Below are 72,089 nucleotides of genomic sequence, written 5' to 3' on the forward strand. Positions count from 1 at the left end.
AATTGTAAATACTACAGTACAAACCAGAACTGCATTTAGTCAAGAGTTGTGGCCCAACAAGTAAACCTTATCCAAGATGGAAAATGACCGAGAACGATATTGTCACTAGCTTCGCGTCCAGCTTACATGTAGTTCACAGTGAAGTGAAATGGTGATCGTAAAGTGAGGTCGTAAGTGACATCGAAGGAGCGGGTGGTGCTTGGGCATTGAAAAAAAAAAAAAAAAAACGTCGAGTTCGACCATATCCCGCACGCTACAGGTACTCTGAAAATAATTGTCGAGTCCAGGTTTACTGCAGTTTTAATGAAACTATCGATCGCCCGAGCTTATTTGTCTCGAATTCACGTTACTTCAGCCATGGTTCAACACGCAGTCGATTTTTCGAGACTACACAGCGGCAAATCCGTGACAGCAAAATGGAAAAGAAAGCGGAAGTTTCTCACTGGTGCAGACTCAAGGGGCTTTCATGGTGATGTAAAGGCCGTGTCACACCATTCCGGGCAAGCCTTGCGTGCGACTTGCGAAAAACAATTTTTACTACCCGGAGGTCCCCGCAGATGACCCGCACATGACAGTACCTAGCACGTATCTCACCCGTAGTCGCCCGGAGGTGCGAACGCAAATCTTTTTACCCGCAACCATGTTTAGGCCCTGTCACACCTTTCCGGGCTTGTTGCGTGTGGGGATTTTCCAGCGTACCGAACAATTTCTGAGGGCGGACAAGGATTTAAGCGAGTCAGTGCATGTGTCTTACTTGCTGGACGCGCTCTACTTAAGTTCTACTTGCGAGTATACTGTGTGACCTGTCGCGTTGGGGCTGACAACTCAGTGAAGGAATTCCTCTGAAGGAAGGGCAGAAGTCCCACAGAATGTCATTATCTTGGCCGCATACAGGGACTACGAAGCACCTACGTGGGAGCTGCCTGCGAGGTGCTGCCGCTAAGGGCCTCCTACTGACGTTCTGCCTGGACCTCTGCGGGCAATCCCGCGACTCACCCGGAAAAAAAAAAAAAAAAAAAAATTGGTCATGCTCAAAACTTGGCTGCGGGTAAATCGGACTTGCGTGCGCACCCCTGGCCAACTACGGGCGAGATACGCGCTAGTACTGTCAGGCGCGGACCAATTGCGGAGAGCTCCGGGTAGCAAATTGTTTCCCCGCAAGTCAACCCGTAAAACTTCCCCAGATACGGTATGACAAGGCCTTGAGCATGCTCAAAACTTGTTCTGAGTGAGTCGTGGGGGTTCGCTCGCAGAGGTACATGCAGAACATCAGTAGGAAACCATTACCGGCAGCACCTCGCAAGCAACTCCAACGCAGGTACTTCGCAGTACCCGTAAGTCGCTCGTAACAGAAAACGGATCGGTTTCAAAGCTCTCACGCAGATCACACAGAATACACGCAAGTGCAAGTAGAAGGTAAGTAGCACGCGTCTAGCAGGTAAGACACAAGTGTGAAACTCGCAAACATTCTTGTCCGCCCGCGAACAATTCTCCTGCGTGCTGGAAAATCCTTAATGGCAACAAGCCCGCGTAGCTTGCCCGGAAAGGTGTGACACGGTCTTTAGACGCTCATCGGCTGCTGCGCTAACCATTGGCGCTTCTGATTCCTTCAAACGAGTGAGTTTGCATTTCGCGGGCTGAAGACATCAGCGCCCACTGGATTTCGACACCAATTGGTTCTATATTGGAAGCCACTTGTACAGGTGCGTTCGTTTGTGTACACCGAGCATCAATTCCTTGCTAGCGATCACATGCGTTGTACAGTATGCATAAACATGAAATCGTTATTGTGCCTAGTATTCACAATGAGAATTAGCAAACATTCTGGTATCTTGTGTGGCGATGGAGTATAGAAGGTTCCTGACCAAAGATTGACTGTGCAATACCAACAAACAAACAAAAGTAGGTCACAAACGCTATATCTCTTATGCATCTGTCTCTTCCTGCAATCTGAATATACAAATGTAATATACAAATGACATTTTTGTTCATGAGGACTGCATACTTAAGTAGGGAGGAGGTAGGTAAAATGATAACAGTGGTTGGGATCGAATGATTGTGATCGCACTGTATCGACCTGTGACACTAACATTTGAATTGAAATTAAAAAAAATATAACAAACTAACGCTTTTTAGAAATGTCTTTGCTCTGTTTGCAAAAGTCGATAATATACATTTTCAGCATAATCCATACTGTTCCTTAGTGCATTTTTTTTTGGTAACTTGTAGTCTATACATTCCATTCCCTGTTCGTGTTGAATTGCAGATAGAATATCACATGGTTTATTATGAATTGTGTAAAACTGTCTTATGTACCTTAACAGAAACAGTCCTGCGGACACACATCGAACTATGACAAAACGTATTTACCGCTTAAAGATATAGCTGTTAAATAACTTCCAAGAATTGTCAAATAAAACATTACTTACAAAACTAATCAAAATGAAACAGGTGAAACCAACCAAACCTATCAGGAAACATAAAATCGAGTAAGTAAGGGCATTCTGGGATAGTCCGAGGTCCCGAGTTTAAGTCGAAGGATCGGGTTCCTATCCCACAATACATTATACCGTAATTTCATTCAGATCACTGTTTGTTCCTTCTTAACCTGGGTAAAAGATACATACCATTATCATTATTAGAGAACGTTGCGATGGTTTGGATGACATAGAGTTACATAGCATCTTGTCTTGGTGGAGACATTAGAACAGCCACCTCATCCACACTGCAACGACCATTGATAACCTATCTGCGTTTACACCATGTTCCCGGCGGCCCAGCAACCCCGTTTGCCCGAAAAGTATTGGATAATTATTCTCTCCGTATTTACGTTTTGTTGAGTTTTGCTAAGATTTTGCACACTTTGTCTCGGTACACTCGACGGGTCGTGGGGAAAGCAGCTGCTTAGTCCCTGTGGCTCAAACTAGCGCTACGTCTCAGTCAGCTATATACCATGGATGCTAGTACATTCCCTCCCAGCCCGTCGAGTTTGACTCTATGCTGTAAGAGAGACTAGAATCTATATTTTCGGTATATAAAACAAATAATGACAGCTTGATATTCGGGGCACAGTTAAAATTATGTAGGCCCTCGGTGATGTGAAAACCATAACTATGCCCTCAGCTTCGCTTCGGGCATAGTTATGGTTTTCACATCACCTTGGGCCCATAATTTTAACTGTGCCCCTCATAGCAGTCATTATTTGTATACTGTGTCTCGAGACTTCGACGAAACATAATCGATGTCCAAGATTAAAGGGATGATTTAGCATTAGTAGAGATGAGAATTGGGCTTTTAACTTTTTTCGAGATACCAGGAAACCACTTATGATATGATACAGAGCATACCTTTCTGAGAGGAATTCAACGTTCATTAAAAGAAAATCGGTTTGGAGTATTTGGCTGAGACATCCAAAAGCAAAGTAAAACAAGGCAATCCTAGTAAAAGGTGGGTCCCGAGTTTCATTATAGGCTTGCTCTGTTTTGGATATCTCGGCCATTTCCAAACCAATTTTCACCAAATAAACGTTGAATCCCTGATGGAATTACATGTTTTTTCATATTGCATGAGAGTTTTCTCATCTCACCAAAAAAGTTAGAAACCTGAAGTTTGGTCTTAACCAAAACGATAAGATCTCTTTAAGCTACCCTGACAATTGCACGAATTTGGGCCTTCGCACTGCACCGCATTATGGCGTGCCAGTACGTGGTATTTAGTGGCGCGTAGGCCGAGTTTAGTATTTTCGAATATACGAGTAGTTCAAGAAATGAGTGTTCTCAATGAAACTCAATGATACGTCATGTTCACGACACATTCACGCATTATTTGCGTCAGGGCACTTCATGCAGTAGTTTTGTCCTTTCTTTTTTAGATCATTAAATAACCTGCTTCCTATTCCAAGTAGGCCTACTTGATTGTATCTAATAATAATAAGAAATTCAACAACATGAACGACTTTCAATACTCGGAAAACTGTTTTAGAGCAAATAAAGTGTTTGTAATGTAGTGATCGACTGTATGGCTCATTGTTTTTGGGAAACACCAAATCTTACATGGAGCAGGAAGCGTGAGAAACAAAGGTGGGTAAAGTTGCGATGATGGTACCCGGGATGTTTGTTATTCCGAAGATGAGAAATCTAAAAAATGAAATACATTCGTTATTCCGAAGGCATTTCTAACATGAAATAGCGTTGCATAAAATCGCATCAACTGTTACGTTTTCCGAATATTCCCCATTCCAAAGTCTCGTTAATCCGACAGTGAAACAGGTTCGTTAATCCGAAGGTCATTTAATAATCAGTAACAATCACTGTTTCTGTCGAGTATATATGCGGGTGGGAAGGGGCTGGCCTATCATGACCAGGGGAACACGCAGAATCCTTTCAAACGTAATGATCACCACACACACACACACACACACACACACACACACACATGTATGTATTTCTTTTCTTTCTTTTTTTTTTGGGGGGGGGGGGGGTCTGCCTTTGAGTTTATTGTAGTTTTTACCCTCCCCCCCCCCAAAAAAAAAAAATGCACGACTCAGACTGAAGATACAAGTACATCACCGTAATAGAAGAAGATGAAGAAGCAGAAGAAAAAAAGACATGAAAGTCTGTCTTCAGTATGTTTGTATGTTTGTATGTGTCTATATGGCCCTGTGTGTGTGTGTGTACGTGTTTTCATTCACTTTTCAACGCTTAATATCATACATTATTTAAAAATTTAATGATATCACCGCAGTTTATGTCACTAAAGGAATTTTATTTCATGATTGAAATTCTGAAACGTATGCCATCATCGGATTATTGAACGTTCATATTTTTTATATTAACGAACCTTCTAAGAAAGGAACATTATCCAAGTTAACGAATGCTGCATCATTAAGATAAACTAACATTCGGAATATCTACAAAACTACGGTATAAGAAATTGTAATCCTAGTTGCACCCAAGCTTAGTTTATGCATCCTATGACCAAGTCTTTTATCTCTTTTCTTTTAATGCAATGTACTTTGAAATTCAACAAACAGCATTGTCGTGTATCACGAAATGTTCTTCCTTGACCCACTAACTGTCTTCCTTCCCTTGTCTTTGGCCTTTGAACAACGGATCTTGGACTGCAGAGGTTCTGTCAGAGGAGGAGCTGGTTGGTGCCATGATACGAACAGATTATCATTTGTACGTATTGTGACGACTGCTCTTGATCACTTAAAGGAAACCCAAACCCAAAGAGCAATGTGGACTGAGTGAAAGCAGTAACATTAGTAGAACACATCAGTAAAAGTTTGAGGAAAATCGGACAATCGATGCAAAAGTAATTAATTCTTAAAGTTTTGGTGTTGACACCGCTGGATGAGGAGACTACTAGAGGTTATGACGTGTGAGTGGACAACAATATAAAGAAAATATAAAGAGAATTCCACAAAAATGTACTTTTCTAGCATAATGAAAGAGCACTTGACTAACCGCTTTCAGAAAGTAGGGGGAATAATTGCTACCCTTAACAATATTCAATTTCTTTATTGGTCTATGTCAGACATAGAAGTAGAACATGTCAGTATCAAGTTGATGGATTGTGTAATTTTCACGATTTTCCTCAAGCTTTCACTGATGTGTTCTACTAATATTACTGCTTTCACTCAATCCACATTGCTCTTTGGTTTGGGTTCCCTTTAAGGAGACCCAAACCCCAACATAAATGTGGATTGAGTGGAAGCAGCAACATTAATTGATCTCATCAGTGAAAGTTTGAGGAAAATTGGACATTCCATTCAAAAGTTATGAATTTTAATGTTTCGCTGCCGCCATCGCTGGACAAGGAGACTACCACAGTTCATGACATCATTATGGACAGCGATGTATAAAAGAAAACATTAAGAAAATTTAACATATTTTCACTTTTTAACATTATGAAAGAGCATCTGGCTTCCCTCTTTCAGAAAATAGAGGAAATGATATCACCTTTAACCTATGTCAGTAGCTTGCAGACTGAATGTGTATTTTTCATGGAAAATGACACTTTTTCATGAATTGCATAGTATCCTCATTATCCAGCAATTACTGCACCGAACTTACACACAAAAAAAAATCATGACTTTTGAAATCGAATTTCCCTCAAACTTTGGCTGATAATGATCTACTTATACTGCTACTCTCACTCAATCCAAATTCATATTTGGATTTTGGTTTCCTTTAACCCGCACATCATGCGTAGACTATCCGATTGACATGCGAAAACTATGCGGGAGTATGCGTATTTTATGCGCAAAGGATACGCAAGTTAGTCGTGAACTAGTTGCGAATTAGTCGTGATTTGGTCGTGACCTGCGTGCCACTAGGTTGATGGACACGCATTAGTACGTACTGGTACGGCTACTTTGGGTATAGGTTGTGCTTCGTTCGCGAAGGGTTCGTGAAACTTGACCAAAACTTTCGTCGTGCCAAAATTTTGAACAGTTCGAAAAATTTTCACGCATTGACGGCATTGGCCAGCATCCTTCCGCAGGTTGCCACGAATGTTTCTCGCATTGGCACGAAATGATAGCTGACAATGCTCAAACCATACGCAAAGCCAAATCCGTGCAAGTGTCAGGGTAGCTTAAGCCGATAATGACATACGTTTCACAATTCCAATCATGAAATAAAATTCCTTTAGTGACAAAGTACGGTGACTTCATTAGATCTTTTAAATATGTATGATATTAAGCATTGAAAAGTGAATGAAAACACGTACACACGCACACATATACACACATAGGGACCTATAGATACATACAAACATACAGTAAAGATTAACACATTTATTTGCGAATTGGGATGCTATCGTAATTTATAACTGAATTCTGATGAAAAAAAAAATTCTTCTCCTCTCCTCATCAGGATGAGTCACGGATTTTTTTTTTTAAAGAAACAACAATAAACTTAAAGGCAGACCACCCCCCCCCAAAAAAAAAAAAAAAAAAACAACACCTACATACACGTGTGTCCTGATCGTTACTTGTGATAGGATCCTGCGTGTTCCCCTGGTCATGATAGATCAGCCCCTTTCCACCCGCATATTATAACTACTCAACAGAAGCAGTGATTGTTAACAGATTATTAAATGACCTTCGGATTAACGAACCTGTTTCATTCTCGGATTAACGAGACTTTTGGAATGAGGAATATCCGGATCAACGCAACAATTGATGCGATTTTAAGGAACGCTATTTCATGTTAGGATTACCGAACCTTCGGAATAACGAGCGTATTTCATTTTTTAGACTTACCTGTCTTCGGAATAACAAACATTATCGCAACTTTACCCACCATCGTTTCTCAGGTTTCCTGCTCTCTTTTAAAGGGACTGTATAGTACTGATTGAGGTGGGGATTCATGTTTTGAACATTCCTAAGTGAGATAATGAGAGACCTCTTATGAAATATGAAAGAGCATGTAATTTTAAGAAGGATTCAACGCTTATTTGATGAAAATTGGTTTTCAAATGTCTTTGATATCTCAAAAAGTGATGATAATAAAAGGCGACAGGCCACGTCTTTTATTAGGATCTCTTTGTTTCCCCTTGTTTTTGGATATCTCAGCCATTTCAAAACCGATTTTCATCAAATAAACTTTTAATGATTTCTGAATATCTCGCAAAACATTAAAAGCTAAATCCTCACCTCAATCAGAACTGTACACGCCCTGATTTGGTGTTTCTCAAAAACAATGAGCCCTGCAGTCACTACATTATAAACACTTTCTTGGCTCTGAAACAGCTTTCCGAGTGTTGAACGTCTTTCATGTCGTTGAATATCTTGTAATCATTAGATACAATCAGGTACTTGGAAGTGGAAGCAAGTTTTACGATCTAAAAAAAGAAAGAACAAAAATACTACAAGTATTGTCCTGGCAACGAATACGAATATGATTGTAAATAATGCGTAAATGTGTTCTAAACATGACGTATCATTGAGTTTCAGTATACATTATAAACACTTTCTTTGCTCTGAAACAGCTTTCCAAGTTGAACGTCCTTGAGGTTGTTGAATTTCTTGTAATCATTAGACACAATCAGGTAAAAAAAAGAAAGGACAAAAATACTACAAGTAGTGTCCTGGCAAAGAATACGAATACGTAAATGTGTTGTAAACATGACTTATCATTGAGTTTCATTGAGAACACTCATTTCTTGAACCATTCGTAAATTCGAAATGACTGAACTCGGCCTGCGCGCCATTAAATACCACGTAGGCCCTACTGGCACGCCATAATGCGGTGTAGTCCGCAAGCTCAAACTCGTGCAAGTGTGAGGGTAGCTTTATCCCGAAACGCGCGGACATGTTTAGGAATGATGAAGATAGCGAACGGACTCTTTCAGGAACAGGCGGAGAGGTTGCCGAATGAATGCGGAATTACAAAATTTGCTTTCCGCGTCTTGTCAGCGTCCTAGTGGACGCCAGGTTTTTAATGAGACATCATAGTAAGGTTTCGTGACCCAGGCAAACCAACTTCCATAAATTGTATGTATCATAACCTTACATATACGTGATCATTATTTGAAATTTTGGCCAATCTTTGTATTCTTAATACACAACCTAACAACAACGTAATAATCGCACGTACAACCTCACGTATTTGATTTTCTCCTTTTTTCTTTAAAAACTGCTAAAATCGTACTATTTCATTTTTTTAATATCATTTCTCTGCTTGATCCCTGTACGCCATTTGTTCGATACTATGTTCACTTTGTTCTTTGTAATTGCCTTCCACTTTTGCTCTCTATCGTATTACTGGTTCAGCGCTTCTGTTCAGTGAATATCTTATAATGTTTCACTGCTAACATCATGTAACTATGAATAAAGAAAATGAATAATGCATAATTCATCCAACTGCTAACTGTGCAGTTGTGTATTTGTATTTGGTACTTCACGAATTTTTTTCTTTTATACACGCTGCAGTATGCTTGTCCTTTAACAAGACATTTGGAGGTGTTAAAAGTTCGAAAAGGAAAATCATAGCAAATAGGAATAACAGAAAAGAAGATCTCAAATGTAAGATAAAACATACTATCAGTGTTCTCTGAACTATAAATTTTGTATAAACCTTGAATCTAAATGCAATAAAAACCGACGTTAAATCGATTTTGAAATGTTTCAAGTACGCAAGTAGTCAGAAGTTACAATGAAGCACACGAAGCAACTATATCGTCAGCCTGTCATGAGACAGTCGATAGTCAGATGCAAGCTGTTGTCATGCTATGACAATTTGTCTCCGTGTCTCTGAGTTTGCCCTTTCTTGGCGATGCGGAAATATGCAGCCATCTCTGACCCAAAGCAAGACAATTTTCGCACCACTGACTTCTGAGAAGCGCTGGAGCAATGCTTGAATATCGAAGCATAAGTGTGCGGATGTTCAAGTCTTAAAGATATCTGTCCTTTTCCTTAATAGTATGGAGAATATCGATCGGGTGACACACGCCACTGCCTTTACAACCAACAGGTGGAATCTACAGATGCTGTCAGAATAAATAAGGCAGATGCAAACTTCTCGCGCTTCCAAAGGAGAGGTAAAACAAGCTGTACAAGATGTCAAAACAAATTGGGTAAATAAATGTATGTAATACCCAAGGAGACAATTTCATTATTGTTTTCTCATTTAAATGGGGGTATTTCTTCGACGAATACATGTATTTTTTTACCACTTTGAACTTAGAGCAAATCTTCGCAACATGCCAATTACATCATGGTCCATTTACATCCAGCAAAAATCATGAAGCGACGATAGAACAAAAAAATCATGTCACATATCACAGCATTGAGATCCGGATATTGTTGAACACCGTTCCTGCGATTGTTCTTGAATGGTGACTCTGTTTGCTGGCGACAAGTCAGTAGAACATGTAGAAACGTCCAGGTGAGAATTTGCTGGTCTTACAGCTGAACGCTTATATTTGGAGTTCAGTCTGCTCTCATGACCAATAGTGCTAGTTGCTTGACTAGCCTGTCCTCCTCCGGAATAGGTGTTGGTGCTTATTATAACATCTTTACTAAAGTATATAGCGTAAAGCTTTGACAGGAACATGAAACATAGAGTGATTGTTCCATTGAAAATCATAGCTAGAGAAAGTACCGTTACCTTTAAATGGGACTCAGGGACAACAAAATAGCTGGAGATGAATCCAATCCAGATAACCAGAACGGTGTACACGCAGAGTGAGATGAATCGAGATTCGTTGTAATTGTTTGGGACGTTGCGCGTAACAAAGGCGAAATAGGAGCAAAGTATTAGGAGAATAAGATTATAACACAATGAGGCGATCAGCTCCCCACTTTGAATGTTACACGTCAGTTCTACTTTTCCAGGTGCGATGACGACCTCTATTGCATTGGGAGGGATGAGGATCAGCCATATCGTGTTCATCAGCACCTACAGTCAGGAAAGAGATGACTGATGTAAACAGCGTGCTGTCAATTGTATCAAATAATCTCAATAGTTCTAGCAGGGGAGTATGTTATTCCAAATTCATTTGCCCAATATGAAAGGAGTGTTTATAGTATTTCTTGTAGATTGATGATGGACTTACTGTTAAACGAAAAGGAAGTTTGGAAGTTCAAATGGAGTGCTAATAACTTTACACAAAAGATTATATCAGCTATGGCAATGTATTCATATTGTTCAAATCTAATAGACTCCAATAGAGAAGGGACAAAACATCCCTTGAATTCACTCAAACCTTGACGACAAACTCAGACTGCAATGACTGAGTAACATGTCAGTATTACTCTTTAAAAATGCACTCGTACTCATTAAATACAAAAGTTTAAAAACTGGTTTATGAAAACGTTACCGTATTCCTTTTACGTATATTATACCTATTATTGTGTACATGAATTTATATATACATGTAATCATGTTATACTTTACGCACCTTAATTTCTGTTATCAAAAAAGTGATGGAAAATGAAATAAAAACATTGAATTGAATTGAATCCTCTATGCATATATTCATAACACAATTACATATATACATAATTATATCGGCACAACAGTAGTTCAAAATGAAAACTCCGTGAGAGATGTAGTTTTGACGAATTTTCGCCCATAGGGCTTTGTCATGTCTCTTGTATTTTCCGGTTCTAGGACTGCTCCCCCGGAGGACAACTCCCCCGGGGACTACTCCCACCTGACAACTCCCCCGGAGGACGTCTCCCCCGGAGGACTACTCCCCCGGAGGACTACTCCCCCGGAGGACGTCTCCCCCGGAGGACGTCTCCCCCCGAGGACGTCTCCCCCGGAGGACTACTCCCCCGGAGGACAACTCCCCCGGAGGACCACTCCCCTGGGGGACCACTCCCCCGGTGGACCACTCCCCCGGGGGACCACTCCCCCGGAGGACCACTCCCCCGGAGGACCACTCCCCCGGAGGACCACTCCCCCGGGGGACCACTCTCCCGGTGGACCACTCCCCCGGGGGACCACTCCCCCGGGGGACCACTCCCCCGGAGGACCACTCCCCCGGAGGACCACTCCCCCGGCTGCCCGGGGGCGTTTTTTTTAAAGACGGCACAGATTGGGGCATGGCGCGTATTAAACCTATGGGAAAAACGTTGGGTTAGGGTTTATGGGTATGGTTAGGTTTAGGGTTAGGGTTGGGGTTAGGGTTAGGGTTTGATGGTTAGGGTTAGGATTATGCGAACAAATTATGCGAACAAATTATTATGCGAACAAATTATTATGGATTATGCGAACAAATTATTATGCGAACAAATTATCCTTGAACATAGAAAAAACTCATTATATGGTATTGATTCTTTGAATGTTGTTCCATATGATATCAAAATAAATGATTTATGTTTAAAGCAGGTTAATAACACAAAGTTTTTAGGGCTATGGATTGACCAAGAATTATCCTGGAAAACTCATGTTAATTTTGTAAGTAAAATTTTGTCTAGAAATATTGGCATTTTGAATAAACTCAAACATTTCTTTCCTGTTCATATTTTGCAGAGTATGTATTCTTGTTTGATATCTCCACACTTCAATTATGGAATTTTGGCGTGGGGAAATGCAATTCACTCATTACTAGATTCCCTTCTCCGTATTCAAAAGCGTGCAATAAGAATCATAAACCACGCCGGATATTTTGCCCATACCAATTGTTTTTCCATCAAAACAGAATTCTGAAAATTTCAGACTTATTTTCTTATAATCTCGGATTTTTTATGTATAAACTAACAACTAATGAATTACCATCTGTTTTCATCCACATGTTCAAAAGGAATCGTTCTATCCACTGTTATCCCACTCGCCAGAGTGACGCCTATCACCTTCCCCGTACTCGCACTATTTTTGCAAAGAAGACAAATTATACTTACTGGACCCAGATATTGGAATGATCTCCCTCTAGATATCACTTCTTCCTTATCCTTATTCACCTTCAAACGCAAATTAAAACAATTATTACTTAGTGGATACACACTACCAAGCCTTTAGCAACCTTTTTATGCTCCCAGTCTTTCGTCCTTGTCCTCAGCACCAAGTTATTCAAGTGATTTCATGGTACCGATACATCTTATAATATAGCATTTTTGTTATTCAAACACTGCGAGATTTGTATGCAGTCTGGTTTGTGCGATATCTATGTGGTTCATTAGTTTATTACTCATCGATTTTTTGTACTGGTGTAATTTTAGTTGGTAAGGACAAACAAATCCGTTCTCCGTGTAAAATTATATGCCTATGAACTCGGGAACCTACAGTTTTACAAGCTTTAAAGCTTTTATGTAGGCCCCATCATATTTCTTATACTTACTAGTGACATTTTCATACGATGTGACCATGTACATTTTGTGTCAAGTATATTTTCTTTTTCTTTTTCTTCTACAATCAAAAGACATGATTGTATATATTTTGTACTCTTGTTTTGTCAATAATTTTGTAATGTCATCATTGAGAAAATGGAAATATGAAATAAATTTGAACTTGAACTTAAACTTGAACTTGATTAGGATTAGGGTACGGTTTAGGGATAGGGTCCCCAATCTGCGCCGTCTAAAAAAAAAAAACACGCCCCCCGGGGACAACTCCCCCGGGGACAACTCCCCCGGAGGACTACTCCCCCGGGGACCACTCCCCCGGGTGACCACTCCCCCGGAGGACCACTCCCCCGGAGGACCACTCCCCCGGAGGACAACTCCCCCGGGGAAAATTCCCCGGGGAAAATTCCCCGGGGACAATTCCCCGGGGACAACTCCCCCGGGGACAATTCCCCGGGGACAACTCCCCCGGGGACAACTCCCCCGGAAGACTACTCCCCCGGAGGACTGCTCCCCCGGAGGACCACTTCCCCCCCCCCCCCGGACAACTCCCCCCATACTTATTACCCACCAGGCCTGAAAATCTCCCTCTCACTTGGGATGGGGGAGGGGGTGCACATGCACATGCACTTGCACTTTTTATCTTGCAGCTGAAAGGGCCGATATCCTCTTTTGAGCCTGCAAAAAAAAAAAGGGGGGGGGGGGCTCATGCACTTTGTAATAAGTGAGAGTGAAGTTGATTCTGTTGATAAATTCCAAGTGCTTTTTGAGACATCAAGTGTGAAATGCGGGAATGTTATCCCGTAACAGAGCAGGAATTTTAAGTAGCCCAGAACATTCCCTTCTCAAAACAACAAACAAACAAACAAACAAGCAAACAAACAAACAAACAAACAAACAGTGCAGCAGCAAGGGATTCATGGTGTGGCCTCTCCGAATCTGGTCCGCAGTCTCTTTCCACCTCCCTGCTCAGAGCTTGCTCAGTAACGTAACAGCCGGGGGCAGACTGCCCTCCGGAAGTCCTCCCTAACTCTAACCCTAACCGGGAAAATGAAGGGAAAGGGAGAAGGGAGAGAGGGAGAAAGAAAGGAAAAGGAAAGAAAAAAGGGGAAAGAAAGAGAGAGGACAAGAAAGAAAGGAAAACGGAAGAAAAAAAAAGGGAAGAGGAAAGGAAGAAAGAAAGGGAAAAAGAAGGGAGGAAGGGAAAGGAAGAATAGGAAAAGGGAGAAAGAAAGGAAGGGGAAGGAAGAAAGGGAAAGGAAAAAGAGGGAAAGGAAAAAAGAGGAAAGAAAGAAAATGAAGATAAGAAATTGGAGAAGTGAAGAATCAGACGGAAATTGAAAGAAAAGAGGAGTTGAAGAGAAGGATTATGGGAAAAAATATGAGAGAAATGAGGAGGAAACAATGAGCAAAAAGAAACGGGAAATCGGGAAGAACAAAACGGAGCGAAAAAGACGGAAAACGTGAAAGGGGAAAGGAGGATGGAAAAAATTAAGAAAGGGAATAGAGACTGAAAGTGGGAAGAAAGGGAAAAGGAAAGGGCACGGCCAAGCGGCATATTGCATAAGCCTAGATTGGGAGACGCGAGGGGATCCAGTTATTTAAAGGGACTGTACAGTACTGGTTAAGGTGGTGATTCATGTTTTGAACATTCCAAAGTGAGATAATCGCACCATTTAGGAAAATTGTTCCCCTCCATGCAGGAAAAACTGTGCGTATGACCTTTTGTAAAGTACCATGGGCATGTCACTGTTAATTAAAAATCTTTAAGCCTTACAGTGCTTCAATATCGAAAGCTTCGGGGAGGGGGGGGGGGGGGCTTCAATCCCGGACCCCCGGGGTGGGATCTAAGTTTTACGGTGAAGCGATGTGTTTTGTAAAGCCAGCCATGCTATTTTTTTTTTTAATAGCTGCCAACTTCAAGGTTTAAATGTCTAAATCTGTAGAGCTCCCCCAGACCCCCGGCAGGGGCTCTGCCCTGCACGGTGCACCCCACCAGGGATCCTAAGGTGGGTCCCTGGATCCTACCCGCATAGAACTGGTGCAATTTCTTTCGTAAAGCATATATAGGCATTTCACAGTTTTATTCAAAATTGCAGCCTTCTTCATGGTTTAAAATAATGTATATATCTCGAGAATTTGAAGGGGCTCCGCTCCCTCCCCCCTTGCCTTTTGTCAAGGCCCTCTCGCTATAATGGGCGAGCGAAGCAAGCCCAGCCCACTCAGCTGGGCTCTCTTCACCATACAGAGAGAGGGCCTTGACAAAAGGCTACTCCCCCCCCCCACCCCCACCCCCCGCAGGCTGGGGCTCTGGGTCCCTACACCCCACTTACATTAAATTTTACGCTGAAGCAATGTGTTCTGTAATATCAAGCCACCCGTGCTTAATTTCGATTGAAACAGCGCCCAATTCCAAGGCTTACAATGTCTAAAATCTCGGGAGCTTCCGGGGGCTCGGTCCCCGAACCACGACAGGGGCAAGGGGCTCTGAAGCCCGCACCCTATGCACATACATCTTGATTGTATTGTGTAAATAAAAACATTTACATATATAAATATATATATTTATATATCATATTTATATATTATATAAACATGTACAAATATACACTTATAATATGTGTGTGTGTGTGTGTGTGTGTGTGTGTGTGAGTGAGTGAGTGGTGTAACGTGACGGTAATATTCCGCATTTCTGCTTACGATTAACTAACACATCAATTCGGCCTTTTGGCTGTTAAACTTGCATTTCAGATTCATTTCTTCTGTTGACACTAGAAAATATAAGTGAACTGAACTGAACATTGCACATAATTATTGGGGTGATGGAATCATGTTGTATAATATACAGTGAAATCGTATTTGATTCACTGCAATTAGCAACAAGTGGTTTGTTTGTTGTTGTTCTTCCTAATAGCTGTGCTGTATCATCTTTGAATACGTACTTAAACCCCACTGCTTCTTTTCCAAATGTAAGAGGTAACTGAACACTTTAATCACATTTGAATCTTTAGAATAGGTGGGGAATTTGATACTGGTATGATATGCAAACATACCCCCCCCCCCAAAAAAAAAAAAAGAACAAACGACCAAATTACAGTATAAGAATGAGATAGTAGAATTAACGAAACAGGATATACACTATTTCTTCTCCTTCCCTTAGTGGTGAAATATATTCAAAATATTACGACTTTCCTCTTGATGAATATTCAACAAATCGGACTTTTTTTCCCCCCTCTCTCTCTTTTTTTTTTTTTTGGGGGGGGGGGAGGGAGGGAGGGGTCAAGGGTCAATGGTTCCTTGACTGAAAGCTTCTAAGGACGGAACCGTCGAACAAAAAAAAAAAACAATCATGGTTGTTGTATTTTCTTTTGCCAATTTTTTTTTTTGTTTACAAATTTTAACAGATTTTTTATGACCACAAAAGGGGGAAGGGTGGGCTGCAGCCCAAATCCTCCCCCCCCCCCGTTCATTGACCCATGCGATCCCAATACCAGAATGCATATTTATTTGGTTGACTGATGGCACCAACCTGTAGAAGTATGACCATAAAGGCGATGGTGACTTGTGAGTGGGGACTGATGAAACGCGGCCTTCGCACTGATCTCCTAGCTCTGTCAAAGATGCGATAGATCCTATTAATCCTCGTTAAGAGAGGAGCGTAAATTACCGTGAATGACAGAATGAGCATCATCCGACAAATGGCACAGGATACTTTACTTGGCTTTGCAATAAATGCAAAGACTAGAATGTAAGACATATAGATCCCGACTAACATGATATAGCATAACTCTCGGCTGGAGGCTTTGATCAACATGTTTTGTCGGTTTTGTACATAAAAGTACGTCACCAAGGAACAGAAGATCAGTCCAAGTAGAGCGCTGACAATCAACATGATGGCCCAGGGGCTTGCCCACATCATATAAAGTGCACTAATTGGGAGGCATGTCACTTGGTTTTCATCTGGATAGGCCTTGTCACCACATTTCATGCATGTTCGATTTTGAGTGGTGATCTCATCGTCAGAACAACGTAGACATGTCCAGCAACAGTCATTTTCCCAGGGAATCTCAATCTCTCCCCATTGACATGGATCACTGCAGTAAGATTGTGGAACACTGCCGCCCCTGGTACTCTCGCCTATCCCCCAAACAACTGCCGAGCCATTCATTGTGAGATTATCGCCATCTAGGGCGGTCCATGTTCCTACTCTTATCAATTCATAGTTTGCGTCGACCATTTGAATGTTCTCAATGAAGTATCGCCCTACAGCATCCCCGCCTTCATCGAATACCATATTTCCAGAGCGGCCATTAAACGATGTGTTTTTCATGAAATCAAAGAGAATTTGTGTGTCGAACGGTTTCAAAGCTGTGCAAACGCCTGATTGACCTTTGCACAATGTGCGATGCATGTCAGACAATCCCAAAGCCATGGTGTACACTGAATCGATGACGAGGGAAACAGCACTACTCACACTGAAACCAGGTGTAGACAGACATGCGGCTCCCTGCTTCACATAGCTGCAGTTCCTCACAGAATCAATATACGCTTCATACCAAGGGTTTTTTGCTTTATGGTCACTTGCTAGTGACATAAAATACTCTTCGAATTCTGGCACTGCTGCAGAGAAAAGATGTGTTTTGAGAGCACCAAGAGCGACTCTTCTGTTGAGTGGATCAATCTCACCAATACTCATTCCCCAACCATCGCTACCTAGGATCTGATACTCGCCAGTCAAAGAGTTCCGTCTCATCGCTGATAAAAAACTGTTTGCATGTTCGACTTGAATGAACAGAATGAGCACTTTAGCACGAGGTTTTTGTTGCATATCTTGTATAATTTGATCGAAGTCTGCTTCACTTAAAGATCCTCCTATTTCATATGATGCAGCTAAACATACACCGATAGTAGCTACCCCTCGTGCAATCTCCTGAAATGCACTCAACCCGTAGCTGTCATCAGAGTACACGACGTTGATGTAGGACCAGTTATATTTCTCAATGATTGCCAGCATTGCTTGAACTTGCAGTCTATCTGGTGGAACCACCCTCAAGAAATACGGATATTGGACTTCGTCTGACAGATCATTACTAGTAGCGAAATAACTGACGACGGGAAGATGGTTTAATCCAAGCAGCTCGGCTGCCCCCATGGTGGTACTGCTCATCTCTGTTCCAATCACGCCGATGATCGGCCGCTCATTGTTACTGTAGTTTGGGTCGGTTGTCGCTGGACACGTGGATTGACGAAAGAAGTCAGAAGGAAGAAATTTTAAAGCCCCAAGTTGAGTGACGGAGATGTCGGAGCACGTGTCTCTGATCTCAAAACCGAGAGTAACGTTTGGAAGTATATCTGTTCTATTATTTATCTCATTTATGGCAAAGACCATGGCTTCTACACGGTGAAGAGTTTCCGCTTCCCTTAGGTTGCCACATCTGTCACCAGTAGGTCCCACCTCATGAATAGGAAACAAACCCCCAAAATAGATATCCCCATCCATCCTATAAACTACGTCACTGTACGGCACATGACTGTTCATAGCACTTTGAAAAGAAATCAGCAAAGAGCAAATTACAAGTTTAATGTTATTGCTTGGCTGTCTCGCCATCCTGATTGAAGGTATAAAGCAGTCTCACTTTCAGAAGGAGATGTGGAGTTGTTCTTTTGATATATGTTCAGATGTCGATGTTCGGTGCAGTTGTCGGTGGGAAACCACACATTTCATAGAGAGCACTGAGAGCTACTGTATACACATTGTATCACATTGACGTCCCACCAAGTTCGCTCAGGTCAACACACATTTAGCAGAATCTGCAAAGAAAAAAAAAAGGATTACATGGTGGTTTATGAGTGATAACTCAATTATGATAACATGAAAGTATTTTCAATTCTTTAAAAAGAGACACGAAATATGCAAAGCTGAGAAAATTTGCAGTGTAGGCCTACAGGCAATGTGTCAAACCGAGTATACTTCAAAGTTCTTTGATATCTATACACAAGTGCTATTTTGCAACGGCTATATACAAACGTCAGATCAGCTGGGCCCCATTTCATAAAAGAAGTTCGGATAGCAACTCTTGCTGGAATGGCATCTTCCAATAGCAGCAGCCAATCAGGAAGCTGGATTCTTGTCATTACTATGACAATTGCCATTCCAGCTAGAGTTGCTATCATATCAACTTTTTATGAAATGGGGCCCAGGCATGGGAAAATGACAATAACTGGACTGCAGTATCAAGGGTTTATCCAAGCAAAGCTCACTCACTCTTCCCATTCTTGCTTAAAACGACATTGTGTAAAATCAAATAGTTTAAAAGGAATCTATTGGGTTAAAGTAATTAACCCAACAGAAAGAAAGGAGGAACAACTTAGGGTAAGAGGACGTTGGGGATAAGCGTAGCTTTCAGATGGATTAGTGTTTGAAACTGTGTGTAGACAGAAAGGATGGAGGAATTATACTATGGTAGAGAAGAGGCTTTGGGATGGAAGAGCTTTTTTATGTTCTTTCTATCTTTCTTAAAAAACTTAAAACGTATATATTCCTCTCATACTGAGGACTGTAATTGCAGTATACAAAGTTCGGAACAACTGTATTCTTTATCTGGTATGTGTGTGTTTGTTTGCCATTTTCTTCTCCGTTGTCACGTTTGAACAAAGATATCTATATTTTCATTTTTTGAAACGCCATGATCACCGAAAGATGGACCTGTGCGTTATACAAATAGCCACTATTATTCTTCTTCTTCTTATTGTTATTATTATTATGATTATGATTATTATTATTTTTATCATATTATTATCATTATTATCATTACCATCATCATCATTATTAGTATCAACAATATTTCAAAGCGGGACACTCCTCGATGGTTGTGTCAAGACTGATACCTTATCTATTCTCATTGGTATAATCTGAGAATATACGTTGGTAAGAAAGCTCTTCTATTGAGAGAATTTGAATGTGCAAAGCTATGACAGTAAATATTAGAAGGCAAGAAACAAGACAAGACCAATAATATTTGTAATTGCTAATTTACTCCCTGGTCATACGGATATTTTACATTTCAACAAACGCGAGTAGCATTTCCTTCATCTTTAAGTGTATGAGTCTAAATGGCTTAATGCTGCTGCACACAAATCCTCCGTGGCAACTGGTTTATATAACCTGAAAATCTCTCTCTCTGTAAAATACAATGGAACATTTAGTCGGGTATTATCGAAAGAAAAAACCGGGACATCCCATGAGACCGACACCCACGAGTCATACGGTCCACGAGACCGACATAAAAAATAGGTCCATGAGTCATACAGCCCATGAGTTCGACACTAAGCACAAAAGGCTAACGAGACCGACACTAAGCAAAGAAAGCCCACGAGACCGACACTGCACAATAAAGGCTTACGAGACCGACAGTACGCAAAAGAGGCTCACGAGACCGACACTAGGCAAAGAAGGCTCACGAGACCGACACTAGGCAAAGAAGGCTCACGAGACCAACACTAGGCAAAGAAGGCTCACGAGACCGACACTAGGCAAAGAAAGCCCACGAGACCGACACTAGGCAAAGAAGGCTCACGAGACCGACAGGATGAAGAGCGCCATCAACATGTCAATTACCTGTATAGGGTATTCCATGAAGGGGAAATTACATACTGGCGGGTGCAATTTCGTCACGCTATCGAGAGAGAGATTGTAACTTATTGAACAGCACCATCAACATATTAAAGACATCAAGTAACTAGAGGCTTTTAGAAAGAAGTTCTGTCACGATACGGGGAGCGACATTGTTACGAATTTATCTCTCTTTTTTAAAGATAAAATTGTCCTCTTCATGGGTACCCACCAACCCCCCCCCCCCCAAAAAAAAAAAGGTATGAAAAAATAATACAGGACAAGAACGAGTTTATATCGCAGCGATTCACCTTGATTTGTGGCTTGTATTGGTAAAATTATTCTCCTAAAAACGGTACATTTTTCATGAAATAGAAGAGCTGTTTTCATGGATGCATCTTCTTTTTCCGAATCATTAAAGCTACCTTAATAGACGACAATATCATTTTCTGTGAATTTGTACTAAATCAGCACCTTTGCAGATGACTGCTCCCCTTCCATATCATGTAAAGTAATTGTGCACTGCAACATTGAACATTTTGTGAAATATTTTCTTGTAAACTTCATTTCACAACTGGGTATTATTGTGGTTGGTTGATCTGAATGTCCACATCAATTTATTTTATTCATTTCTTCTAAGCAGGTGTATACCGGTATATTTTTTGCCGAAAGGGAAACGAGGGTGTTTTGACATTTTCGAAATGAATGTTGAAACATCTCATGCACTTTTACTGAATTTTGTTTATTTTTATTCTTTTTTTTACAAACACTCAAACACACAAACACAATTAAAAATCTTGAACAGTTCAGGGGGTGAGGGAGGGCAATTGACGGGGTAATCCCCAAGCAACTCTCTTTTTCCATCTCTCATATCTTCCTCATGCCATTATCTGGACACCCTATACAATAAATTGTTCTATAGGTGGCGCTGTTCATCGTGTCGGTCTCGTGGGCCTTCTTTCGTGGTCTCGTCTCGTGGTCGGTCTCGGGGTGCACGTCACGAGACCGACACCCACGAGTCATACAGCTCACAAGTCATACAGCCCACTAGTTATACAGCCCACGAGTTCGACACTGAGTAAATAAAGCCCACGAGTTCGACATCAAGTAAAATAAGCCCACGAGTTATACAGCCCATCAGTTCGACACTACACACAAAAGGCTCACGAGACCGACACTACGCAAAGAAAGCCCACGAGACCGACACTACGCTTAAAAGGCTCACGAGACCGACACTAGGCAAAGAAAGCTCACGAGACCGACCCTAGGAAAAAGAGGCTCACGAGACCGCACTAGGCAAAGAAGGCCCACGAGACCGACAGGATGAACAGCGCCACCTATAGACCAATTTATTGTATAGGGTGTCCAGATAATGGCATAAGGAAAATATCCCACTATTTTTCAATTCAATTCAATTCAAAGTTTATAAGAAGATGTGGTGAATATCGACAAAACCATTTTCAATTCAAGCTTTTCGCGGACATAGAATGTCTCACACAAGTTCCACATATCAAGTGAGGTTTTCATGATGAGCGTTTGGAAGGATGGTCATTTCAAACAGGATGCAAAGTTATTTTACTCATGTGGATGCGCATATAAGGGTCCAGGGCAGCGCCCACTGAACCCTATACAATACTGGTATGGGTCTAGGGCAATTACCCCCTGGGCAATTACCCCGCACCCATCCCCTGGCCCTAATCCTAATCCTAATCCTGAACCTAACCCTAAACCTAACCCAAACTCCTAACCCTAAACCTAACCCTAACCCTAATTTTTACTCTTACCTTACCACTAACCAGTATTTGGCCAGGGGGTAATTGCCCTCCGGGGGTAATTGCCCGGATACGTACTGGACTCGCCCATATAAGAGATTTTAGGCATCCGCATCGCCATATTGTTTCATTTTTTTTTCGGAACTGATTGATGGTGATTTCGTTTTTTTTTGTGTTTTTTTTGTTGTATTTTTTGGTGTGTGTTTGTGCCTCCGCCATGGAGTGTCGCCGGAGGCACTGCGTTTTTGGGTTGTCCGTCTATCTGTCTGTCTATAATTCCGTCCATCCGTCTTTTCGTCCATAATCAATTTTGTGGACGGCAATAACTTAAGCAATGTTTGAGTTATTCACTTGAAACTTGGCATAATTGTGTATGTATGAGTGGACGAAGCTGTGCCTATCTATTTCTGGGTGCACACGCTCAAGGTCAAACATCGGTCAGGGTCAATTATGAAATTCCACTACCCCCCCCCCCCCATATCTCTGTAACACCTACAGGTATTTTCTGAAACATACAAGGTAGAAAGATTGTCTAGAGAAAATTAAAAGCCATGGGGTCAAAGTTCAAAGGTCAAGCGCTATTTGAAATTGAAAATGTTATTTGCCCCCCCCCCCATATCTCAGAAATTGCTTGAGGTGTTTTTCATGAAACTTTGTAGGCCCTATACATGTACTTTAAAACAGTATTACATGGCAATGATTTTCTTGGGAAGTTTCGGGTTAAGATGACAAGGGTCAGAATCAAAATAAAATGTTAAAATTACGCTTCTTATACTGGGCTACTGGTGAAATTACAATATGTTCGATTCACAACATGTACTTTAGAGATGACTCAATACGCTTAACTGAACTTATGGTAGCATATTACAGCTCATGCATTTCTGCACACTGATTCTGTAGTGAAAGATTTTGGTCTTGGGGTCGAAGGTCGAGAGAAAGTGCTAAGATTTCACTATTTTTGTCTGTATTTTGGAAATACATGTTGTAGATTGAAGTATATTGTCATAAGGATTATTTTTCAAACATGAAACCATTGTGAATCATTTTGGAAATAATGCGCTATATATAGCGGAGATACACCGGTAGCCATAACGACATTTCTAGTATAGAGTTCCTTTGATGAATTTTAATGTTTCCTTCCTTTTTATTTTGCATTTTGCTGTTTGTACACCCTTCGTGACGTTTGCGTGGCCTCATAAACTTATTTCTAGGTCATGCATGGTCCATCCATGACCATGAAAGGAGAAGGGGTATAGGAGAATAAGATATATGGGGAATGGAAAGAAGGAGAGGAGGGACATGATGATCAGGAGAATGGGGAAGAGGAGAGGAGGGGAGGAGAGGAGGAGCATACAAAGGAAGAGGGAAATGTAAGGAACAGGTGTAACAACCCCCCCCCCCCCCCCATACAAGTTGATTAATTTCCGGAGAAACAAACATTCGGAATAACAAATATCAGTACCCGGTCTGGCATGTAAAGACAGGAAAGGGAAATATATGAACGGTGTATGCACAAATCGTTGTTTGTGGAAACTAGAATAGAGGTCGGGGGGGGGGGGGGGGGGGCTAAAGGACGCAGCCTACATCAAAGCCTGTGAAAGAACACGTCAAGGTGAAGGGAATACATGTATCAACGTTTACGAAGAGCTTCAATTACAGACGTTAGTTGGCATGGCAACGATCTCACAGTTCACAGTGGGGAAAAGCTGAAAGGGAAGAGGAAGAAGATGGCAGAAGACCCAAACGCTATTCATTCTGCTTACTCTAATGTCCAGTGAAATCTATGTGATTAATTTGAGTAGGCTTACTTGAAACTTAAGATTACAATGAACTGGCAAAATATTTATCCATTGGAGAACAGCGTACAGACATAATGTACAAGGCCGTCAAGGAGAGTGGGAATTTCAGTCAATTTTCAGATCCAAATACACTGTCTGCTGAAGAAGTCGGTGAGCAATGTCAACATTACTAATATGTCTCAGGATACAAAACGTTTATATTACTGGTAAATAGCGTTAAACATAATAGTGGAACAGAAAAATTAGTTGTCTTGATTCGTTATAGAAGAGAAATTAACAAAAATGTACGTAGCACTTTGGGTACACCATTATTATATATCTTTCACAGTCGTAGTTTATTGTCAAAACTGAATGGCTGAAGCCTATTTCACAATTTACGACACTTTTTTAAAATGTATTTATTTATTCATTTTTGGTAGGAAGCCCTACGACTCTGACAGGCTGCAAAAGGCTTGCATGTGCTCATACGAGTGTTGCACGAGTGATTGCGAGTGACATGACGACAATCACAACAGTCGCACGACCATGGTCGTCGAAGAGCAAACTGAGCAGCTGGTGGAGCAAGCAACGATGGAGAAGGAGACTGATGATAGAGGGAAAATAAAGATGGCAGAGCTCCATCTCCACCACGAACAGGAACTGGCGAGTGGTACTCGGAGCACCCATGATGTTTCGTGATAAAAGTCGTCCAAACAGATCACTTATCCACAGAGGCAACATTGATCTATTATAGATCAGTATAGTTAATGATGTTGCAATTGATATCTCCGGCCAAAATATTATCATCAGTTATATACATATAATATATTCCTAAATTATATCTGGAAGCAAACATTGTATAAACTTACTGCATTATTTCATTTTCATCACCTGTATCTTTGAACATACTGCCTGCTCTCTAGCTGAATGAAGTTCTTCTCTATGCATAATACATTCAAACCCCAGACGGAGTAGATCTGTACACTGTACCATTATGCCTTTTTTTTATTCTTTTCAGTTAAGTTTAGGTAGGCATTGCTTAATTTTGCTCCGTGGTCGTTTCGAACACTATGAATTCGTCTGCGCGTTAACGGTTATAATACTGTCTAACTTAATCATCATTGAAGGTGGGTTCTGCTGAATATTTCACTCCATATTTCAATTAATTTCAACCCATTTTCATTAATTTTGTGCTTTTAATTGAGTTATATCATTGTTTTGACACAAAAGATTTAGGGAGAAAGGAGAAAATAGACATGATTTTCGTTATTTGGATTAGCAGGGATTATAAGTGTCCATTTCAGTGAAGCCATGTTTAAAATGTGCTTTGCAGATGCTTAAAATGGTGTTCAAGATGATTATCAGGTTTTCATGGAGTTTTTATTTATGTGATCTCAGGTTGCTCAAACTGAGCTTTAAATGCTTGCCGTAAGGTTGTTTACCATTGATTGTGATTTCAGAAGCGTTATTTTTTTCCATCATTGTTGTGTCTGAACTGTTTGGAGCAAAACGGACCTATAGCATAGTCCATTATGCTACCCCACCTTGCCCGTCTTACCTGAGGCTTCCGCGGGTTAAAACTACCCGTGGTATGGAAGACAAGATAATAATGCATTTTGTTGAAGTCAACGAAGGTGGGTAGTGATATGCGACCACAACATAACACGCACCAAAGAACAATATTCTAATCACTCTGTAGGTTAAAGGGTTAGTACAGTATTGGTGGAGATTAGAATTGGGCTTTTAGCTTTTTGCGAGATACCAAGAAAACACTCATGATAAAGTACAGAGCGTACCATTTTAAGAAGAATTCAAAGTTTATTTGATGAAAATCGGGTTTGAAATGACTGAAACATCCAAAAACAAAGTAAAACAAAGCGATCGTAATAAAGTGTGGGTCCCACACTTTATCAGAATCGCTCTTTTTTGGATATCTCAGCCATTTCAAAACCAATTTTTATCAAGTAAATGTTGAATTCCTCATAGAATTGCATGCTTTGTCATATTTCCTAAGAGGTTTCTTATTATCTCACCAAAAAAAATGTTAGAAACCTGAAATTAGGTCTCACCAAAACTGTACGATCCCTTTAAGAATAACGTGCCTTCAAAGGAGTTGTCTTACCACACTTTCCCCTAAAGATTATTATTGATTATTGATTATTATGAATTTGAGTGTTATAATTGAATAAACAGGAAAGAATTTGTTCATTATGTTTCAGTTTATTGAAAGCTATTTTAGCAAAGATTTGTGCAGAGGACAACAGACGATTTGTGAGAAACTGGCTTTATCACCTTTACCACATTGAAATCGCATGTACCGACATCGACATGACCAATTTCATCGTTTTATGAAAACGTGTGATAACGTTCATTTTAAAGACATTTCTGTTGTTTAGTTTGATTGTATAAAGTTAACTCAAGTTAACTTGAGCATATGAGGCATTCCTTTGTACACTTAACTTCTTAAAGGGATAGTATACAGTATTGGTGGAGATGAGAATTGGGCCTTTAACTTTTTGAGAGATACCATGAAAACACTTATGATATAGTACAGAGCATACCATTCTAAGAGGAATTCAAAGTTTATTTGATGAAAATCGGGTTTGGAATAACTGAAACATCCAAATACAAGGTAAAACAAAGCTATCGTAATAAAGTGTGGGTCCCACACTTTATTAGAATTGCTCTTTTTTTGATATCTCAGCCATTTCAAAACCAATTTTCATCAAATAAACGTTGAATTCCTCATAGAATTACATGTTCTTTCACATTTCATAAGAGGTTTCTCATTATCTCACAAAAAATGTTAGAAACCTGAAATTAAGTCTCAACCAAAACTATACAATCTTAACGTAATCCGTGCGTCAGAACTGTATTAGAGCAGACCCAGTCAAAAGATAATATCTTCAGAAGTGCTAGACTACACTGCACGTATAATACGACATGATATAATATATTATAATATAATATAACATAATATGATATAATATAATATAATATGATATAATATAATGTAATATGATATAATATAATATAATATAATATAATATAATATAATATAATAATAAAGTTAATGAAGTTTTTTGATTTTGTATAAAACGAAATCAGAAAAAAAATGGAGAACATCGACCTATTATTGGTCCGTTCGGAGTATGAAGTTTCCATAAATGTCCGATATATTTTGGTTTGTAGAATTGATATAAATGCTATAATGATTGTTGCTGTCAAATATTATTGTTGATACTGGCGCATTAATCTCACGGATGTTATTTGTATTGTATGTTCTTAAAATTGTGATTTGTAACTTTCGATGTATACCTGCAATTATCTAAAGGGATAATTGACCTGGTTATGTATAAACGTTTTCTTGAATAAAGAAATGATTCAATCAAAAAACAAAACAAAACAAACCAGAAACAGGTGATTATTTACGCAATTCAGTCATATCATTTATGTCATAAGAAGCTCTTCCAGTAATCACTGATTGCCTTTATTTTTGACGTGTCTCTACAAAAAAAGCTGACACGGGCAAGGGCACGACAGATCCGTTGATAGGCCTTACGTTCCACATACAGACCTTTTTATTATTAACCTTGTTTGTAGTTTTCTTTTCTACACAGAAGCATGAGACAGGGCAGTGTGATATTAAAGGACAAGTCCACCGTCATAGACATGTGGATTGAGTGAATGCAGCATTATTGGTAGAACACATCAGTGAGAATTTGAGGAAAATCGGACAATCAGTGACAATGCTATTCGTTCAAAAGTTATGAATTTTTAAAGTTTCTGCTCAGTCACTGCTGATTGAGATGATTACTTCAGCTTGTGATGTCATATGTGTGCAACGATATAAGGAAAATATAAAGAAAAATTCAACATTTTCACTATTTTCACAATTTGGCTTGCCTCTTTCAGAAGGCATGGGTAATAGATAAATAAATAGATAGGTAAATAAATAAATAAATAAATGAATAAATAAATAAATAAATAAATGAATAAATAAATAAATGAATAAATATTAACCTTAACATAAGTCAGTGACGAGTCGAGGAAATATGCGCTTATGTATATACATATATATATATATATATATATATATGTATAAGCGCACATATATATTTATTTTTCTGTTCCAATTTCAATTAACAATATCATAGTGCATGAAAGTGGCGTTTCTTGGCTGAAATTTGCTGAAGAAGCAAAATGTGAAGTAATTGTGGCCCTGAAATTTTTTCGTATTATTTCCTTTGTTTTTATGCGACAAAGACATAAAATAATAGATATAATAGAAATAATTCAAAACAACATTATTTTCCAAAGATTGCCCTTCTATTTTGTGTCATTTTGATTCATTCACCGAAGTTATGCCTGTAATATCAATTTTTATCATATTATCAATCTGCAAACTTAAAATTCCAATATTATGGCAATATGAAATGTGTAAACATACACGTACCTATCCCAAACAATGCATCACAGGTCTCATAATATATTTCTTTATGCTGTTACGAATAGCGCCCCCACGTGGTGACCTTGAGAAATTTCAACCATAACAAATAATGAGATTCGACTTGCACTTCATTTGTGGCAAATATGAAAATGATTGATCTATAATAAGGCATATATACCGGGGATAAAGAAATTATACAGAAAAATCATGTTTTTAGCATATTTCCTTTGTATTTCTTTACATTTTGGTGAATAGCGCCCTCTAAGTGTGACCTTGAAAATATTCAAACGTGCAGATGATACATCAAACAATAACAAAGTTATATAGGGGGGGGGGCACGATGTGCCCCCTCCCTTGGCCTTATAAATACGGGAAGGGTCAAAATAGCTTGGGATTTATACGGTTAGCAGCACTTATGCTGTCCACAAAATTGATTACGGAGGGAAGGACGGACGGAAAGACAGACGGACAACGCGAAAACATATACTGCCTCCGGCTTCTAACATTTTTTTTTTTTTTTGTGAGATAATGAGAAACCTCCTATGAAATATGAAAGGGGATGTAATTCCATGAAGAATTCAACATTTATTTGAAGAAAATAGGTTTTGAAATAGCTTAGTTATCCAAAACAGAGCGATTCTAAAAAAAGGCGGGACCCACCTTTTATTACGATCGCTTTGTTTTACTTTGTTTTTGGATATTTCAGCAATTCCAAAACTGATTTTCATCAAATAAACTTTGAATTCCCCTTGAAATGGTATGCTCTGTACAATATCATAAGTGTTTTCCTTGGTATCTCGTAAAAAGCTAAAAGCCCAATTCTCATCTCCACCAATACTTTACCATTCCTTTAAACGGCCATTTTTCGTTTTCGCCTCTTCTCGAGCTCCGGTCTGGTATACTGGTCTGTATCTCCATCCCATTAGCCCAACTACGTGTGCCTCCTCTAAGCAGCTGGAGACTTTGGACACTAAGCCCTCCACATTCCTCTTCATCACTCTTAGCAAAACGCGATCGCTCTTTCTGTTTATTCATTTTCTATTGGCTTTGATTAATTGAACAACTTTTTTTTTTTGCTTTCTATCAATATGAATATTTTGAGCAAGGGAGTTATAAGATAAATGACCGTCTTTCACGAATCGTGGTGGAGGTAATATCAACAAAGAGTGAGCTATATTTATCATCTGTGATGAAGTATTAAAGTTGTGCAAAAACACAGTAAAATAATAAACTTTGACGATGGGCGATTTCTTTGTCACCTCCATGGGGAAGGGGGTGGGGATATAATGTGAATTACATCAGATAGATGTGTGTGTGTGTGTGTGTGTGTGTGTGTGTGTGTGTGAGTGTATGTGTGTTTGTGCGTGTGTGTTTGTATGTTTGCCGAAGCGGGTATCTTTAATGACAAGGACGCCTTTGCAAGAACAAACATCATAAAGAGACGTGCATCTGAGCTGCCATCCATACTTGACGTCACCATGGTAACTATCTCACCATTCCTCTCAAATGATGACATGCCCGTAGTCCCGCAGCAGATAAATTTCCGAAGCGCTTGGGGCTGTCGATGGATACTCAAGTTACTCTTTGACGGCTACCAACTTTGCTTTTCCTGGAGTCAAGATTCAAGATTTTTTTTAATGTACACAATCGCATCAATGCCACGGTAGGCAGACCATGTGACTTTATAAGTAAAACTTAATATTTCGCATCACTACGGTTTGCTGATGTACATCCAATAAGCAGTAAGCATATTGGATCAACACCCGCAGGCTAAACATCTTCTTTGTGTGATAATTGAGTGAAATCAGCTTGTTAGCATTTATTTCAGATTTCACAGTAAGAAATATCGAACAGTTTGAACTGAATGCAAAGAACCAGGAGATTACTTTTGCCGTTCTTGTTTATTGGCTTCTTGACAAAGTAGATTATGAATCAAAATAGTCTTCATCGATGTTTGATTGGCAGGTAGAAATGTGATGTGATAATACTACATCTTCATCCCTTGAAATGTGCACAATAACAAATTGACGTTGCCCATAGTTACCTTACATAATCTAGATGTAAATTTACACTTTGTAGATTCAAAGTTAAATCGCGGCATGTTTTCGTATGTGACAGCATGGAGGTCCATGGTGACAGTAAAATCACTACGATTTGACGAAGAACGCTGACAGCAGTCGTGATTACAAACCACATCCGTTTCAATAAATCGGTATGTTGTGCGGGACGGTTATTGTTTGTAACACACAATATACTTAGAATTTTCGAAATCAATTAATTAATTGATTAATTATTATGATCATCTTTAGGACTAGTTTATTTATTTTGTCATCATCATTATTCACTAAGCATTAATTCATAATTATGATAAACATTCATGGATAACCTTATGTGACTTTGCGATTAATATGTATTTGCAAAGATATGGCTCAAGGAGTGGTCCTTCAAGACACAGCAGCAATCATACAATGCTTTAAGTAAAGGATGTGCTTCAATGTAACATATTCTATCTCTGCTACGAATAAAGTTTAGTCGTTAACTTGTGAAAGAGATACAGGGAGTGCAATATACCCTACACAACATTTTATATCACACAGTGACACATATCATACATATCATTACATGTTCTACAGTGCGTATAAAATAAAATGTAATCTTAAGTTTTGAAGGCTACTATTTCATAATTGTTAGCTACGGAGAGCGTAATCTTAGTTGTGTGGAAAGAAAAAAAAAAACTCTTCCTCTTTCCAGTGGTACCTAATTACGCTGACAAATGCCATGCATGATTGAGCACATGAACTTTTAAAACAACAACGACTAAGTGCACTTTTTCCAAGTTTTAGAGTGGCATGAAGGTACAATAAATGTCGCGCTGAATGGATGAGATCTGTCAATGAAAATGGCCAAATTATCTTAAGTATGGGCCAGCCTGTACGGATGCAGGTTTGGGTGTAGGGTTTGTGTTTAGGGTTATGGTCCATAATCTTTACGATTGCCACTTGTCCGATAACTTTGTCGCTCCCACAAGGCCAACCCAAACGGTCCATTTTCTCTCTTCATATTCAACACATAGCTCGCAGCGCCTAACCATATCTGGAATATGAAGAGAGAAAAATGGATAATGGATAAGCCTTTGAGGGAGTGACCAAGATATCGACAACGTGGGCATGTTGAAGGTTATGAACCAGATTAGAAGAAACCCTTAAAAACACGAACCTGCAGCCATGCAGGCTGGCCTGTTAATTTGACCACTTCCATTGACAGATATCTTCCATTCACTTAATCTAGGAAAAGTGCAATTTGTCATTGTTGTCATTAATGCCTCTGTCACACTTTGCTGGATAAGCCCACCGTACAAGAAACGGGCGATATTTTGCTCATCTGTTGTTCAAATCGTCAATCCGGTGGACAAAGTTAAAGTTTCCGTTCAAGAGGAGCGTACATGCACGGTCTAGGGGCCGAACAAAAACAAACAACGCGTATGAACGAGTATGAACCGCATGCCCACAGGACAAAACGTACGAGGAACAAATGGGTGAGACATGAGACGTACATCGAAAGTCAGAGAACGACATCTTTATGTCCTTTGCAGGAGTCTGTTGCAGCAAGGCTGGTGCATATTCGTTAGACATCAGCTTCATATCCTGTTCATATACTGTGGATGTGCTGTAGATATCCTGTAGATATGCTGTAATCATCACTTATGACCGTCCTGTACGTTTATCATCCGCAAATCATGCGTTTTGTCCGGTAGTCGTCCTGTGGCTATCATATGCCGTGCGTATGTGTTTGATTTGTTGTACATGGCCGTTCCATCCGTTCCATCTCCAGCAGCAACGGACTCTACAGGAGGCCTAGCGGATGGAAACGCGTGAAAACGACAAAGTGCAGGACAGAATACAGGAGAAGACATACAACTTTTGGACAAGGGTCAGATCAGGCTATCCGTTTTTAGCGAGAAAAAAAAAAATTCTTGTCGCTCTGACTGAAATCAGCGGAGGTAAACGTCCATCCAAAGGATAAAAAAGGACATGAGACGCATTTTAAACTGATATCAACGGATGCCAAAATTCCACATTTGTTTCTCCTGCTTTGGCCTTATCCGGCAAAGTGTGACAGGGACTTAAAGTTCATGTGCTCAGTCCTGCATGACATTTGTCAACCTCATTAGGTATCAATGGAAAGGAGAAGAGTTCCCCTTTCCTAACAACCACATTGCGCTCTCCATTGCTGGCAATGTTTTTATACTAAATAACCCATGCTATGAAATAGTAGCTCCCCAAAATTGGATTACCTTCTTTTTCTTCTTGCGCACTGTAGTACTTGTTAAACGCTATGGTGAACTCCGAAGAGTCGTAATTTGTTTGTTCGGTTTTTTTAACTATGTAAAGTCAAAAAAAAAAAAAAGCTGACAAAGAAAATGTGTATTTGCCGCTTATAGTGGCGTACACCCTAAAGGTGATTTGCAGTAACTCGTGTAATTCCTTTGTTCAGAAGAGAAGGTGACTTGCTAAATCAACTCTATTCTTCAATTGTCCTTGTCAAAACTAGGATATTAATGGGCCCCTGAAATTCAAATGCAAATTGATTTGTGTTGATTTATGATATCCTCAACATCACTTTTGCGGTGAAACGAATATCTAGAAACATTCCATATATTTTTAACGATTTTTTCTTCTATTTTTCTTCAAATTACTTGGGAACGCCCACAAAAAAAAATCCTTCCAAACCAATATTTCTCAGATTACCTCATCTGTCAATCATTGCTAAAGTACTGAAATGTTTAATAAAAGACATTGGAATGCACCTTCCCCTCGACTCAGCATAACTTGCATGTTTACCATGTATACTATGTGTACTGTTGATTTATCTGGATTTGATGACAAGTCTTGAAGTTGTACCAAATTAGCAGTTCGTATGTAAACAAAAAATAATTGTGTTATTGTAATGTCTAATGCTTGTCGTAAATCCTTACAAGGTTTGAAAAAAGAAAATCTTCAGATGATACTTAGCATCTGAATCTGGAAAAAGTCAGGTTAGTCAAAAGGAAAGTCAAAAAAGTCTGTTCCGAATAACACTGTATCATATAGCCCCTACTTCCCCCAATGTAATTTCTAGCAAGATGATCTGATTAGGATTCTTGTCTCTAGAGATACCCAAGTGTTTAGGATGGATTCTCAACCAAGTCAATCAGATTCACAAGATATCTTATTCATTTTGCACATAATTGCAAAGAGCAACTGCTCTGTTCAGTGACATCTCAGCATGACAAGTAAATGCTTCATTCAATTCGCCATTACAACATTGCTTTTACAATAGCAGAGAAAATCCAAGCGCTTGACGCGTGTATTTATGGGCATGGATAATTCTCGTAATGCACGAGGACTGAATTTTACCATTATCGCATTTTCACGAAATGCAATTGTAAAATTATCAAAGTCATCTTTCGATCGATATGTAAGATGCACTCGAAAGTTTAATGCTTATAACAAAAACTATTCCTCTGTCAAGCTAAGAGAATTTACAGACAACTTTGTTCAAGTGAAAAATAAAGTACGAGACATTCCGAATCAACGTGGTTTAAACTTCTCTTCATTTCTAAACAAACTATTGTTTAGAAGCTCAAAGCTCATGGATACAATAGTATGTTGACATCACAAACTTTTTTTAATATGAAACCAATACTATGTAATTGACTTGCAAGTTTTGCAGAAAAAACGAACACACTGAACAAATATTGATGGACCCAGATAAAACTTAACAAGTGTTTGCCATATCATATCACACATCCGTTCGTATCGTAGCTTCTCTTATCTAAAGACTGTATGAGTCTTTCCGAAATCACTTTAACTTGGAATCTATTTCGGGAATTCAGGAAACTGAAAAATTATTGACAATTCAAGTTCAAAATATAGTCACTACTTTTAATAAAAGGGGCCCGGCTGTCCATCTCTCATGATTGTCTAATTTAGACTATGAAATCGCAGAGAGTTACGTAATCCAAGACGGCAAACAAGGCGAGGCAAGGACAGCAATTTTACCGGGAAAGAAGTAAACGTACTGTAGGTCCTACAATACGCAAATAATTACCATGGCTTTAATACAGGCCAAGTAGATGATATTTCGGATAATAAAGCTTATTAGATACATTTATTGGTATTCCAGGACATTAAAAGGGACCATTTAAGTTCTAATTTAAAGGGAATGGTTTTAATTTGAGTGTCAATAATTTTGGTAGACTTTCTTGTTATAGTTGAAAAGCTTTAAAATATATGCCATGCACTAAGTGTGGGCATGCAGTTTGAGGTTGGAATATATATGTATATATACATTAATTTTAAAGGAAAACTGTATCGTACAGATTTTACTGGCATGCTTCAAATGAGATTAAGTTTCAGTTTCAGTAAATGTTATTTCTCCACTTGCACATCACAGAAGATTAGTATAACAATATCGAACATATTATTCACAAGTCATGAAAATATAAACAAAGTGTCGAATTACAAATATATAATCATGTGAAATAATACATAAATATCATTTCAGATCTTTAAGTGTACAGGTTGAGGAGACCGTTATCAATAAGCAAAACGCTTGACTTGAACAACGGCCTCTAAACACAATATGCTTTGTAACAATTTTTATTTAACTAAAGGAAGGAACGGAACAATTATACACACGTAGAACAAATAATGTAAATCTTTAAAGTATTTTAAATGTCATTTGACCAAAAAGGACAACACAAGGTGGAATATATAAAGACGAAAGAAGAACAAAACAAAACAAAACAAAGCCCGAGAATAAGGTACCCGAATAGGAAGAGTAGAGGAAAGAGAGAAAAGAAAAAAAGCGATGAGATACAATGTTCAGGAGTTGGGAACAATAAAACAAAAGCGTAATTTCTCATTCGAGTGATACATTGCGAGAAGAACGTTTTCATAAAATGATTTAAAACATTGTAGAGAAGAACTGCGTTTAAGGTCATCATTCAATGAGTTCCATACATCTGAACCATGATGTCTTATGGAATTTTGAGCTATAATGAGTTTAGGGTTTTCCAAATGATAATCTGTTGCATGACGGGTAGGATATGAATGAATACTATAATTTGAAATACACATATCTTTAAACAAATCAGGGAGCTGATTATTAGTATATTTATACATAAATATTGCTGTTTGCCATGTATGTATATAAGAAATTCTAAGAGTCTTTAAATCATAAAACAAAGATTCAGTGTGTGCTAAGTAGTGTGAACCGGTAATAAGTCTAACAATATCGACTTTATTTTGTTAACACCGCAATTCCCCCACACAATATTACAGTAGTGATACTAAATACAGTAGTGATACTAAGTGATACTAAATTGAAACATTAGAAGATTGGATGTATAGGTAAGTATAGAATCTGAGTTTATTGATAATGCCTGTGTCAAGGGATAAACCGAGGACGTCGATGTGGGGTATATACTCTTTGTCAATCAGTTGTTCGAAAACAACCCGAAAATTGTCATAATGCCTCCGGTATGAAAGGAAAAATATACTTTACATGGAAATGAGAGTTTCCTCTTTCTGAAAATTATAGAAAAAATGAAAATCAAAGTCATAGACATTTTTGCAATAAAAACCTGTTCAAATGAGTGATGAAAACTACTAACTCAAACGACTTTTCGATCAGTATGTTCCCATCTTCGTGCTGGTGACGATAGGGCTATTGCATTTTGGGCAGGATCACCTGTCACAGGGTGGATCCACTCAACAGGACAACAGAGCCTGATTTGCGTAATAAGATGACCATTCTTGGTCAGGAGTCTGTGTATGTCAACATCTATATTGTCATGTATTCCACTGTAATTTCATTAGAACATTTTTAATTCAATCGGTACTGTAAAATTTAAAAACTGTAAAATGCGACATTTTGCGTCTATCAAATCTGCAAATCCCCGAATACCATGTGCTGTTCATCTCTCTATTCTAATCTGAAACCCGTCGATACAAGCCTCAGTGATAACAAGTGCCGCGCGCGGCCTTGCGAAACCAGCTACTCTTGTTTTTGTTTTGTTTTGTTTTTTGTTTTTGCATATGCGCGAATTCTTGATAATTTCAACAAAAGCAATGATTTATACTCTCACTTATATTAAATGACAACTTCACAGACACAGAGGTGCACGTTTGTCTTGATTCTGCTCAATGACATACACTCGTGTAGGCCCAATATCAAGATACGATATCACAAAGACCAAGAGGTGAACGTCTGTCTTGATTCTGCTCTCCCTCTCTCTCGAGACATTATGTTCCAAGATATCTACTCTTTTTAAGTGCGATGACCTCTGGCAAACAATAAAACCTAAGAGTCGTTTTGATCATCAACGACAAAGAGAGACAAACAAAGATTTACGTAATGAGTGTTCATGGGAATGATCATCCAACATTCAACACTGACGGTCCATGCGAAGAATCTTGACTTGGTTAGTTCTGAGTCTCAATGGACTGAGTGGCAACGTTTATTGTTTATAACCTTTCGCACTAAATTTTAAAGTTTGCGATGAGCTCGATTTTACGCTGAATACAAGTGTTAATTTGTGTAGGTGGGGTAAGAAATATCGGACAAATTTGAGCAGTCAGGGAAAATAGAAACTTTGCATATCTTTGCACCGCGTTCTAAACTAATGTCACACCGCCTTGTCAGACCGCGTGTCACCTATAAAATTGGCCTTATTCAGGAGGGCATTAATATACTTACAGTATACATCAGTGAGGGCATTAGTAACAATACTTATTATTACACACACGAGGTGCCTTCGGAAAAGTCTAAAATGCCCGAATAAAATCATGTGTACTATCATTATTATTATTATTTATTCGGCAATTCAGTATACAATATACAATACAAGCTGACATAAAATACAAACAGAAAATCGTAAATACATGATATAAAAATTGTTGTGGTCCCAGGTGCATGCTGCTGGTTGCCAGGGGAGGAAAAGGCAAACTTAATCACTATTTTGTTCGATAAAATGATTAAGCAAATCCTTGCCGTAATGCAAAAGTTTTGAATTCCGATAGTGGCAGCCATTTTTGTGGGTAAATAAAAATGATGAAATCTCCCCCAATCACCATCGTGATGTGAAAGTGTTAATAACTAGTCATTTTCCTTTACAAATCTTAATGACCAGTCATGATCAAAACTACGTGCTGGGCAAAATCAATGCGTGGTCACGTGTACGCTCTCAGCCAATCATTTTGATTATAGGATATGCTTCACATATTATTCAAAACACACCAATAGGCATCCATTTTCGGAGACCATATTTAGGTAATACACCTTTCGCAAAGAAATGAAAGTGCCGAACCTCTAGTGATTGTACATAGACAAACCTACGTTAAGACATTGTTGTCAGTTGTGTTGTGGAAAATCTTGTATAAAATGTTGCTTCTTGAACCCCCAGAGCCTTTTTAACTTTACATTTCGTAGATGCAAGAATAAAAAAAACACACAAAACTGCACCCCATTGAAAACGGCCCTTTGAAGAACATGCACAATAACACTAATTTGTCTAGAAATCGACTTTCTGGGCTTTCAGTCTCAAGGTAAAAAGGCTCGCCTGAAAAAGAGTTGTTCGCCACACGCTTATCCACTCACATATCAACCTCCGCCCACGCGTGTATTTTGGTCATTCTAATTAGATAATACCCCTAAGTCGACCTTTTAGTGTTTATTAGTCTGTATCGTTAAAGATATTCCTATATTCAAAGAATAGTGAGTATCACTAGCTACAGTTGCCGTTTTTTAAACATGCACCATACATTTGTGCACTGACTCCCGTTTAAATACATATTATATTATATTATTATATTACATATTATATTATATTCTTTGTTTAGACTTATTTGGTTTGGGCGCTGATTTTTTTATGTCGATGTCTATTTCAGTCATAACGGGGGAGGGGGCTGCTTACTTCTAACGAAAGTTAATTTTTTGCACTAACATATATAGCAATGCATCTGACTCACTGTATAACCCATCGAATCATCTTTTCTTCTTATTTTGGAAGCCCCAAGTTGTGACTGACATAATTACTTACAGTGTTTGAAACCGGATAGGATTATATTCATAAACATTATGACAATGACCTTGATTAGACTGTGATATTACTTGTTGTATCAGAGTTCAGATGGTACTATTGATTTGGCATCGTTGCGCCGCGCCGCGCCGCGCCGCGCCGCCACGTCTGATCCGGAATATTCTTGTGAGCGCTCTACCGGCTGCAGTTCTTCGATTATCTTCACATTTCGCATGAAGGTGCATTACGGTAAAACGAAGACGCCTGTCGTTTTTGGAAGTGGAGACCTCGCCTATTCCGTCTTTAAACACACAAAATTAAGATTTTCAGGGTCTGCTTTGTGTGCACGTTACGGGTCGTGTTTCTTGACCGTTTTTTTTTTCCTTCAACTTTGGTATGCAAAGGTACCATAGGCAAACCTAGACACCAACCTATTGGTAATGCTGCGCCAACTGTTCCACCTTCAGAGAGTCAAAGGTCACCCTGCATATGACCAGGTCAAAATTTGCAATTATGCTTATTTATGCCATAATTTTATCGTTACTCAACGGATTTTATCCAGACTTGCTATGGAGGTGTAAGGGTGGTTCTACATTCTACATGTAGGATACAACAGTTTAAGGATGACAGCGCCCCCAGTGTTCCGACTTGGATGCCTTTTCACATTTCTTGTATGTGCTCTATCAGCCACATTTCTGATAGGATTTTATTCAAACTTGCTATGTAAGGTGGGGGGGGGGTTATTCCACTAATCTCTATGGAGACATCACACATAGAGATCAGTGGGTTAAAAATTAGGTAACAAAATTTTTCATTGACAGACATTGTTCGGACTTTTACAGGATGGCATGTCATATTTCTCGTCTGCTACATTGATCATGACCCAGTGTCTTGGAGACTTCTACTCATAACCCGTCTTGACACAAGGTGAATTCTGTTACAACAACTGAAAATGCCAAAAGAGCAAATAATGGTCCCTGTCGTCATATCATATAACATTTTGGCCTAAAAAGTCCTCCAAATGGGGTATAGTTGACGGGTTCGGGAGATACAAGTGCTCGCACGGGTCCCCGTCTGAGTGATATACAGTTTTAAATTTGCCATTCATTCTTTCTTTTTCTTTCTTTTTTCTCTTTCAAGTGGAAATCCGATTACGACTTTGATTTATAAAGGAGGCCTACTTTTATCCAGGCTTCCTATCTTCTGGGTGATGTTCGTTATTTGGAGGTTCGTTTTTCCGTAAAGCACAAATTCCCTGTACATGTACCTACAAGTCATGTAGATGTTCGTTAATAAGAAAATAGAATATTATTATTATTATTATTATTATTACTATTATTACTATTATTTATAGTGCGCTTTTCCTACAAGGCCCAAAGCGCTTACAATCAATCTCAAAGCATGTACGACAGTATGTGTAATTGGATAAATGTTACAGCTACGAACTAGTTGCTACTAAAAAGATGTGTTTTCAAGGCTTTTTTTTTTTTGAAAACACTCACTGATGGAGACTGTCTAACGATAAGTGGTAAATTGTTCCAGTGCTTTGAAGCAGACACAGTAAATGTCCTATCACCGGCTAAGGTGCGAGTAACAGAGTATGTGAGACGAAGCGTATCACTAGATGACCTCAAATTTCTAGTAGGTGTATAAAGTCAAACAGGCATCTAGGTATTTCGGAGCTTGATTGTTGAGGATTTTATAGACAAACAAAACTAGTTTGAAAATTATCCTTGCTTCAAAGGAAGCCAGTGCAACGACTTCAGAAGTGGCTGAGATGGGTAGTCCCTAGAAACCCGAAACACTAATCGGGCTGCCCAATTTTGAAGTCGCTGCACACGATCCAATTGAGTTGAAGGAATGGAAGAGAGAAGCCCGTTACAATAATCTATACGGGATAGAACTAAAGAACGCACTGCGTTATGACATGCAGATTGATCAATAAATCTCCTGATTCTAGCAATATTTCTTAAATAAAACGTAACAGTACTACAAATTTGAGAAATATGTTGAGACATTGACATTCGACGATCAAAAATAACACCAAGATTTCTTATTGTTTCTGAGGGGCTAATTAGTGTGCAACCAACATTGAGCTGAATGTTTGGAAGACCGCGCAGATTGTGGGCTGAAGCTGCAACAAAAAACTCAGTCTTCGAATCATTCAGTTTCAACTTATTTGCTACCATCCAATTCTTAATATCTAAAATACACATTTGAAGATTAGTAATGGCATTAAAAGAAGCTCCTGGAGTCTTCGGGTCATAAGAAATATATAACTGTATGTCATCAGCATTAAAATGGTAATTAACATCGTAATGTTGGGCTATCTCGCCAATTGGAAGAGTATAAATTGAGTATCCTATGGGTCCTACTATTGATATGGTTCGTTAATCCGAACATTATTTTGTGGCGTTATTATGAAAGTTCGATAGTCTGGAAATTAAATAAGGTTCGTTATCCGGAAGCGTTCGTTGGTCCAAAAAGGATGTAAAGTTCATTAATCCGAAAATGAAAAAAAAAAAGGTTCGTTTTATGGTCTTAATATTTGATATTATTGAGGCGAAGCAACGGGGGGGGGGGGGGGTGATTCTTTGTTTCTGCCGAGTTGTTATTAGGCAGGGAAGGAGCTGATCTATCATGACCAGGGGCGAACTCAGGATTCTTTCAAAGGGGATGATCAGTACACGCATGTGTGATTTTTTTTTTCTGCTTTTGAGTGACCTCAAATAATCATTTCCACGTCATGTTTGGCTGATCCTGATGAGGATGATGAGGGCGGGGCATGCAGAAGAGGAGGAGAAAATGCTCCTTGTTTCATCAATGATACAATTGCAAATTACGATTGTATTCCAATTCACCGTAAGTGTGAATATCGTGGGTGTTGTGTATGTTTATGATGTGTAGGCCTATGTGTGTTTTTTTATGTATGTGTGTGAGTGTTTGTTAGTATACGTAGATTATATTAGTAGGCAGGCCGATAAGCATTCAGGAACCCCCTTGTCAAAAGTATACCTGCCTCAGCTGAAAGGTTATATGAATTAGTGGCGGTGGGGATGGATGAGATGGGCATTTCTGTCATCAATATTCAATATCTATTACTTTATTATCATTCTTATTATAGGTTTTCCCCGCCCAATTTCATCAGATTTGCATTCGAATTAATGAAAAGGCGTTCAAATTCAAGCGATTTTGGTCACTGCTCTACTCTCACGGTTCATTTTAATTCTTTCAGTATTCAATTTCATTTCATGTCATTCCTTTTAGATTTTATTTCATTCAATTTAGAGAGATATTCATTCAATTTAACGTTCAAGTTCGTGCCAAATACCAATTTCAATTTCATTTACAGGAACACATCTTCGCACTTTGAACGTTCGAATTTGATCAAAACACACAACTTCTAATGGCCTTTTTTTCACTGTCATATTGGATGATACAATTTCATTTTCATTTCAAAGTCTCATTTAATCATCTCAATTGTATTGTATGCATTTCTTTCACTTTCAATTCATCCCTAACAGTATGGATGTAACATTTAGGAAATAGCCATATCCAAGAATATCTTACGGGTCCTATACGTCCAAATCCATATTGATCCATTTTGATTCCATTCCTTAGTTCCCCATGTCCATTATACCATAAGTTGCCGCAATCGGAGATCAGACATCAGAGATGTTCACGCATACTCTCTAATGTAGCAGGGGCTAAAATCGTGTATGAATAAAGTGTAAATGTATTGAAAGTGAGGTTATACGCGTTATTAGCTAGTATGAGTAAAAAAAAATCACATTTCAAGGTATATTAAGTTTGCATATTCAAGCAGCTGAGTAACTACAAAGAATAAAGGCAGGCAACGAAAAAGACTGCCCGTACTTGATAATCGTTTGCCTTATCGTGATTTTGAATACCTTAACGCTCTCCACGGCGGTGCTGATGCGAATTTGAATGCGTTGCACTTGCATTTTTAATTTGAATACCCTTTTTACACCCCCGTGTGAGAAACTCATGAAATCGCATGCTGATTAAATTTAATTGAATGAACTAGTTACCTTTTTGAATGTCGATCTCGGTGTTCATTCAAATTCACTCGAACTTGAATGACCGCATCGTCAAAAAGAATGCAAATCTGATGAAATTTGGCGGGAAAACCTATATTATTCAGTTATTATCAACTTTATTATTTCTATTACAATCTTTGTTATCTAAATCCATTTGCTCAGACAGCAAATGCTCAGATAAAAGCAAAACCAAGATTATTGACCTAAACAACTTCTTGACGCAACACTTGTTTTGTCCGAAAATGTTTAAATTGCGTAATATCTGTAACATTTTGTTAATTGCATTACCGTATTTTTGTCAATGACGAACCTTTTTTCACTTCCGGATTAACGAAGGTTATATTATTTTTGGACTGACGAACCTTATTTCATCTTTGGGCTTACGAACCTAATTGCATAATCGGATTAACGAACATTCGAAATTACAAGCCTGTTTTTCATTTTCATATTAACGGACATTTGAAATAACGAACCCTTTTTCATTTTTGGACTAATGAACATCATTTTATTTTCAGACTAACGAACCTTAGGAATACTAACCTTATCATTGTCTATTCTAAATCAAATCCTTATTTTCCGTACATGTTCCATGGGCAATATAGTGCTTTGATTTTATTGTTATTTCTACTTTATTGTCACACGTTTCATTGATTTCGTTTTTGGTTTGATAAAATTCAATAAAGTGAAGTACAAAGGAAAATCGGAATTGACAGACACACAATTACCCCCAAAGCAATCAATGTTTTAATGATGTGTATTAGGACGGCTTGTGGCGTGCACACGTGTTATTACGTTTTGAGTATCAAACTATCATTGAAACGCTCTTTCTGGTCTACGTAGTGATGGGTAACTTAAACCGTGCATGACCCAACATTTAAGAAGTGCGAGCAGTGATGGTACATGACGCAAGTGCAAATTGTCACAAGCAAGACACTGTTAAAACAAAAGAGGCAGTAAAACGCATACCATAGCATGGGTGCAAAAAGGTGAGAGGAATAGGAGGAACTGAAAATCATGTGCATATAAGCTATAAAAGAAAAGTACATAAATCAGAGACAGAGCAAAATGAATGATGATAACGATTGAATCAGTGACTGAATACAGTGCTGTAGCATCAGAAAATTGATATGTAGAAAAGAGAATTCCATCACAAAATACTCACAAAGTCAATTAGTTAAAAGTGGTCAAAATTATAAGAAAAAAAAATGTATCTACCAGCCCTGGCAACTAAGTGCGTGCACTGCGGATCTATGTAGGTCCAATTTCTGTGTCTCCGTAATGACAAATTTCATGACCTCGTACTTTGAATCACTCTCTTTTAAGGCATCAACAGCTAGAAATCAAGTGTTATCTACATATTCATTGTTAAAGTTGTCCCTACATATTTCACTTTGGGCAAACATCGAATACTGGTAAAACAAAGTGATCAAAGTGCCTGTCTTCGAGACGCCAAGTTTGTCCTTGAAAGTAATTTGTTCCAGTGACAATGATTAATAGTTACAGGTAAATATGATTATTATGTGGTTATACAGTTCAGAAAGTATTGTACGATTGTTATAAACAAAAGGCATCATTGTGACATCGTTGAATGTTAATGATGCCGCCCCATCCTTTCAGCCTATCCTCATTACAAGCAAACGGGAAATATATCTCTTACCTCCTCAACTCTACGTAGACAGCGCTTGACTCCTGCCGAGTAATTAAACTTTATATCAGATGCTCTTCGGCGGAAAGCGAGTCAGGCTGGCTCTGCAACCTTTATAAAAGCAAATCAAGAGATCTGATGAAGTGTACGACTGACCTAGGCTGTTTGATGGACGATCAAAGTCACACTGAGAGAGAAGCGAATAGCTCGGCTATAAAACGCTTCTCGTAGTACTCTGAACCGCCTACAATGACGTTCGCCCATCCCTCTCATCAGCAGATATACCCAGTGCTTTTAAAGGCTGCGGGTAATTCTGAATGATGCTGTCCGTATCCCAGCAACAGAAGAAGAGCCCGCTTTTTACAATAACACTCATCGTGGCATTACATGTTTTGAATACATATCTTATACCTCTCTCTCTCTCACTCTCTTTCACATGTCGCTGTCTTTCTAGCTCCGGCTCCCGTATGTCCATGCTTTTAATTATGTGTGCTAATACGCAGTGAATTTGGAGACCTGTTTGTGATCAAGCCTAAGGAGATATTACAGATCGTCTTTATTAACAGGCCAGTGATGTGATGAGATCCATTTTAACGTAAGCTTTGAATTTATACGTCCTTGGAATAATCGAGAGTTGGGTGGAGGGGGAGGAGGATCAGATGGTTTCACGTTATGATACCATGAGATACATGTCAGATTTATGCTTTCAAGAAAATTAGGTTGAATGACAAAAAAAAAAAAATACATGGCCAATAATACTAAGTCCAATAACATTTGTGATTTACATGAGCAACTGTATTGAGTAATTGCGTGATCAACAATTCATCATTCTAAAATTATTGTACAACGGCCTTAAGATTTATTGAGTTACTTCCGCAAATATCAATAATCTATATAAATATCGAATCAGTCGTATTTATTCATTAAAGAATGTCTGGTATCAATTTCAATGTAGGTTAATTGTTCTTAAAGCCTCTTTCTCAATTAGTGTGACCGCTTGCTACCATTTATTTTCATGACAGGCTGCAACAGACTTCAGTATTGCCATCGATCTCATATAAGAGCGCAAAAAAGCTTTAACAAAATGCTATAGATGTCGTACAACAGAAGCGACTTAAAGAGACCATTGCACTCCTAACAGTCGCATTTGCTCACTTAATTTATGCTCGTGCGACTGGTTGTGCGTTCACATGCGAGTGTTGCACGAGCGATTGCGAGTGGCTTCACGCCTATCACAGTAGTCACACGACCGATCGCATGGTCGAGCGACTGGACGTGAGACCATGCAATCGCTCGTGCGATTGAATGAGACCGGTGTGAGTGGTTGTGCAAGTAGCGTGGGGTACAACAGAGGTGTTATAGATCCAAAGGCCACACTCTTCGTAATCCTTGCTATCACGTGTCTGGGTTCTAAAGCATTACAAAAGAATTGTCTAACATTCCTCTAAGCTTTGAAATCGTACATCGCTTTCTCTCATTGACAAAACCTTTCACATTTAGCACAATTGCAAGCTGTGTTTCGATGAATGAATGCTATAGAATGAATGCTTTGAAATAATGAATACTAGAATTTTCTCAGAATAGTTTCGGAAAGAACTCACAATTGTACACATAATCAAAATTTCTGTCTTCCTCTTAATGCACAAATAGTTTAATGAAACTAAAGTCCTGTCAAAATTGTAGTATTGTTTCATAATGCGCATATTTGCGTATGTTATAGTTTCTTGTCTTTTTATTTGACGTGATTCTTATTAATCTTTGAAAAGTAGAAACAAAACACAAAACGTTTTTTTTTGTTGCAAATTATAATTTTTATTATTTCTTTTTTTTTATAAAAGTGTACCGTAATTCTTACATTGCCTTTTGATTTGCTGCCTTTTGCCAGGGAAAAAAACTGAAACAAAACAAAACCTGCTTTCATGTAAAGAGATCGTTTTCAACAAGTCCGTACAAGTTATGTAGTAGGTTCACAAAGTAAATGAAAAGTAATGAAAAAGACATTGTGAAGAGGAATACAAAACAGGGCCTATTTATTATGACAACAAAGTATCGGAAGAGCAGCGGCAGCATTCATCCCACTTCATGAAGGGCTGAAAACGTGCTGAAGCTCATCTCCACAGGTCTCCTATAGGCCTACCTCGAGGAATTAGGCAATCTCATGCAGTCGTGCAATGGTGGTACAACGTTGTATGATGTGTTGCGAATGGTCGTGCAGCAGTCTTATGGTTTTAGAACAATCGCATCCACTCACAAGACTGGTCGCTATGAGTCACTAGCCCACGTACAATTGTTGCACAACCTCCAGCCGACCACATACGAGTACGACTATTGAGTAGCGAAAACTCTCGCATCAAGTCATGCACTATTGTGCAACACTCGTACGACAAACGCACGACCTAATGTAAGTGAATCAATCGCATCTGGTCGCCTCTGGATTTTGAGCCCAATCACGACCGCCCCAGGTTCGTGCGACCTCCTGCAACGAATCCGAGTGGTCTCACTACCCCAAGCGATCGTTCATGCAACACCCTGAGAAAAAGAATAGAAAAACTGTTGCAGGTGGTCGCAAACTGGTCGCAGACCAATTGTGAAAGGGGCTAAAGGAAAAAAAAAACCGACTTCACCTACGAAATGTATTATCTCTGCATGCCTTTCTGAAACATGAATAGGGCCAAGTCAATTGCTAAAGCCATTTCAATTTGATGAAAAGGTTCATCTGATTGGAAAATCAACTGGATGAGCGTTCGTTTTATCACAATCAGTGGAAATTACCTTTACTTGATAAGACTTTCGCCTGCTGGCTCTGCAGGCTTCTTCAGATCGAGCGTTGTGAGAAGGACTTCCCACGAGCCGACGTAGCTGGCCCACGCCGAACATCACACTCGAGGAACATGAAGTTCTGGTCTCGTTCGACGTCGTGAGCCTTTTCACCAACACCCCAATCGACCAATCCATTCAGATCGTAAGGGACAGACTCCAGAAAGACTCCGAACTACACAAGAGGACCAATCTCACAGTGGACGACATCATAAAGCTTCTCGAATTTATCTTGTCGACCACCTACTTCAGCTTTGACGGCAAGATATACCGCCAAAAATATGGAACAGCTATGGGCAGCCCAGTGTCACCCATTGTCGCAAACATCTACATGGAATACTTGGAAGAAGAAGCCATTGCCTCCGCTCATGATGACATCAAACCCAGAGTTTGGAAGCGTTATGTGGATGACATCCTTGCCATCGTAAAAGCGGACACAGTCGACAGACTCAAGGCACACCTAGACCAAGTCGATGACCCAGGCAGCATCAAATTCACCCATGAGCTGAAGGTTGATAATTCCATCTCTTTCCTGGACACCAAGATCACAAAAAGACCGGATGGCACAACCAAGATGGTCGTCTACAGGAAAAATGTTTGTTTGTTCATTTTTGTTATGTTTGTTCATATGTTTGTTCATTTCGTTGCCTTTTTTCAAGACGATACTCACAATGTAGCGTGCTATGTTCGTATTGTTAGAATGTGCCAATACTATTTGAAAGCATGTAGTATATTTGACAAATGATCTGCAGTTCTTTTATCTTATGGGTCAATAGCACTAGGACCTTTATTTTCTTCTCTTGCTTAGCGATGTGTCATGCATAATAACCCAAATACCTCCATGCTTGTTCATTTCGTTGCCCTTTTTAAGACGATACTCACAATATAGCGTGCTATGTTCGTACTTTCTTTCTATCGTTCCACCTCTCTTCTTTTCATGAAGAAATAGCTGACAATCTTTCGCACCGTGTTACGACCATGGCCTGCGTGACAATTACCAGTCTTGTGACATGAGATAGGATTTTTTTCTTTGCTATCCTCTGAATAGGGGGCGTGACATCGGCTATCAGTTCATCGAACTGTAAATTTAGTGCACAACTATGGCACGTATATTGTAATACCAATCTTGGAGAATGAACGAAGCAGTATTGCGTTATGTAACAACGTGTTCAATTGGAATGGTGTCATGTTTTTATTCCGGGTGTTACTTATTTTCCCTCTCTTCTCTCAACAAATTGAATTTGAATTGCATTGACTCTAATTCTTTTGTATGAGATGCCATGACACGCCACGAATTTGGCTTTATTCTCCGTTTTTTCTTTTGTAAATAGGGTAACCAAACTGCAGACCCTGTCTCATATCATGTCATGTCCGTGGTTAATGGCGTCACTTTCTGTCACTATGTGTGCATGTATGTGTGTATTTGTCTGTCTTTTTTTTCTTTTTTTTTTCCGCTTAGGGAAATTGTTGTTTTTGTTACTATGTGTGTGTGTGTGTTTTTTTTTTTTTTTTTTATACGAGGGGACTGCACTCTACAAGCCCTGCTTTTTAGCAGTTCCCTCCATTTCCAGCAATATTGTGTATGCATTTACCACAGTGACACGAGTTATTTTTTGTATCTCTGTTGGAAATTTACCTGTATCTGTTTTACAATGTTATTTCTGTTGATCGCATTGTGGTACTGATTTTCTGACATCTGTTTATACGAATGTTTCATTGTACTTCCAATTATTGTGTTTGTTGGAAATGAAAATAAATGAACTTCACTTGACTTGACACACACGGGACAATACCTGAATTTCCAATCCCACCATCCACTCCATCAAAAACTAGGGGTCATCCGTACACTCATGGACAGAGCACACAGCATCGTCACGGAGGAAGCAGACCTGAAGACAGAGGAAGATTACATCTAGTCCTCTCTCATGAAATGTGGATACCCTGGCTGGTCCTTCAAGAAAGCCAAAAAGAAAAGGGGGGATAATCAAACCAAGAAGAACTCACAGACCAAACCAACCAATCAGAGGAGGAAATTGGTAACCATCCCATATGCAAAGGGTACCTCGGAAGCATTGCAAAGGATTTACCAGAAATACCACATCTCCACAGCATTCAGTCCACACAAGAAACTCAGGAACATCCTAGTCCACCCAAAAGACAAACGATCCATCGATGACCAAGCGGGGGTAGTTTACCAGATTCCATGTGGTAACTGTGAAAGAAGCTACATTGGAGAAACAGCTAGAAAATTTGGCTCAAGAAAAAATGAACACAAACTAGAGGTAGACATAGATAGTGCGTCCTACTACACAAGAGGGAAAAAGAAGGAATCCACCTCCACCATGCACAAGTCGGCCATCAGCGACCATGTGGCCAGTGAAAACCACCACATCAACTGGAAGAAGTGTTCCATCCTAGCCAGAGACTCTGGAAAAACCTCACGCTGGATAAGGGAAACAATTCAAATTCGGAAACAACAAGGGAGAACCTTCAACCGAGACCTCGGACAATATTCACTTTCCTCAATATACGATCCCATTCTCTCCGATCGGCGTACGCCAGCTACGTCGGCTCGTGGGAAGTCCTTCTCACAACGCTCGATCTGAAGAAGCCTGCAGAGCCAGCAGGCGAAAGTCTTATCAAGTAAAGGTAATTTCCATTGATTGTGATAAAACGAACGCTCATCCATTTCAATTTGAGTTGACGCTCCCACATGTCACTACGAACATCTAATAACTTGCTTAGCATGCACATGCGACCAAATCATGAGTGAGAGTCTGAATTCTTTTCTTCTTTTTCATCTTCTTTGTGAGATACTTCCCCATTATAGTTACACGTGTTCAGGTTCAGCGATATTTCTTCATACTTGGTAACCATGACAGTCTGATAGAGGGCAGTATTACATTTGCCCCAGACGACGTTGTATGCACTGACTCACTGTGTTCCCCCCTCGCGTAGTGCTCATTCGACGGTGGAACGGCTCTGTCATCGCACATCCATCGCCTTATGTGGTGTTTTGCCAGTGAACAAGCAGCGGTTAGACAGTTATCGGGATGAACTGTAAGCTGTTGTATGTCGTATCTTCCCTCAATTAAGGACAATCATGCATTGACAGTTGTGTCTGCGCCTCATTTGGACAAATTATCGGATCTATAGGATATAGCCTCGACATGGAACAGTCAAGTTTTCTCTGTCTACTTTTGACTTGTTACTCCATGACGTCAATGGTGTTGAGTTTGTCATTCAGAAACCAGCCCGATACTGTGTCGGCGTACGCGGGAGACACTATCTATATGAGATGTGATTTATACCTGGATGCAGGGGATCAGCCGTCTACATTGCGTGTAACATGGAAAAAGGTGGATAGTCGTAATACACTGAGAGATATCAGCATCCTAGGTCACATCGTGCTGGCTAATGCCGACCCAGAACGTTTCAGTATTGTGGGAGATCCGAGGATGGGAGAACATGACCTAAAGATACAGGACGTGCAATATGAAGATGCTGGGATGTACTTTTGTCAGGTAACCGCTTCGGGACGATTTCTTGAGTCAGCAGCCGGTAGACTGACAGTTCGTGTCCCAATCCCAATCCCGACCTGTGAAATAAATCCACCCATTCCAACTGTGGGTCAGCGGGTCACGTTTGTTTGTGCTCAGCAGATGCATCCCCAGGTAAATTATGAAGCTCTAAATTGGTGGAATGAAACGTCGAGAAGTAAGATAGTGACACAAGGGCGGTATTCGGATGGTTCCATCTACTTTACCAGATTCCTGCTCGATTCTGATCGTAACCAGAAATTTGTCTGTAGCCAGGGACAAACATATGTGCCAGGCAGTCGAAATTGTTCAATCATACCGTTACCAGCCATTGAAATATCGACCATTGCAAACCCTTTAACTCATACCATCTTCATTAACCCAGCAATAAAAAACGTAACAGAAAGAAGCAGTGCAACATTCGGTTGTAGATCATCCGCCGGACCTGTCAGTCGATGGGTCTTTGGATACGGTAGCCGAGCTTCGAAGATCAGAGTAACGAGAAATAGATTCTTGGTGTCTGCTGACAAATCTGAATTAACTGTGATTAGAACCACATTAAATGACAGTAATTCTGTGGTTCGCTGTATTGTGGTTACGGATGCTGGCGAGAAACTGACGGCCCGCTCTGTGCTTTACGTTCTTCCCAGTAACACTCAGCCAGACGTCACTGATCCAAAAATCCCACCACCGCTTCCTCCCGTGTATACAGCTCGGCCAGCTGCTACTGACCGCTCGACCAGGGGACAGACAACACGACGCACAATAACACCAACCTCTACAAAGGCAGGTACGGAAAATGAGGACAAGACTGGCATAGCAGGAACAAACGTACCTGATGGAAAAACGCTCGTCAATGTGCAGAATACCCCATACAAGTTAACCACGCCATCAGGAAAGGTAATTGAACCTACAACGAGGCGAGATGCTGCTCAGATTGAGGCAGATACTGGAGCTGACGCGACTAATGCAAACGACAAAGACAATGATGTCAATGTTTCTATATTGCGTAATGGTGGTGGTTTAGGGGGCATCAACACACATGAAGTCTCTAGCAACAGCAATCCTGGAAAAAATGATAACAACTCTGGAATAGCAGGGGCAATTATAGGGTCGCTTCTAATGATTGCCCTTGTTGTTCTTCTTATTTTTCTCATTAAGACGAAACGCTACCCTAAGACTGTTCCAAGCTGGATCCCGCCATCCTTAGTGGCTGCCCTCAAGAGGCCGCGCAAAAAGTCAGATCGGGAGAGCTTTAACAATAGTGAGTCTGCAGCCAGTGGCAAGGCGTCCATGAGGCTGAAGGAGATCGAAGTAGTGGTTAACCCCCCGCCTCCTGAGTGGCAATTTCGACTTAAGGACGTAGAGAATACTGGCGGTCGTGCCGAACACCCTTCGAATACTCCCAAGAATCATATGAACGATGGCCCAGTATACGCCAACTTGTCTCCTGGCCTTTCCAAAGCTCACGTCGATGAGGATGTGCATGACGAGGACGAGGATGATTCACTCTTTTCATCAGACTTTGACGATGAACTGGACCTTGAAGGCGAAATTGTGGCAGAAATGGCAGCGAGATCGGGCGATGAGTGTCGCGAAGCTGGACTGAGTGAGAAGATTGTTGAGGAAAGAAAGAGTAGGAATGTGGAAGGTTTGGTTTATGCACAGTTAGACTTAGGACCAGACGCGGAAAAACGGTCCACAGTTTACATTGAGGGCGAAAAAACTCAATACGCCCACATACAACATGGGGAGTCTACCACACGGAAATAAGACTGACTGCAAAAATTACTACGAGACTAGCATGGTGTGAACGAGTTGGGTGTGATTTTTAGTGCATGTTGTTTTCGCAGTAAAGCAATATCAATGTGAATAACTCACTGAACAATGATATATCTGATAACTTCGTATTGCATGACATAGTACAATATATGTAATTTCCTTGGAGTTTGTGAATTTCCCTCTTCGACCAGAGAAATACATGTATATCAAGTTGGTGCTAATATGTATTTTGATTACACTTCTGTATGATAATGACGCGTAATATCTGTAACAGTAAATTGAGGCTTTTTGACCGAAACAAACTAGATAGATGATCAATTAACTTTTTTTTTTTTGGTTTTAATAACCTTTAAGGGCATCAGAACGCTCATGACACGGAATATACGTACATATGTGTGTAAAAAAAAGAGCTTACAACAATTTTCATACACAAGGGCTCACAGTGACGGTGTCTGAACACAGATAAAAAATGATATATACGTACACATGTATCTGTCTTATTTGGTGATGTCATTTTTTTGTGTGTGTGTGTGAAGACGCTGTATGATTTCATTCACTGTGAATATGTGCAATGAATTATATTATTCCGTGAACGATATGTAGAGCACGATGTCAGATTTCTTTTCCTCAAAGCCAGAACCGAACGGTTACGACAACAGCAATACATAGGTTTCCAGTAATCTGGGAAAGCCTCTCATCACATAAGAGAATCGACATTGTATTTGGAGATATTTCACATACTCTATAACAAGTTCTAAAAAGTGCAATTCTGAAGAGGGTTTAAGTTGTAGTTTTGATATCATTTCAGAGAGTGACGGTTATTTAGGCCCAATAAATACAGCATACATGTACCATGTTGCCTTCATATATATCCCCATTTTGTTCCTGTATGACTGCATGTTTAATTCACTGTGACTGGTACAATGTAAGTGTTATTTTAAGTACAGATTTTGACATAGTTTATGGGTGTGGGGTAGAAGACGTGTGGGTCATGGCAATTATTTACCTTTTTTTTTCCCTGGCAGCCCTGTTTTTTATGTCACAATCTAGGTTTTTTTTTTTTTCTCTCGCTCTTTGTGCTTTGTCTCTGTGTTATTATTTATCTTATTTCTGTTATGCTGAATTAAATGTGTTTTGTGTTTACCCATGTACATACAGTATCTGAAATCCCGAACTAAGTAATGATGATGATGATGATGATGATGATAATAATAATAATAATAATAATAATAATAATGATAATAGCAATAATACATAATAATACAATCGTATTTGCACGACAAAGGTATGCTCGCATGACACCAAGAGCACTGAGGTGAAACCAGCATTCCAGCTTTTGTTCAAATCTCCAATCATTACGTATTCGTAAACTCGGATCCAATGTCACTGAGAGGGCAATGAACTCTGCCAAAGCAGATTAAAATCCCTCGCCACATTCACTGTTTTTTATTCTTAATTTTTTACGTCGAGGTGCTATTTGCTCGATCCAACTCATTGTGAAATGCATAGAATATAAGAATCACCCTGTGCTTGGTCATTTGCTTCGCATTCTCTCTATCATCTTTGCAAACGAAGCAGATTCTTCATTGTAATGAAGATTCTAGGGAAGTATGAAAAGATTTTAAGTGTGTGTGTGTGTGTGTGTGTGTGTGTGAAAGGGAGATGCAATAAAGTGTTCCTGACTATAAAACTACATCTGTATACGAAAAAGAAGATGCAACATAAAAATGGCGTGTTGTTCATGCATTTCATTTCTGTAAACTATCACACAGGAATATTTACAGTGTATAATATGGAATTTACCCTTCTACAAAATTATACTCAAACACCCTCAAGCCGGTGATAATACGTGTACGTTATGAAGTCATTATTTCTACATCCCACGTCATTACACATACCATGAAGCGATATCAAATATATTTGATTGATTTCGGTACTTAGCAGCAAAAAGATGCGACAGTTTGTGATAAGTTTCTTTCTGGCAGTGTAGCATGACATATTGTCGTACTCTCTACTATCAAGTTTTGCTTTTACGTCACTTCAGAATGATTCATGCTTAAATCTTAATTTATGTGAATTGTACTTTTTTTTTGGGGACAAACGTTGATGAAGTCAATATGAGAAACTAAACAAGTAGTTGTCTTTCACTGTTAATACGATGTTTACCAAGTATGAAATGATATGTATAGTACAATTGAAACTATGTATACAGTGTATGTTCATTCTTACAAGCAGACTTACAGTGTACATTGTATCGCATGTATAGTTCTAATGTGACGCTGTCTTACCAGCTGTCGGTGCGTTTATGGCAATTCGACGATGTTTAAGTACATCAATATGGCAATATTTTGTATATGAAGTTGACAAATTTGTTGTTTCAATTACGTTTTTTTTTTAAGAAAAATAAAATACCAGGATGTATGAATCTTTGTACCACAGCATATTGTCTTATGCGTCAATTTCAAATCTGACACAGCTGATGATAGGATTTCAAAGGACAAACCGAAACAAAGAAGAGGACACGCCTGTAATATACGATACAAACCTGGATACGTATGTTTCTCTTCTTCTTACGACCATACATCTGCGTCTACATGCCTCAAGATGACACTCCTAAATCAGGAAGTGGTATGTTGGCTTTATTGTATGCAATAATAATCATCATGAAAGTAACCATGACTTGTACCCATGGGTTCATGTTTCTCTAGGCGAAACTAGGAAGTTTGTAGCTATGGAAGTCGACTAAAAACGACTAGAAATAAAAACAAATACAAGCCTATGTACTTACAGAAAGACAGACAGAGAGACAGAGAGTCTTAATAGTCCATTACCCAACCACAGACTGTCGACGTGGAATCAAAACACCAGTATTGATATTAGGGATTGTACTTTTCTCTTCGGTTAATGAATCTTCGTAGTCCATAATATCCCGGCATATAAAAGAGGAAATCAAAGCAGTCCATTTGTTGACTTTAAGTCATAAGGATTGAATTGAAGGACTATTCATGTGTTATTTCAATTACTTTTATAGTAAACGGACATACATTTCGTATACAAAATGCCATTCTCTCTGTCGCTGAAACTGAATCCATGGTTTTACAGCAAAATATGATGAAGACATAGAAATCAAACAGAAACGACATGCACCAAGACAAGTCATTTTAGTGGTAGACACATCATTTTCGCAGAAACCAGTTTTATGACACGAATCGAATATACAAGTGGCAGTGAGTAGAGTTTCATTTGTACAATATATGACTACTTATATATATAATATATGACTATGTAATTTGTATTCATGTCGACATGAACTATTCATATCAATGTGGTAAAAATGTAATCCCCCTTGTTTAAGAGACGTCCATGTCCAGTATATGAGGATTTCCAGTGACTAATTGATGTGAGTATAATGCATTGTTAACATCATGGAACCACTTTGAGGCCAAGCAAGACTGAATCAAACTGTAGGTTTATATCAAAGTTACAAATACGCAAGTCCAACAAGTACCCTCTAATGTATTACAGCCATGTTTCTTGTGAAATAAGTATTTCTCATTTACTTTTGTGGTCCGGCTCTTAGATGGACTGCTTTACCCATTTGTGTTTCAAAAGTGTATCGTCTAGGTCCCCATTTCAATATTTGCAATCTCAATATGAATGCCAAAGACAAATTCACTGCTGTATCGTGTCAGTTCAGTGAATAAAGACGCAGAGCTTCACTTGCCATTCAGGCCTGCAATGTAGTAGCTTAAGAACAAGAACAAGAACAAGAACAAGAACAAGAACAAGAACAAGAAGAACAACAACAACAACAAAAACTTTATCCTTCCAGGTAGTGCTGATTTTATACGAAGACATATCATGCAAAATGAAACTGACTTATTGGTCAGCATTATACATTAGAAAGCAAATAAATGCAAGATAACAAGGGGAAATTTAGTTTTGACACCTCCTGTCAATTCATAGTAATTTAGGAGTGTATCCCAGTTTAATCACCCCATCACAATAAAACGCTGAAAGCCTTCGGATATTGCCCATTTGCATGTGCATCATTCATTTACTGCGACGGACTTAGCACACATCTGCAAATAAGAATGAAGTATGGCAAGACAACTTCAAATCAAACTAGATTTCAAATTTGTCAAGATAACAATTGTAATCCGTGAAACTAAAATCACTAGTTGAGGGTACAACATATCAAAACCTGAAAGAAAATCGACCAAGGATAAGTGAGCTGCTGAACGTCATGTCAAGTGATATTTTCAACAACAACAACAAAAAAGTTGACTGCAATGAAATGAAATGGTCAAATTTTACAAGGATCACTCGAATTAATTTTGTCACGGCGATGACGTCATCAAAATGAAAAAAAAAAAATGACCCCAAACATAATTTCATGAACTACACACATGGAGTCTGATCAAGAGTGTATTCTCTTACAAAATAATTCCACCTGGCCCTGTCTACATTGTTAAGTATTAATACAACAACATTAATGTTGTAATACATAGCACTTTTTTTTCTTTTTGAATTTGTATCGACAAAAATGTGCTATTGGAAATAAAATCTCATTTGAGGTGAATTGAATTAAATGCAAAATGTGACGTAGTTTCAACAGAAATTAAAGAAGAGCATCCTTTCTGGTTGATTTTCAAGTGAGTAGTTTTTTTTTTTAAAGTTCGTTTTCGTTTTTAGGGTACCGGCAATTTGTGTTTCGTAATAACGACCGTACATTTGGAATAACGAACTTTATTTCATTTTTTGATTAACAAACCTTCAGAATAACAAACATCGCCCGTTTTGTAATATCATACTTGAGCAGATCCAGGAACAAAACATTGGTGGTATCCTATTCGTTATACATCTTGATCACATGTACACACCTTTTTGTGGAGGCCCTCATTAAAACCGTTTTAATTGTTTAAAGGGACTGTTTACCATTGGGAGTAGTGATTAAAAAAGTTCGAGTTATAACATCTGACGTAAACTGTATAAGTCAGTTGTACAGTATGTCCCCAAAAAAAATTACAACGGGGCGTTCCGCAATTATATCTTTAAAAATAGTGAATCAATCTACATACAAATTCAGGGTATGAAACTATAACTCAATGCCCACATCTTACAGAAAACCCCATTCGATTTGCTTCAGTGGTCAAAGAGAAATGAGGAATTTTGTAGAGGATGTCGGGAATCTCTTCTGTCCAAGTTCTGTCTATTACTCACACACAAGATCATCAAAATGCTAAACTCCGATTCATGACATGCTTTACAACAATCCACATTTCTCTGTGACCGCTTAACCAATTCGAATGGGGATTTCTGCAAAATAGAGCTAAAATGTTATACTTTAAGACCCTGAAGAAGCATTTAAAAAAATAATCATATTGGGCGTTATCAATGCGAAAATCTGATTGTGATTTTTTTTGGGGACCTCTGCAGTAAGTCACCCCAAAATTACAATCAGATTTTTTTCGAATTGATAATACCAAATAAGATCAACCTGTCTAAGTGCTACTTCAGGGTCTTAAAATATAACATCTTAGCTCTATTTTGCAGAAAACCCCATTCAATTTGGTTAAGCGGTCACAGAGAAATGTGGATTGTTGTAAAGCATGTCATGAGTCTGATTCTTCCAATTTTAGCAATTCAATGCTCTTGTGTGTAAATAATAGACAGAATTTGGACAAAAGAGATTCCTGACATCCTCTACAAAATTCTTCATTTCTCTTTGACCACTGAAGCAAATCGAATGGGGTTTTCTGTAAGATGTGGGCAATGAGTTATAGTTTCATACCCTGAATTTGTATTTAGATTGATTCACTATTTTTAAAGATATCATTGTAAAGATATCATTGTAATTTTTTTTGGGGACATACTGTATATCACAAAACATACCATATAAAGAATAGCAATAAAGTCCCTCCGATAGTAAGAGTTAAAAAAAAAAGCTCTGAGGACGAAGATCTCTTTGCTTTATACAGTGTTAAGGAAAGTTCGATAGGGATATAATTTAACGTCATTAATAGAAACAGATTTGAAACAATTCCTTCGTTCACTGGGGTCCAGAGGTCAGTTTGGGAGGCAAGGGCCTAAAAGAGGTCCAGTTTCATCTAAATGAAGGGACATACCTGTGGAATATCGATAATGTTATATCGAGAATACATGTATTGAGAACGAAGCGGAGGCATTCCAACCTATCAATGTTGTGTTCAAATTGTTTCGAAAGTGACTGCATCTAAACCATGCTTTATTTTGGTAATTTTTTTTTCATATGCACCCATTTTCGAAACATATTTTCTCCTAATTTGTGTTGATTTCCCTTTCTCGTTCGATAGACCGCCCTTGTAACTTTTTGAATAACAATGTAATGATCAAGGTCTTGTTATCAAGTCACAATTGAATCTGCAAGACGAGACAGGATGAGTGTGATACCTATCCCCGTCATGCGTCAGCGAGTTATCCTTTATCACAAGTTAAGAAGGGCCTCTTGGGGCCAGGAGACTGCCGCACGTCTCGGCTGGAGATGAGTCACTGTGCCGTCAGTGCAGCTACTAGCTCTGGCTTATTTCAGGAGTATGAGTTACGAACGTATATGTTTTACTTAACCATGCAATAATTTCGTTTCCGTATAGTAGAAAATAAAATCAAGAAAAGTTTCCTTTATACGGAGAAAATATTCAATATTTGCTATCTCATGTGCATTATAGACACGCGTTTGCAGAAAAAAAAAAAAAAACAAAAAAACACACAATCCTTGAGAGAACGTGGCCCCCATTGCAAAACATTGCGGATGAATTCTGGAACGTTAAGGAAATTTTGTACATAACGAGCCTTTTTTTTCTGTGCGATAACACCATTCTATAAGTCCACAACTATTGCTCCACTATCTGAGGTTGTTTTCGCAACCGAAAGTGAACGTGAATGGTGTTGATATCCTATTCATGCAGTCGTGAGTCTAACAACTAACCAAAAATACATTTTAATCTGCATACATTGAACGTTAAGGTCAATTAAGTTTCTTCGTGTCGGTTTATGTATATCGCTGAGCACACGCGGATCCAACTGGCACTTTACTTGATGAATGTATGAAACATATTCTATATCACGGTACATTAGCAGGGTTACGTGAGGGGGAATTAATATGTTTTCTCTTCCATTTAACTCACTTGTGTGGTGACAAAAAAAAAATAAAACATTTGGTGGCGTTTGATGTGATATCATGTCACGATTTAATCTCTATAAAATAATTCACAACATTGAAATGCAGAGCGTTTCATCTACATACCACACTTTGTATCTCAAACTCAACTTGATTATGAAGATTGGCTGAACGGATCGTTTCCGGAAGCAATTACTTGTGCAATTGCATAATTTTGATGACCTCCAGCAGTGTCCGATCCTCTGCCACAAATTGCCTCTCAGGTCTTATCGGACCTCGTGTAGTGGACATTGATGGTGGAATAAATGGTACGGACTTTGTACACAGTATGTATGATTGAACTCCTTGAATATGTTGCGATATCATTCACGTCGATATAGATAGACCTATTCCACTATGACCTTTGATTCTGCTCGATCTGAACAAACTTCGGCAGAAATCACATTGACATACACTAGACTTATTTCTTTAATGACAAATTCTCTTTAGAATATGCTGCCAAAACGCCTTTGTAGGAAAATCTTCTATGAAAAAGAAGAAACAAACAAACAAACAAAACATGCTCTCCTTTCTTCAAACAATAACATTACTATGTTCATGAAAGTTCAGTGAGGGAAACTATTGGATTTTTAAATTCCAAAAATGAACAAGGCTCGAGGTAATTGTGTGATTACACATCCACAATTACATGATTTTTTAATAAGAATAGTTGCAATATTTCAGCGCTAATAGTAAATCAAAGAAGGATTCAAAGCTACCATCTTATCTGCTAACTTTATTAATATCAGTGACTTTATGTTCTAACCTCAGGGAACTTTAGAGACAATATCGTGTTCTCTCGTCTAATACATGTACAGCTGTACGCACATTGTGACAAAAACAAGCTTTCCTACAACTTCGAGGATTTAATATTCTGTAGCTTTTTATGCTTTTATCCGATTGTAATGAATTTCAACTACTCTGTTTAAACAACGCTATTCCTATTCTGTTGTAAACTTGAACGTGCAGTAAAGTTCGGCATTCCACGGGCAATGTATTATGTAATCATGACACTGATATTAGCAGAGTATGAGACTATGTACAACAATTATTAGGGTTGAGAAGACTGCTGATTTTCTTCTTCAGCTGTTCTTGTTGCGAGTTTAGGACAATTATAACTGTACTTTCTGCTAAACGTATTGTCTTTTACCACTAATACGACTGCCAGTATAATCTATACAGAGGGAACACATGGTAGGCAAAATCAGCAATCCTATGTTCAGTCTGTTTATACACTAAAAAGGTCTGACATGTTGAGATGCTGATGATCTGATTGAAAGGAATGAACTTTAGTGTATTTCCCTCCGTCATATCCATTATCGTAAAGCCTTTTTACCTTGATTTATATAATATATTTTGAATTTCTGAAAGTGATATTGTAAGGATGTTTGTTGCTAGTTCCTAATATCATTGATATGTTTAATTAACAGCTTTGGAATATCATTTCTTCGAGATTTCCACATTACGTCTATATCATGAGATTGTTCCAATGATGAAACGGGAACTGAATTTTCTTTTACTTTCTTAGCGCTGATGAATAATTATGCACGTCCGAATATGTCTTTAATCTTACACATAGTTCTACTTACATCCAATACCATGTTTGACCGCCAGCCTTTTTGTCTATCTGTCGTCATTTTCTTGATTGGCGTGAACTGTCACCCTTTATTCACACACCAATCTTCCTTCCTTGGTTAATCTCTCACCGAGTGTATCATAAGGCATAAGTGAAGCAATCCTGTCTTGTGTCTAGAATTACACAGCCAGTCGACTCGCTGGGCCTACATTATCGAGTGTACGGCAGAGGACTACGTGAGCGGATTCATCATGCACAGCTAAATAGCAAGCCCTTTGCCATGGTAAGGGCAGTAAGGGCCTTATTTGGCTTGATTCTACCAGGGAGGTGCACCTCCCTGATTCTACCCTCCTCTTCTCCGACTTCTGAGTATGGCGGTCCGTCTGTCTTTAATTTTCTCTCACTGCTGATCTGTTGGTACACACGCGTTTTTGTTCTTTGTTTTTTTTTTCAAAGAAGAATTCCAGACTTTAGTCTGAGAAGAAAGAGTTAAATGTAATAAGCACAACAGTTAGAATTCGATCAAAATCGGATTATAAGTAAGGAAATTATGAAATTTCTAAGATTCGGTAATTTTGCGAAACGGTTCTCAAACAATGATTTATTGCTGTAAATATGTAAATGTGTAAGTTCATGATGTCATCACCTCACAGTTTTCCACTGATTGTGTACACAAAAAAAGAAATGCAGAAAATTAGACTTTTTCTGCCGTTTAATATCATGTTCTTCCAGGCTGAATAGCTTAAAGAATGATCATTCAGATATGTCAGGATTTAGATTATGGGCTATTTGCGTATGAAGCAAACTTAATAATAACATGCACTATCTGCATATTCATATTGACTGCACTTATGTTCAAGAACTGTGTTGGTGAAAAAAAAAACACGAAACTTGTCAATTTTATGACTTTCCTAATTTTCATCAAATTTTGATCAAATTTTATTGCACTTTTCAGAAAACTTTCAACTAGTCTGGAGTCCCCTTTTAAAGGTTCACATATCTTTTGTCTATATAAAAATAACTAGATTTGTCTCATGTTTTATTTAGGAAAACCGGGAGTTTTTCCTTTTCGGGAGCTGTAGTGTACAGTTCTCATTTTGCGACCAAACTAGCACTTGCAGTGGTGTTTTGTGTCATCACAAGTATGAGACACAACATGAGCACTCAAGTACATGTGGGAAGGAGATAAAGAAAATTGCCAGGAGTCGCTTGCGGCTATCGGGAAATGGTATTGTGATTTTCATCCCAGATGGTCGTTCTAACACACTACTCTACGCATCATTCGGGATGTCCCATTAAAGCTATATTTAAACCATAGCTTCCTCTTAACCGCCATGTCCCTCTCTCACCCCCCCCCCCGCACATACACATAAATGCACACACGCACACACACACACATACACACACGCACACGCGTGGAACAACACTCGCGGCGTAATCTGGAATGTGGAATAAAACCCCGGCCCTAAAGTCCTCTAGACCCCGTAAGATTATGAGGCATGCAATCTCCTTTTTCTAGCATCAATGAAACATTACATCAACATGATGTACATATATACGGGAAATGTAAGGTTAGTAGCAATGCTACGCGGTGATTATAACAAATAGCTAATTATCACAACTATCTTACGTCCTCTGTCCATCAGTAAGGCCCAAGTATTTAGGATCCACTCGCAGCCTGCACTCGTTTGTCATTGTCAGGATACGGGGAACTACGTCAGTCTGCGCAGCTAATGTGATCAAAACAGGATGACATAGTTACCAGCTAGCTATTTACGCTCTTCCCCAGGGGTGGGGCCGACCGAGAGGGGTTACACCTCAGTGCGTGCCTCTAAATTCCTTATCTTCGTCTCGACAAGTACATCTCAGCCAAGCACACTGAGCCTGAATTCACTTTCTTTTTGGCTCTACAAAAGAGAATGTGCCCCAAGGAGGGAGGACAAATTTAAAGTAAATCCAAGTCATTCAACACGGCGTCTGCAGGCACATTTGAACAACTGTCTTGATCATAATTATGAATGTTAAAGTGCTTGGGTGATCTTTCTCATCGTATGTCTGTTTGTTTTTTATTTTCCCGAGTACGGGTGGAATGCTTCTAATTCACGTTCTCGTTAAACGCATCTAAAACATGATTCAACCAAAGGAGTATGGATGATTACCTTAGAACAAATAATAAATGTTTTTCATTCGTGCAATGGACAGAATATTTCATTCGGTGAAAGATGAAATGTTTGATCCATTCAATTCAGCTGCGCCTCGTTGAATGGATCATTTCATCTTTCACCTCATGAAATATTCTGTCCATTGCACTCATAAACCATTATTTGTATACCATTATATACCTCATTAGTAAAGCAACCTGTTCAGTTATCGGTATACTAGTACATATAGCGTCGTGTGACCAAACAACATTTGAAGAGCTTGCTTCCAAACGGCGCTAAATCCACCATTTTTCAATGGATTTAGCGCATTTTGGAAAACAAGCTCTTCATTTCTATGTTGATGATGTTGGAAACAAAATGCCGATGGGGGAAACTGATATAATCATGAAGTGCTGTCGGCCTCATCTCGGCCTCGCGACCTCTTAGACCGCTGTGTGTTTGTGTGTGTGTGTGTGTGTGTGTGTGTGTGTGTGTGTGTGTTTTACCAAAGAAAAACGGTGACCGGTGAAGGGAACAGGAAAAGGTAAAAAAAAAAACCACGAGTGATTCGTGATATAGATAAATATAAATATTATATATATATATATCAGTAACAAAGCTGCAACAAAGTTCATGCTGTATTCACCAACGGTTCATTTCTTCACACAAATTTTCGAGCGTCTCGCCGCCCTTTCTCAAGTGTTGCAGTATCAACACTTGAGAAAGGGCGGCGAGACGCTCGAAAATTTGTGTGAAGAAATAAACCGTTGGTGAATACAGCATGAACTTTGTTGCAGCTTTGTCACTTATTTTTTTATCTTGCCAACACGTGGACTACCTTATCAACATATAATATATATATATATATATGTATATATACATAGTGGGATGATGCTGATACTCGTACCGTACGCCTTTGTCATCTTAGGAAGAATTATAATCGAGACAATAATGAGGACAGAAGGTGTTGCAGGATGCCGGCTGGTGGAACCTTTCGACCTTGGGTCTTCTTCAACTTTATTGTCTGCGACAGACGTGTGTGTGTTTCTTGGGTTGTCTTGTGGCTGTCTGTATATCTTCGGTATATATATATATATATAATACATATATGTTCATCTTGGAATTTTCCACGTGTTGACGACTTCGATGGTCTTATAAGAAGCAGAAAGAGTCTCGAATATGCCATTTGTAGTTCTAACATGGTTTTTATTAACAAAATTTTCGGCCCGCATCGGCCTTCGTCAGTGGATACAATCACACTGACGAAGGCCCGAGGCGGACCGAGAATTTTGTTAATAAAGACCTTGTTGGAACTACAAATGGCGTACTCGAGACTCCTTCTGCTTCTTTTAAGAAAAGATAAAAACGAAAAAAACGATCTATTGTCATATTAGGTTTTTTCGTTTTTATCATATATATATATATATATATATATATATATATATATATATATGCAGTGAATACATACACACATAGGCATAATAATAATTAATATATAATAATTGATATGATTTATATAGCGCCAAATCCACTCTGTAGAGTGCTCTAGGCGCGGAAGGAAGAGAAAGTGCAGGAGGTAAAGAACATACAAAATTCAAAGTAATGAGTATGTAGAGGCATGTCAAAAGGGGGCCTTAAACAGGTTTTACAGGAATGTGATGAAGACCAATTTTTTTTTTTTTTTTTTTTTTTTTTTTTTTTTTTTTTAATGGCTGGAGGTAAGTTATTCCATAAGGTGGGAGCAGCATGGCCAAAGGCACGTGTGCCCCATATTGTAGTGAATCTTGGAATTATAAGAGAACCGGAGTTAGATGAGCGTAGAGATCTAACAGGGATGTAATTATGGAGTAATGTAATGCAATGGAAAGTCAGAAGTGAAATCTTAAAAATAATGCGACCTTTGACTTGTAACCAATGAAGTGATCTCAAAATAGGGGTGATGTGAATGTGCTTCTTGAACAGTGTAATGATACGTGCTGCCGCATTTTGAAGCCTCTGTAGAGGCTTCACACTTATATGATACTAGTAATCGTGTTGGAAATGAATAATTTAAACGACGTGAATATATCCTACAGTGAATCAACTGACCAGATTAGGCTTAAGAATGACATCTGTGGAAGTGGAAACATTTTTTTTTTTTTTTAAACAGATACGTTTGAGAGAATAGGCCTTACCATGCACTGTTTCTTTCTATACGAGTAAAATTGGATTCTTTTGTGATTCGGGACTGTGCGCATCAGATCCTGCCACCTCGGAATTCGTAACCGCAACCATAGCTTATCAGTGCATGGTGTTATGTTAACTACATTTTGGATCAAAAATTTATCCTGCAGTGATTAGGTGAAAGAGCCTCATGCGACAAGCAGGAGTTAAAAAACGGGGAGAGAAGTGGATATGAAGCCTCAAATTTGAGAGAAAACAACAATTCAGATTTTAACTTGTTGCGAGAAAGGCCGTAATTAGAAACCACTTATAAAATAGTAAAAAGCATAAAATTCTCAGAGGAATTGAAAGTTTACTATATGAAATTTGGGTTTGAAGCGGCTCAGATATCCAAAAACAAAATAAAAGTTATATATATATATATATATATATATATATATATATATATATATATATATAAATAAGTTGTCCTAATAAAAGGTGTTATTAGGACCTCTTTGTTAATGAATATCTCAGCCATTTTAAAATCAATTTCTATCAAATATACTTTGAATTTCTCTTAACTATTATTGTATGCTCTTTCATATTTCAGAAGAGGTTTCTCATTATCTTACAAAAAAAGTTGGAAACCTGAAGCCCCATCTCACCCAAAACGATACCATCCCTTTAAGTCCACAGCGAATAAAAGTGTGAATTAATGACTGAACCAATTACAACCAATGCTTGTGAATACTCCTCGGTTCCACGATCTTAAGGTTACAAGATCAAGAGAGTGCTGTATTGACATTGAAGAATACCTAGAGAATAACATGAGAGAGCATATGAAACAGCCAAAAGGCCTAACAGCTTTCAAACGTAAAACGGGGTCGAGTCATCACCATCCAAACACTACACAACAATGACACTACTATAGGAGATCTCAGCACTCATCACCGCTCCCTTCCAATAATAAACGCGATTACCCAAATATGGGGAAATCAATTGGGGTTTCAACAAATATACCAGCCGAACCTATCCAGAAAGGAGGAGAGACAATGATTGATGCTCTCATATACATATTAATCATTCTGAAAGATTGAAACCACAGTTGGAGCTTATCATCTCAGAAGAACAAGGAGGTTCGAGAGCAGGAAGGAGCACCATTGGTAGCCATACTGAGCGTTCTGCAGTACTAACAAAGCACGCTTCTCTGTGGGTTGCACTATATGAACAAGTTCATCTATACAACTACATGTATGTCAACATCTTCAAAGTCATCACACAGCAGCTGCTATATAACCTGGCCACCAGCTCAATCCTAATAGTATGTACACGGCAGCAGAGGAGAGTATACCTGGTTCTGAATGTTTGCCTACATGCCTAGATAAACCTGCTTCTATTTTGTATCATATATATAATACTATGTAAATCTCCCCACGACGGGTTTGTGTTGTATGTGAGTGTTTGTGAGATAATTTGAAATTGAAATTGATGTATATATAGCATTCTGTGACAGGACAAATTGGGCTGGTTGCATGAAAATAGCAATTCCTTGTGCTATCCTTTTACTTGAATCTGTATGCATAAAAACAAACAACTGCTTGCAAGCAATTGCTTAGAGACCAAGCATTAATTTGCTTAAAGCAGAAATTTACATAGAATCTAGAAATATGACAAGTTTGATATCTACGGAAAGCTAAGAAGCTAGTTAACAAAACTGGATATCTTTTAGACGATGTAACTTTACCCCCAAACTGTTTTTGAGATTGAAAAAACACCCAATTTCCATGACCACGTAGCCCCGTTCGCTAGAAGAAACATCGGATCTGAGCGACGTCACCAAAATGTGGGAGCTGATTTGCCGTACGGCTATATAGTCCGGTCGCTTAATGTCAAATATTGAGATTACCGTTACACGGCGGATAAAAGCACCAAATTTGGAGAGATGACCCCTCAGGACCTACTCATTGATATTTGAGTAGGAGCCCTCTGTAAAATTTTCATTTTCATGGTATAAATGCTGAATTTCAATTTGCAGAAAATTTTGCGGGCATGAAACTTTCGCAAATTCGCGAGGAGCTAATATTCGCAAAAGCAAAATGCGCGCGATTCTAAACAATGCATTAGATGCCAGTGGCAATTCGCTGAATTTTCATGCTGCGAAAAGACCGTCAGCTCCAATGTGCAAAAATTTCATGTCGTGAATATAACACTGTATCTATGTATCTGAGGAAGTAAACTAACAAAAAAGAGGTTTAAATTTGTTGTATTTTTGTTTCATTTTTCATGGAACTAGAAAAACATGAACCCAATCTTGAATTCCGTGATCAACAAAGCATTTGAAACATGGAGGTTATTGAATATATTACGATTTATGATTAGAAAATGCTGTTGAGGTGTCACAGTGTGATGTACTATTGGCGGTTCAGACTTATGTACTATACATGTACATGAAATATAGACCCGATATTAAAGGGGCTGCAGAACGTTTTCTAATGATGTGGGGGGGGGTGGGTGGAGGGGGATGCGAACCGTTGAGGGAGGGGGGTGTTCAAGGGTCAGTGATGCCCCACCCCCTTGACATTAGAAAACGTTCCAAGCCCCTTTGATATTGTATACGTAATCAAACTGGGAATATTAGGGACTGTGACACCTTAACAGCATTAAGCGTTTTTCTCTTCATAAATCGGTCATTAATTCAACCACCTCCGTGTTTCAAATGCTTTGTTGATCTAGGAATTCAAGATTGGGTTCCTGTTTTCCAGTTCCATGAAACTTGAAACATGTACAACAAATGTGAACCTCGTTTTATTGTTACTTTACTCCCTCAGATACATAAATACGGTGTTATTTTCGCGACACGAATGATTCGTGACTTAGAGCCGACGGTCTTTTTCGCAGCATGAAAATTCCGCGAATTGCCACTGGCATCAATGCATCGTTTAGAATCGCGCGCATTTTGCTTTTGCAAATATTAGCTCCTCGCGAATTTGCGAAAGTTTCATGCCCACGATATTTTCTGCAAAATGAAATTCAGCATTTATACCATGAAAATAAAAAAATTACAGAGGGCTCCTACTCAAATATCAATGAATAGGTCATGAAGGGTCATCTCTCCAAATTTGGTGCTTTTATCCGCTGTGTAACGGTAATTTCACTAAGCGACCTGACTAATATGAGACCCGCTCTGGCAAAACCCGAAACTTCTCGGCAAATGTGATTTCGCGCTACATCCCGAAAAAGGTCAAAAAATGACCTACCTCAAGGACCAAATTGACATTTTGGTATCATGTTGTAGGGGAAATTTTCTAGTTTCTGACTGATATCAACAACATTTCGAAATACAACCTACAAAATGTGGAATTTGGAAGAGAAAAGTGGGATGTCAATCTCAAAAGTTGGCCAAAATCTTACGTCTAAAGACCAAATCGCCTTCGCTTACGGCGAAAATGACTGTTCTTTTGGCGATCGTGTCTTAGACATTCTGCGTTGAACCCTGACACATTTGGTACCTACAGACAGCTCTACCTCTGCTTATTCCAAATATGGTCACGGCATGATGTCATGCTACTCACTTTCATTCATAAATTCGTCTGAAACATGCGTAAGTTTATGCAAATCGTCTCCCAGACGCGTAAACAGCCTTGTTGCTTACCAAGACATCGAAATATGATCGAAATACGTGTTCACGATTAGTCAACTGCGCCGAGGACCCCCTTGTTTACAAGCAACCTGCGTGTTGTACTGTGGGGATCGCTGCAGCAGCGGTGCATGCTTGCATGCAACACGTGTAGCGTGACTGCTGCTCAGCACGGAAATGTTGCTGTTTCCCGCTTTGTTAGACTGTTTTTTATTTTTTTTTTAGCAAGATGAGGTAGAAATTAGAATTTAAACCAACGCACAAGAGAAAAAGAAGGTCACATTTATCTAACAAACCTTCATCATGCCATTTCGAAGAAGAATCAAGCTGAAATCACGGCATCAAGGAATACCTCTTCACTGCCGATTCTGCTGGTACTGTTGTGCGTACACCTGATCACGGCAATCGCGAATCTTGAGCTCATTACGGTAGGTTTTGTGCTTTTCGAACGTCGTATTTCCGTAAATTTATGGGTGTAAAAATGATTTCCAATCAATAATTACAGCTCTTTGACTTAGTTATCATCCTTCATGAGTATGTAAGATTACCTCAGCTATACGCAATTCCCTCACAATGATCGATTTGTTGTGTCAATAATAACAGCAAATTGTGGCTGTACGAAGGAACAGCTGATCACGGCAATCGTGAATCTTTAGCTGACGATAGGTTTTGTGCTTTTAAAACTTTGTTTTTCCGTAAATTTATGGGTGTAAAAAATGATTCCAATGAACACAAACAAACAATTTCACGACGTGAATATACAGTTTTGGCGGACGATTTATTCTAGATTGACAACAAATTACACCCCAATTTCCTGAAAATTGCACACAGTTTGCCTATAGATACGTAAATCCCACTGGGTTGCATACACATTTGGTGACGTCGCAGATTTGGCACTTTTCGTAGCCGCATCAAGCTTTTTCCAGTGCTCAAATTTGGTAAAAATAAAGATTCTTATATTCAAAGCAGAGACAACGTCATTGCATGATTTATGTCTGAAATTAATCAAAATAACATTAAATGATGGAAAACAGTCAATTCAAATTATAAAATTTCTTCTTTAAAACGTATGCATAAAACAGATCTTTTGCTTGTTCTTGCTAGCAATAGTGCTTACGATTTTCCAAGCTCTGTAAAACGAGCTTGAGCTTTTGCTTATCTGGGACGTTCGCTTTTGAGCATCATTTTCATAGTCACAAAAGAAGGCCAAAGTTGTGCAGGAGTGGTATAAATCTACAAAAAAATTATCCTGACATGTGTAGGAAAATTTTTCGTTTCAACAAGGGGAATGTCCAGTACTTATACTATAGCACGGAAATCGTGTTGAGAAACGGGTAGGATGTCTTACATCTGTGGAGAGTAAGGAGACCTCTCTCCACGTGCGACTTGGCAGATCCGGGTTACTATACAGTAATGTCCCCAAAAAAATTACAATCAGATTTTCGCATTGATAACACCCAATTTGATTAAACTGTCTAAATGCTACTTCAGAGTCTTGAAATATAACATCTTAGCTCTATTTTGCAGAAAATCCCATTCAATTTGGTTAAGCGGTCACAGAGAAATGTGGATTGTTGTAAAGCATGTCATAAGTCTGATTCTGCCAAGTTTAGCACTTCGATGCTCTTGTGTGTGAACACAATATTCAAATTCAAATTCAAATTCAAACTTTATTTTCACTCTTTATCCAACAGAATGTACAAAAAAAAAACCCAATATGATACATTTGGCATGCGAGTCGTTGATTATATACATACATATATATACATAGTCAGACAGGGATAACAACATGCTCATGTCTTTATGTTTGGTACAAAAAGAAACATACACTCTATTTATACACTCTGTGAAAAAAAAAAGTGGAGGTACCCACTCAAAAGACTATGCTTGTAACATGTGGGCACCTCTGAGGGAAAAGTGGGAAAGAGGGGAAGTAAAGGGGGTGAAAAACTTACAACTAAAGATTGCGGGAAACTGGGAAAGTCGGGAATAGAAAAAAAAAAGAAAGAAAGAAAGAAGAAAAAGAAAGCAAAAGTGTGAAAATAGGGAACAGAAAATGGGGAGAAGAGAGAGAAAGAGAGAGAGAAAACCTAAATTATTTTGATGCATACACCAAGGGGCGAAGCCCACAGAGACAAATAGCCACGCGTTTTCGAGAGTGAAACAGTGTTGAGCTGCTTTCCAGCGGAACAGACTGCAACCATGAGGGCACGTGAGGAGTACAAAAATACTAAACGCGGTAATAAATGGTCGATGCCTCAAGAGAATGCTGCCTATAGTGAAAGAAAATACATTACAGAATTATATTTATTCGGTTGCATTATAAGACTTCAAAAGAAAACTCTTCAATCTCTTTTTAAAAGAATTCAATGACGGTGCATTTTGTATGTCCATGGGAAGGGAGTTCCAGAATCTTGGACCTACATAAATAAAAGTTTGTTGAGCAAGCACGGTTCTTAATAAAGGTAAATGAAATTCATTTGACTGTCTGGTTGGATATCCATGATATGTCCGGTTGCGCATGAACATGGAGTTAAAGATAGACGGAAGACAGTTATTATTATAAGTATACATGAATTGCCCGAGTTGAAACAAAAACAAATCTTTAATTTTCAGAATCTTATTATGAAAAAACAAAGGATCTCTATGAGAATATGGAACGGTGTTACAAATAATGCGAAGAGCCTTCTTTTGTAGCAGTAAAACCCTATCCAATAATATTTGATGAGTGTTTCCCCGTGCTAAAATTCCATAATTCATATAGGGTAATATCATAGATGAATACAATGTAAACAACGAATGTTGAGGAAGAGAAAATTTTAGTCTATTAATAACACCTATGTTACGTGAAATTTTCTTACAGACATTATCAATATGAAATTTCCCGGAGAGTTTATTATCGACTGTAATTCCGAGAAACTTAATATGGGAAACACTTTCTAAAACAACATCACCAAAACAAATATCCATATTCAAATTATCTAAAGTATTACTGAAAAGCATATATTTAGTTTTTTGGATATTTAAAGACAACTTATTTGCTCGTATCCACTCACATACTTTTTTTTAACTCA

General features: G+C 38.8%; 3 protein-coding genes across 3 annotated transcripts; 2 read left to right on the top strand and 1 right to left on the bottom strand.

The window, feature by feature from the left end:
* Positions 1-9,238: 9,238 nt before the first annotated feature.
* On the bottom strand, positions 9,239-18,407 carry LOC140242315 (metabotropic glutamate receptor 2-like). The gene is made up of 3 exons (XM_072322055.1): positions 16,329-18,407; positions 9,918-10,409; positions 9,239-9,364 (listed from the first exon to the last, which is right to left on the bottom strand). The coding sequence occupies exons 1-3, from the start codon at positions 18,405-18,407 to the stop codon at positions 9,239-9,241; spliced, it is 2,697 nt and encodes an 898-aa protein (XP_072178156.1).
* Positions 18,408-24,507: 6,100 nt separating this feature from the next.
* Positions 24,508-48,913, top strand: LOC140242316 (uncharacterized). Its single transcript, XM_072322056.1, has 3 exons — positions 24,508-24,631; positions 47,018-47,596; positions 48,831-48,913. The coding sequence occupies exons 1-3, from the start codon at positions 24,508-24,510 to the stop codon at positions 48,911-48,913; spliced, it is 786 nt and encodes a 261-aa protein (XP_072178157.1).
* Positions 48,914-50,050: 1,137 nt separating this feature from the next.
* LOC140243069 (uncharacterized) lies at positions 50,051-52,309 on the top strand. Its single transcript, XM_072322805.1, has one exon. It carries the CDS (start codon positions 50,168-50,170, stop codon positions 52,307-52,309), a length of 2,142 nt encoding a protein of 713 aa, XP_072178906.1. The 5' UTR covers positions 50,051-50,167.
* Positions 52,310-72,089: the final 19,780 nt, after the last annotated feature.

Source organism: Diadema setosum, chromosome 19 (genome assembly GCF_964275005.1).
Source record: "Diadema setosum chromosome 19, eeDiaSeto1, whole genome shotgun sequence".
Classification (NCBI taxonomy): Eukaryota; Metazoa; Echinodermata; class Echinoidea; order Diadematoida; family Diadematidae; genus Diadema; species Diadema setosum.

Coding starts and splice junctions, on each gene's coding strand:
- LOC140242315 (XM_072322055.1), bottom strand. CDS start 18,407: ATGGCGAGACAGCCAAGCAATAACATTAAACTTGTAATTTGCTCTTTG. Junction 10,410..16,328: donor TTATGGTCATACTTCTACAG/GTTGGTGCCATC, acceptor TCCTGACTGTAG/GTGCTGATGAACACGATATG. Junction 9,365..9,917: donor CCAAATATAAGCGTTCAGCT/GTAAGACCAGCA, acceptor TCGATATTCAAG/CATTGCTCCAGCGCTTCTCA.
- LOC140242316 (XM_072322056.1), top strand. CDS start 24,508: ATGGTCGTCGAAGAGCAAACTGAGCAGCTGGTGGAGCAAGCAACGATG. Junction 24,632..47,017: donor CGAACAGGAACTGGCGAGTG/GTACTCGGAGCA, acceptor CGTTGTGAGAAG/GACTTCCCACGAGCCGACGT. Junction 47,597..48,830: donor CGTCTACAGGAAAAATGTTT/GTTTGTTCATTT, acceptor ATCAAAAACTAG/GGGTCATCCGTACACTCATG.
- LOC140243069 (XM_072322805.1), top strand. CDS start 50,168: ATGGAACAGTCAAGTTTTCTCTGTCTACTTTTGACTTGTTACTCCATG.